The 70426-nt window shown below is 48.6% G+C and overlaps 3 protein-coding genes and 1 non-coding gene across 10 annotated transcripts; 2 read left to right on the top strand and 2 right to left on the bottom strand.

The window, feature by feature from the left end:
• Positions 1-760: 760 nt before the first annotated feature.
• Positions 761-2142, top strand: CC2H21orf140 (chromosome C2 C21orf140 homolog). The gene has a single exon (XM_025914127.2). It carries the CDS (start codon positions 1185-1187, stop codon positions 1938-1940), a length of 756 nt encoding a protein of 251 aa, XP_025769912.1. The 5' UTR covers positions 761-1184; the 3' UTR covers positions 1941-2142.
• Positions 2143-10038: 7896 nt separating this feature from the next.
• SMIM11 (small integral membrane protein 11) lies at positions 10039-22547 on the bottom strand. 7 transcript variants are annotated; one of them, XM_086675916.1, is made up of 6 exons: positions 22401-22546; positions 19329-19411; positions 19062-19155; positions 18599-18701; positions 13146-13316; positions 10039-10221 (listed from the first exon to the last, which is right to left on the bottom strand). In XM_086675916.1, exons 4-5 carry the CDS (start codon positions 18608-18610, stop codon positions 13161-13163), a joined length of 168 nt encoding a protein of 55 aa, XP_086532042.1. In that variant the 5' UTR covers positions 18611-18701; positions 19062-19155; positions 19329-19411; positions 22401-22546; the 3' UTR covers positions 10039-10221; positions 13146-13160. The 7 variants fall into 7 exon arrangements, with proteins under 7 accessions (XP_086532042.1, XP_086532044.1, XP_086532038.1 ...); XM_086675918.1 differs by lacking the exon at positions 19062-19155 and having other exon boundaries at positions 18599-18696; XM_086675912.1 differs by lacking the exon at positions 19062-19155 and having other exon boundaries at positions 22401-22545.
• Positions 22548-26417: 3870 nt separating this feature from the next.
• KCNE2 (potassium voltage-gated channel subfamily E regulatory subunit 2) lies at positions 26418-58894 on the bottom strand. Its single transcript, XM_025914038.2, has 2 exons — positions 58745-58894; positions 26418-27117 (listed from the first exon to the last, which is right to left on the bottom strand). Exons 1-2 carry the CDS (start codon positions 58820-58822, stop codon positions 26734-26736), a joined length of 462 nt encoding a protein of 153 aa, XP_025769823.2. The 5' UTR covers positions 58823-58894; the 3' UTR covers positions 26418-26733.
• Positions 58839-58943, top strand: LOC112850572 (U6 spliceosomal RNA). The gene has a single exon (XR_003222686.1). It is a non-coding gene; the product is annotated as a U6 spliceosomal RNA (small nuclear RNA).
• The last annotated feature ends 11483 nt before the right edge of the window (positions 58944-70426 follow it).

Genomic DNA, 70426 nt, shown 5'->3' with positions numbered 1-70426 from the left:
GAAACACTCATCTGTTCAACAACTGAGTGAAGGACCTGATAAATCATCTCGTCCACATTGTCATTTGAGGGACTCTATTTTGCACATTTAGGAAACATCTTTAGCTCTAAGGAAGGGAATAAGAAACCACAAAGGCAGTTGAAGAGGCCGCTAGAATTTAAAGCAAAGTGTCCTTTTGCCTTGAGTGTATAAAATTAAAAGTGCTTTCCAGATGGGTTACTGAATTCACTCAGGAACTGGCAGCCAATGAAAGATAGGCTTGCAGACTGACTCTTTTGTACTATTTGCCATACCTTCCTCTTCCACCTGTGAACTCCATGCATATGCAGACTTAACCCACACACATGGGCAGGTCTCACTGGATGTGTCATGGCTGTACCACTGGCTCCTGACACAATGCCCGGTGCTTAGTAGGTGCTCAATAAATATATTTGGAATGGATGAATGAATGTAAATATTTCTCTTTGTCCTCATGAACCCATCGGAAAGGAATCATAAATTTGGCTCATCACTGTTAAAGGACTGTTGTGGTTAGGATTGTGTCCCTCCATTCCGCAAATTATGTGTCAAAGCCCTAACCATCCCCAGTACCTCAGAATGTGACTATGTTTGGAAAGAGGGTCTTTAAAGAGGTGATTAAAGTAAAATGAGGTCATATGGGTGGGTCCTAATCCAACATAAAGAAATCATAAAGATCATAAAGAAATTAGGCCAGAGACATGCACGCACACAGAAGAAAGGCCATGTGAGGACACAGTGAGACAGTGGCCATCTACCAGCCCCGGAGAGAGACCTCAGCGGAAACCAAACCTGCTGACACTTTGATCTTGGACTTCCAGCCTCCGGGAACATGAGAAAATAACTTTGTTGGTTAAGCTGGCCAGTCTTTGGTATGTTGTTACAACAGCTCTAGCGAACTCCTACGATTGCCAATCTCTGCCTCAGACCATGGCAGAAGCGATGTCAAAGAAACATTTTTTCGTGGTTCGCATTTCCCATTCCCATATCATATAAGCCAGAAGAAAATTGTTCTCAGTATGTGTTTCGTGGTGCTTTGAAATCCACAGTGTATCTATGTGACTGGCCTCGCTGTAAGAAAGCCCTTTGTGAGGTCATCGTGTCACTCTTGCCAAAGCTGCACAGATGGAGACATGCAGGCTTTTAAAAACACTTGAGAAGACACCATGCCTCACTTTGCAAACCCTCTTTTAAGAAACATCATTACCAGAAATCCATTCGATAACATCAAGAGGAAGCGATGCCTCCAATATTTGAAAACGCTGAAAACACTGCAAAATGATGGATTTAAGACCATATATTTTGGAGAAACCAATATTGCCGAGAGTCTTGTCGCCGGAGAAGATTTCAGTGACGGGTGTTTCATGCAAACTCCAACTTGGTGTATCGTGCATGCTGGTGGTAGTCAAGGATGGGTGCCTTGGAAGTACCAGACGTTCCTTAGAGATGAGGTATGCATCAAACAGGAAGACAGCCTCTTCTCTGAGTTCTGTGATGTGGCGAGGAAGGCCTACGGGAAGTGTGCCATTGTGGTCAAAGAGAGAAGGCAGCGAGACAAGAAGAAGCCAGAGGAAGACAAAGAGCCAGAGGCCCAGATCCATGCCCCGTCGGTCATTAACCTAGAGAGCCTTGTGTGTTGCCCGGAGGTAGCCAAGTCCTGTGGCCACGAACTACTCTCTCTGCCTTCCCTTTACAATTACCTAAACCCTTTAGACTCAGCCTGGTCTTCTTTGAAATGGTTTATCATCAATAACAGAAAAGAGTTTTGCTTTCAGTACATTGACAGTGTCTATTCTTACCAGTACATACTTGTCAGAGATTTAATTAGCAAAGGGATCGAAAGGATAAACCCAAGCAAATGGAAAACACTAACCAACAAAGTGCGGAGATGGGAAAACTACTATCTTGGTAAATTTTCTTAAGGGTGATTCCTCTAACAAGCGGTTGGGACCATGCTACGGGCAGTCTTTACCAACTCTGCTGGGCTCGACTCTGGACCGCTGCAGCCAAAGATACTTCAACAACGACCTCACAGGGATGCTGTGAGGACTGAGGTTTCTAAGGGTGTTGGCAAAGTGCTGTAGGTTTACTGGAGGTTGCATTAAAAATTGTTGGTGAATTAGGGATCTCGACTCCCATCTTGTTAAGGCCATCTTGAGGGCTGGTCAGTGGGAGGATTACAACTAACTCAGCCCAAAGGAGCTTGATGGGGAGCAGGGGTGGTCAGAGCTAAAGGTTGTGTGGTCGAAACTTTTGGGTCAGAAAGAAAAAGAACCAAGTGTGTGGTCACAAAAAGGTTGAAATAGTGTGCCAACCAGCTTGAGCCACCAAAATAATCTACAGGGAGCCAGTTTGCCATCGGTAGGAGATGTGGTCCAGACAGTGGCTAAACAGGCTTTTTGCTTCCCGTTGCTCGAAAAAAAGGTGTCGGAGGTTGAGTGAGAGACAAGGAGGTTCCAAGGAGGTGAAAACCCATCCAGATGCTCCAAGGTAAGTTGGTGGTCCCATAAAGCACCTGGAAAGCTGTACCAGGGATTGATTCAGCTAGGAGTTGGTGGGTGAACAGGTGAAGTGAACAGGAGTCTGTGGAACCCGTTAATCCAAGAATCCTCCAAGAATCAAGAGAGCATGTAACTTGCTCTGGGGTGGAGGAGTGAAGGTTTATATGAAGAGTTCACGGGCACCTGGGTGGCTCAGTCGGTTAAGCATTCGACCTCAGCTCAGGTCATGATCTCATGGTTCCTGTGTTCAAGCCCCACGTCGGGGTCCGTGCTGACAGCTCGGAGCCTGGAACCTTCTTCGGATTCTGTGTCTCCCTCTCTCTCTGCCAACTGCCCTGCTCGTGCTCTCTCTCTCTTTCTCTCAAAAATAAATAAACATAAAAAAATTTTAAAAATTCAAATCCAAAGATCATGTGCACAGCCATTATTCACACTGCCTCTCTACTACTGGGCATTCATTTAATCCCATAATGACCCCATCAGGTAGGTTCTACCATTTCCCCACTTTACAGGTGAGGAGACGGAGATGTTTTGAAGTCAGAGTCTAAAGCCCACATGCCTAACCACCATATTTGGCTTTGTTCCCGGAGTATTTGGCGTTTTTTTCCCTCCCACAACATGGCGACACCAGGCGACACCAGCTGACAAAGCAGCCGCCTCCAAGTGGACACCCACAACAAAAAGATATTTCAACACAAAATTGAGCAAGAGGCAGAATGCCTTGTAAAAACACATTATTTTGCAGTGAGAGGGGAAAAATGGAAGACTTTTAAGGTTCTCAAACAAGATAAACCAACAGACGCTATTTTTGTTTGAATACCACAATGATCTAATAAGATGAGTTTGGGGTCCTCTTCCCTTGAGACCTTGTTTCATCATTAGGAAGGCACTTAGGGGAAAGAGACGTCAGTATAACCAGAGAGATCAAAAGGACCCCCTTTAATGTGCAACTTAGTTACATAATACTGGATGCGTAATTAAGAAATGCTGCATAATACTAAGCGTGGAAACTTCCAGCAGAAAGTCATGGAAAGTACGCTGGGCTTTGGGAGTCGGATAGACCTAGGTGGAATCTCAAGTTTCCAGCTTATGAACCGGGGGACTTTGGACAAGTTACTTCACTTCCCTGAGGCTCAGTTAACTCATTAGTAAATTAGGGTTGAGGGCTTTAAAACTCTTAGCGCAAGCCATGTCTGGCACCTCCTGAGTGCCCCATAAACTGAAGCTCCTGTTATTATAGTCCAAGCTGAGGGCCAGCAAGGATGCCCACGGTTAGACCTGATGTTGCTGACCTCATTTCCTTTTCACTCTTTGGGGAAAATTCCTGTTGCTTTTCATCACCAGGGCATAATGAGAGTAGACGCATCTGAAGATACTTTGATCAAAGGAACTTTGTTCTCTGGCATTTCTTTTAAGACCATCTGTGATAGGTTAGGCAGCTGATGGTAATAAGAGGTTTCTTCTGATGGGGAGGACAGGGAGGATGGTGAGCATAGCCAGGACTCTTCGAGACCAATCACGTGCTACGCCTGAATGAAACAAACAGTAAGGTAACGAGGCACAGCAACCCTGCGTGTGTGGACGAGTCCTCTGGAAGAGACTTCATGAGGTCAGTGGAGCTGCTGTCTTGCTAAGAGGTTGGCTGGTGAGGTATCCCTTCCTCTTCGGCCCTCACCGTCACCCACAACCACATCCCCTCTCTGTCTCCATGGACCATGGTGACTCCCAAGGAGGTGGTGTGTTGGAACGGTCTGTCCTAAAATGAGCCCAAAAGCAAATAGGCAAATGGAGCTGGAGCCCAGTGGATCCTGCCTTGTCCACCCGAGGAAGGTCCAAGGCCTACCCAGGAGGTGCAGACTCCTTCCATGTGTGATCGTTTTAGACATACAAACCATTTTCACGTACTTGACCTCACTCAGTCTAGACGGTCACCCTGTATATAGGCAGGGCAGTGATCCTTAAGCTCATCTGCCCATGAAGACAAGTCCAGGTGGTAACTGACACCCTTAGGGGCATGGACACCTGTAGTGACAGGAAGGTCAGGCAGGATCCACGTCTTCTCAAGTAACCTTCATGCCCGTCTCTAGCAGGCTTCGTGGGTTGGTTAGGATTAGGTCATGCTGTGAGTAGTGGAGACCTAACCCACAGAGATTTAACAGAGAAGGCACCCCGGGGAGCTCCTGGGTGGCTCAGTCAGTTAAGTGTCTGGCTCTTGATTTTGGCTCAGGTCATGATCTCCCGGTTCATGGGATCGAGCTCTGCACTGGGCTCTGTCCTGGCAGCATGGAGCCTGCTTGGGATTCTCTCTCTCCCTGTCTCTCTCTCTCTCTCTGCTCCTCCCTTGCTCAGGCGTTCTCTCTCTCTCTCTCTCTCTCTCTCTCTCAAAAAATGAACAGAAAACAAATTTTTTTAAAAGAAGGTACCCCACCTCCACCACAGAAAAATCGAGAAGTGCCAAGGTGGCAGCTCAGGGCTAATATGATGGATCCATGGTCATCAAGAACCCAGAGTCCTTCCACTGTCCTAACATGGTTCCATCCTCATTGTCCCAAACGGCTGCTGAACAAGCCACTGCATCAGCATTCCAGAGGCGGGAGGCGGGGGGCGGTGGGGGGAGCACTGACAGGTCACACATCTGCACCCCCAGCCTGGCGCCTTCATTCTGGACTCCCCCGGTGGGGTCTCCAGGCTCCTCGCAGGGAAGGGGAAGGCTTGGGGACACTTTGCCCCGCTCTGACTTCTCCACTCCAGGACCTTCCCTCTGGCCTCCCACCCACACCCCGGGGGGGCCTGAAACCACCAGAGCCTTTGTTTAGGGAGCAGCTCTCCATCTGGGCGGATCCACCTGACCCCTGGCAGGTGCACCGGGGGTGGGGAACAGAATGGGGCAGGCCGGCCCTTCCTCCTCGCTTTAGACTCTTGCTGGTGCCATCTGGTACCCTCAGAGTAAGTGGTTAAAGACTTAACTCTTCCATTTGGAGCCTGTTGCCTCGATCAGCTACTCGGACGGCTGGCAGCTCAGCCCCCTCTCCCGGCTCAGCTGAGCCGCTGGAGCCCCCGAAGCAGGGAGACACCACAGAGGCCACGGGGGAACAGGGAGGAGGGTGCCTCCGTCCGAGGGGAGAAGGCAGAGGGAGAAGGGATTGTGGAGTCTGGCCCCTCACGGGCAAGGCACAGGAGGCTCTCCCCGCTGCACGCAGCACCCCTCCCACGCTGGGAGCAGAAGGCCTTGTGCCAAGCCGGAGGGGAAACTGAGGCCACCGCCCTGGCTTCCAAGGCCTTCAGTGCCCGGTCCCCAGATGACCCCCCTCCTCGGGCCCTCCCTGCTTCCTCGCACAGCCGATCCCCCTTCCTCTGTCTCCTTCAGCCCTGATGGAGCTCAAGCTTCCCCCTGTCAGAAAAACTTTTCTGTCAATCCTGCCTTCCCCCAAGGCTACCGAGGTTCCTCTCCCCTCCCGGGAGGTACTCAGCCTGCTGCAAAGTTGGGGATCACAGGACAATTCTACAGTTTTCAAGGTCTCAGCTCGCTATGCTCTCAGATGAGCTACCTCCGGCTTTAATTCAATGGGGCAAGCTGTGAATCTGAAAAAAGTACAATCAGTACATGAGAGAGAGTCCCAAACATCTGGAAACACAAGGAAAATATTGAGCCAATTATTTGAAAACTAACCAGTTGTTTGTAACTAACGTGTCGTTCAGAAATGTTTTTGGGGTGCCTGGGTGGTTCAGTCAGTTGTGTCCAACTTCAGCTCAGGTCATGATCTCACAGTTCGTGGGTTGGAGCCCCGCATCGGGCTCTGCAGAGCCCGATGCGGGGCTCGAACTCATGAAACCGTGAGATCATGACCTGAGCCAAAACCAAGAGTTGGAAGCTTAACCGACTGAGCCACCCAGGCACCCCTCTAATATATTGTTTAAAGATTTTATTTTTAATTTAATTTAATTATTCTTATTTTTTAAATGCTTATTTATTTTTGAGAGAGAGAGAAAGATGGAGTGTGAGTCGGGGAGGGGCAGAGAGAGAGGGAGACGCAGAATTGGAAGCAGCCTCCAGGTTCTGAGCTGTCAGCACAGAGCCCAATGCAGGGCTCGAACCCACGAACCTGAGATCATGACCTGAGCTGAAGTTGGAGGCTTAACTGACTGAGCCCCCCAGGCGCCCCAGGAATCTGCATTTGAAACTGCCTCTCGTGTGTGCTCACGTTGGAGAACCCATCCTGCATTCTTGTTTCCCTCCAGACTCTCTCCATTATCTCCCGGCTTCGCTCCCACACAGGGGCGACCGGGGACCGGCGCCCAAGAGGCGATGTCGAGGAACATCCACGTGATCAAGTCAGGCGAGACGCCCTGCTATCAAGGCCCAGGCATCTAGAAACCATCGGGACTAGGGCACCCGGGGGTCCGATGAAGTCAGCGGAGCGTCCCAGTTCGTCTCAGGTCGTGATTTCCCGGTTCCTGAGTTCGAGCCCCGCATCGGCTCGTTGCTGTCCGTGCAGAGCCCGCTTTGCATCCTCTGTCCCCCTCTGCCTTCCCCCCGCTTGTGCTATCTCAAAAATAAATACTAAAGAGAGAGAGAGAGAGAGAGAGAGAGTGATCGTCGAGACTGAATCATTTAGGCAGCTATGTTTCCCCAGAGATGAGAATTTGGATACTTTCGGGGAAGAGGTAATGCTTTTTAACACACTCAAGATATTTTCGTTTGAACTATTCAGTTCCTGAAATACATCATATATGCCTCTGCCTCTCTGCCTCAATAAGCAAAGTAGTTGAACCTTTTCTTAGTGACTAAGGTCATCCTTGTGAACATAAAGTCATAACGTGCGGTGGTCCCGGTGTGGGGCCGTCGGCCACTGTGTCGTCTGGCACTAGGTGATGGTACAGTGACTTCTCAGGCTCGGTCCGCTTCACAAAGACCACCTCTTTCGTGCCGAGGCATTTCTCCTGCTAACAGCCTTTTCATTTCTGCTTCCGATATGTTATCAGCTTGAAACCAATAGAGAGGGGTTAGGACAAGTCTAATAAGATTAAATGAGACCTGTGTAAGGGGTCCCGGAGCTCCCCTGGGGGGAGAGAATAGGTTTCAGTTTTCGCTCTCAGAAACCTCTTCCGGCTGCCCGGGGGCAGTCTTCTTGTGGCTCCACTCACAGTTAAGGTCGGAGAGCTGCTGGATCGTGGCAGACCGGCTGGGGTCCTGGTTGTGGGCTGCACCGATCTCTCTGTCCACCTACATCCATCCACGCATAGCCTGCATCCCGCCAATTATTTAAACTCAAACAATACATCTACCGACTTCGTGTGTGGTCAATGGTTTAAGCAGTTCAATCCTTAGGTCACCCTCTACCAAATTTTCCAAGATAACCCCATGTTCCACAAATTCCCCAGTTTTCAGTCCCCTAGGAAAGCACCTGTTTAAAATAAACGTGGACCATCTGGTTGGGCAGATTGACTCTCCAGGAAAAGGTTACAGCCCCTCTCCTAGGATTGACGACGCAGCCAGCAGGGGGTGCACGTGGTACCCGGTGTGCTGGAAGCCAGGGATGCCCTAGACCTGCAGAGAGGGAAGGAAGCAGAGACAGAGTTCCTAGGCCAGGGTGGGTGGGTCGCCTGCCAGGCTGGAGAGGACACCCCGACAAAGGCAGGAGGGTTGGCCGTGGCCCAGGGTCAGTTCTGGACCCCACCTGAGGAACTCGGGGAACGTGGGGACCAGGGCGCAGAAATCCTAGGGCATTCCACTTCTGTTCTGGGTCTGTTCATGCTCCACGAGACCCAGGCCACATGGACTCTGGGGATTTGTAGCTTGTTGGGTCAGAATCAATTCTGTACCTAGAATTTGATCCTATGTCAATGCTGCTTCCTAAATTGTGGCTAAGAGCATCCAGTAACCACAGTAAAATTTAAGAAAGATAGAATTCCTTTTACCCCTCTGGTTTAAAATTCGAAGTTCTGTCAATCTGGGCCAGAGTGGGCTGGACACCCATTAATACACAGTTGCTCCTTGAATGCAGGGGTTAAGGATGCCAATCCCCTGCATAGTCAAAAATTCACCTGTATTCTTCGTAAAACTTAATAGCCTATCGTTGACCAAAAAGTCTTACTGATGGACATAAACAGTTGATTAACACGTCTGTTGTGTATTACACAATGGATTCTTTTCATCTTTCATATCAGCTCTTATTCTGCAAATGGTTACATGTCATTTCTGACCATGAATTTTAAAAATGGTTTCTTCCAATTTTATTTTTGAATAATTTATTGTCAAGTTAGCTGATATACAGTGTATACAGTGTAGTCTTGGCTTCGGGAGTAGATTCCTAGGATTCATCTCTTACATACGACACCCAGTGCTCATCCCGACAAGTGCCCTCCTTAATGCCCGTCTCCCATTTTCCCCGTCCCCCCACCCCCCCACCCCCATCAACCCTCAGTGTGTTCTCTGTGTGTAAGAGTCTCTTATGGTTTGCCTCCCTCTCTGTTTGTAGCTTAATTTTCACTGGAGGGTATTCTGCTAAGTGAAATAAGTCAGTCAGAGAAAGACAAATATCGTATGATTTCACTCACATGTGCAATCCGAGAAACTTAACAGAAGACCATAGGGGAAGGGAAGGAAAAATATAATGTGTTCTTCAAGCAAGCTAGGGAAAAAACCCGTTAAAACCAGAAGCAAAATACATTGACAGCACTGTATTTATGGAAAAAACCCACTTACAAGTGGAGCCCTGTGGTTCAAACCTCCGTGGCTCAAGGGTCGATTACACACTCATGCAAATGTTCCACGTGGCCACCAGCAACGGGACCAAACCTTCCCCCAGATGTATGGCTTTGGTTACTGCTTTCTCATCCCTGATCCGCTCTCTAATCGAGGGAAGTGAGACGTCGTGAATCTTTTTGCAGAGATCTCCGTCTGTGAGGTGCTGAGTCAAAAAATCTTAGTATCGCTTCTCTCAAACCTGAAAGTCTCCCTGGCTCATCCCTTCCCTTCGTCTCTTATCGCAAATCCCAACGAGCACGCGGTTGGGGGGGGGGGGAGAGGACAGAGTACGCCCCACTCTTCTAACTCTGTCACAGCAGGACTCGGGGACGCGAGTTCTTCCTAGACTCCCGCCCAGTGGGCCGATGGGTCTCACCCTGCAGCCCTCCCCACGAGGACCCTCCTGGGTCAGCAGAGGCGCCAACGTGGCTTGGGCAAGTGGGGTGCGGCCTCCCTCCACCCCAACAATGGAAACACGGCCGGAGGCGGGCCGGAGCAGGGCAGCGTGCGGGAGGGCAGCACAGCAGAGGGCCGGAGAGCCGGGGAGGGCGGGTGGCCGAGGCTCCCACTCCCAGAGCAAAGGCCACTTCTCCCTCCGCCCGGTCCTGGGTCAAGAGCACCTGCGATCCCAAGAAAGGCCGGGAGGGGTGCAGGTTGGCAAAACTCCCTCCCCTCACAACGCCGGGCGGGGGGTGGGGGGTGGGGGTGGGGGGCGGTGTGTGTCTGCGTGAGACAGAAATGCTCTGGCTTATTCCAGAGACAGAGACAACGTTTTTACAAAGGTATTTTATTTCAGTAAACAAAATACTGGTTCTTTCAAGGGCATAAAAAAATTCATACAATTTTAAGTTAAACCTATAGGTTGGGAGTCTATCCTCCGACACCCCATTCAGTAAGGGTCTCCGCTTCCTTCTCAGCTGGGGTCCACTCAGGCTGACATTTAAATCGCAAACTCTAGAAAGGAAGACGAAAAGGGTGGGTATGAAATGTCTGATTGAACACTGACGGAGGTTTGACCGGCTCAGCGCTGACCCTGGCGCTCAGCCGGTTCAACGTAACAAACAGAAACCACCGCAAGTTTATCTATTAAAAGAATGTTATTTTCTTTTTTTTTTATTTATTTATTTTTTTAATTTTTTTTTCAACATTTTTTATTTATTTTTGGGACAGAGAGAGACAGAGCATGAACGGGGGAGGGGCAGAGAGAGAGGGAGACACAGAATCGGAAACAGGCTCCAGGCTCTGAGCCATCAGCCCAGAGCCCGACGCGGGGCTCGAACTCACGGACCGCGAGATCGTGACCTGGCTAAGTCGGACGCTTAACCGACGGCGCCACCCAGGCGCCCCAAGAATGTTATTTTCAACATTCCGGTTTTCTGCCCTGGTTTAAAAGCAGGTTCGAGGCTAGCAGGAAAATGAAGCATCAGTCTCGCGGCAGCCCCTGAGCCCTGAGGCCTCTGCGGGTGCCGGCGGGAGGGAAGTGCTCGTGGCCCCACATCCCATCTTTCCTTCTTCTTCTTGGTCTAACGCAAAATGAGGGCTCTGGGGGCGCCGGGGTGGCTCAGTCGGCTCAGGTCTCACGGTCTGTGAGTTCAAGTCCCGCGTCGGGCTCCGTGCTGACGGCTCGGAGCCTGGAGCCTGCTTCGGATTCTGGGTCTCCCTCTCTCTCTGCCCCTCCCCCTGCTCGTGCTCTGTCTCTCTTGCTCTCAAAAATAAATAAAACATAAAAAAAAAACAAATTAGACTGTGCCTGAGACAGAAATTCAACCTACCACACATTTCAAAGAGAACTGCCCTCCCTTGATGGTTTTAGTTTCGCAATGCTCCCTCTTTCCTCACCCCAGTGCCCACTCCTGGGTTTCAGCCAGTAAAACACCATTTCCAAAAAACCCAAGGTTCTGGCCAGGGATGGCGTGGAGGGCAATGACAGAGGAGGGGATTCTGGGCCCGGGGTGAGGACCGGAGAGCTGCTGTGCTTCACAGTCTCTCAGTGCACGTCCCTGCACTCGGGAAGGTGATGCAGCCGGGGTGAGGCCCGGCTGACCTGGGTTCGATCCTGACTCTGCTCTTCATGAGGCAGAGGGCCAGCCCTTTCTCAGTCTGAACGGGCCCCGCAGAGCTATCAGCTGAAGCGATAAACCGGCCAGCTGAGAAATGCTGAGCAAAATGCTAGCCACACAACAGTCATTCAGTAAGTGTTGCTACGATTACCAGTCGTGTGCCATTAACCTCCACAGGTCCAAACTTTTCTCTTTTAACATTTATTTATTTATAGTAAGAGAGAGAGAGAGAGCGTGGGCGGGGGTGGGGCAGAGAGAGAGGGAGACCCAGAATCCGAAGCAGGCTCCAGGCTCCGAGCTGTCAGCACAGAGCCCGACGCGGGGCTTGAACTCACGGAGTGCGAGATTGTGACCTGAGCTGAAGGCTGACGCTTAACCGACAGAGCCACCCAGGCGCCCCTACACCTCCACAGGCCTAAAGATCCTCTACGGAAGGCACCTGGGTGGCACAACTGGTTAAGCATCCGAGGCTGATTTTTGCTCAGGTCATGATTTCACAGTTTGTGGGATGGAGCCCCGTGTTAGGCTCTGTGCTGACAGCTCGGAGCCTGCTTGGGAGTCTCTCTCTCCCTCTTTTTCTCTGCCCCTCTCTCTCCCTCAAAATAAATCAACATTAAAAAAGGTTTTTAAAAATCCTCTATGGGAATTCCTATTTAGGGAAGCATGGGATCTCCGGGTGGAGGGGGGTTAGGAGATCGCTGGCCCAGTGGCTCCTAGAGCGACACGTTGCTGAAAGGGCTGTGTTAAGAATCCCCCAGTGCATGTTAACTAACTAAAATTTAAATAAAAAATACACCTACGTATGTTAAGAAAGAAAAAAAAGAAAGAAGAATCCCTTAATGGTTTTTCAAAAGAACAGATGTCTACACCCACGTAATGGAATCTCTCGGGGGTTGGGGCCTGGAAATCTGCACTTTCAACAATTCTGATCAGTAGCCAAGTTTGGGGACCGCTGATCTAGAAACCCCTGCCACCGTAGTTGAATCCTCAAATTTTCAGAGCAGCACAGAATTCAACCTGATAAATGGAAGAAATCAGATCACACACCAGAACTAAGGGAGGTGTTGATCATCGTCTGTTCACTCTGTGGTGGGGGTTTCAGAACTACTTCCTGGTGCCTTAACTCAACAGATGTGCTCTGGGCACCTCTTGGGTGCTGTCACAGGCCCGGGGCTACCGCGACGAGTAAGACTTCACGCTTACGTGAAGAGGTTGTTGGGAAGGACCCTCTGGGACTAACAAGCCAAGGCCAAGGGGCCAGAAAGTCTCTCACGGTCAAGGAGTGGCCTGCAGAAGTGTGGGGAGTGAGCACTGGAGGGGCAAGAACACATCGGGAAGGGATTTCTATGCCATTCCTGGGAGTCAGACTTTCTCCTGAAGATCGAGCAGGGTTTGTTCATCTTAGGTATGGGCGTGGGTCTCCACAGACCTGTGACCCCACCTCCTCCCCGCCCCCGTCTGCAATTTGATGTGCAACTGTAGGTGTTTCTACTCTGCGTGCTTCTGCTGGGAGAAGGTCCACGGCTCTCAGGAAATTCTCAAGAGTTCTGCGACCCAACACCTGCTCAGCCCCACTGCCTGGATAAGGGAGCAGCGCCCAGGCTTCGAGCAGAGGCGGGCACAACCTATCTCATCTGCACCCAGGGTGCAGGGGGCCGGGATCTGCACACCTCCCCTCCCACAGATGCCCCCCATCAGACAGCAGGTGGGTCTCACGCGGCCTTCAGCCTGGAGGGAGGAGGGGTTCTCTGACCCCCACGTCTGTGCCTCGGCCCACCCCGGCCCGCTGTAAATTTTGCACGAGCAAAGTCCCCATACCTTTGATTTTTCCCTCTAGTTATCTTTCTTCTCTGACTGCTTCTTTTTTTCAGCTTCCAGTTTTGCTTCTAATCTTTTCCGTTGGTAGATTTTGACTCCAGCAAATGCCAGGCAGAGAATTAAGGTTTTTGCTGCCAAGATATACAGCAGCAAGGGCATGTGTTCAAGGACCTTAAAGAAGAAAGCAAGCATTCTAGATGTACTATGATTGAGCAGGAACGTTTCTGTTACATTCCCTCGTTTAGCAAACCCTTACCGCACACCTATCACGTAACAGGCACTAGGCCAGCTGCTGGGGCTACGCAGGCGAGCAGGACAGACGCGGTCTAGTTTTCCCTCTGCCCTCCACTGCCCCCTTGCTGCTGGCTTCGTGCGCGAACCACCCACGGGCCGCAGACGTAACTGTGGTCTCCCACGACTGGACCAGGCCCTGGGCCGGTCACCCCGGCCCCTGCTGCCCAGGAGGCACTGCGGTCCAGTGAAAGCAGCCGGAGCTGGGGCGGGGGGGGGGGGGGGGGCGCAGGGGGGCCTGGGCTATAGCTCTGCTCTGCCACTGACTGACCACGAGACCTGGGTCAGGCACTTGACTTCTAAGCTTCTGCCTCCTCAAGGGAGGTGGGCCAGACCCGTCTCTAGATTCTCCGATCCTAGGAGGCTACGATTTCCTCTTGGTTGTAGCTACTCATCAGCATCGGCGCTTCAATAAATATAAAAATACAGTAAAATTCAAAACATGAAAACTGAGCTACTCATTAACTGTTCCCATAGTTTCCGGTTAGAGGGTAAGTTCTGACCCATGGGCCACAATGGCGTCCGGGGAATAACGATGGATTTGAATTACTGTCTGTACTAGTAGGTACATTATGATGTTAGTGCACATAGAGCAACAGTATCTCAAGGGAAATACTATACTTGTTTCATAAACACGGTTAGCGTGACCTGAATGATAATTGTGACCTTTTCGCGTTGAGTAAAAATTCCTTCCCGAATAAAGGTGTGCTTTAGTTGAGTGATCACTTATTCTAGAGGATTAATTAGGGAGGATTTATTCCAGTGAAATCAGTAAACTGCCAAACATAACTTATTATACGCAATTCCCATATAAGGAGGTCCTACTAGATTCTACTACAGGAAGCACATTTGTCTCTCCTTCTAACAGAATGAGTCCGTGAAAACTTTAGCTAGCCGGGAACAATATGCTCACAGAGCGGGAGGGCTGGGAGGGATTTTAAGCACGACTTGAGTCTACCACTCGTTTGCCTTACAAACAAGGAGAGTGAAGCTCATGGTCGGGGAGAGGCCTGCGTCACACAGCCGATTCACGATGAGGCCAGAGTCAGAATGAAACGTTCTAACCTCGATGCCGGTCTTCTTTCCCCTGCTTCCCGAGTTTCAAGGAAACGGACTTAATGAAATCATAAATTACATACATACGTGTTTGCACAATTTTATTACAATTCTTTAAGCTTAGACCTAGATACAGATTTCACGTTTAGAAGTCGTGGCGTCAGTGAGGCCTACTGGGAGCTCACTGGGCACTACGGGCCTCCCCTAGAGGTTCCTCCCATAGCAGGCGGGCTCCTGGCTCCTGTCCCCGGGAGGCAGACAGACTGTCCTAATTTTATGGCTGAGAAAGTGTAAAGTCTGGAACGGTGAGGGTCTGACCGAGCTCAGACCGCTCCAAAACCTGAACTCTCTTTATCACTACACTGTAAGATGCATCATCCGCTCCCCACGCTCACCAATTTTACTATTAAATTATACAAACAAACGATGTCTGGGCTACTGAATTTACTAAAGCCGACTGGAATCACTACCTCTGAAATTATTAACAGGCTACTTACGGATATTTGAGGACGACGGCAAGGTGGTACAGCAGGAAGAGAAAAGACATCCAAAGGAGGAATCCAAATATTTCAATTGTTTTAATTTAACCAGAACAGTCAGAACCCAAGAACACTGAGCAGCTGGGTAACAGTTTCCAAGCACAAAGTCATTTTCACAGCAAAGAATAAATACAACATACGCACTAAGAAAGACCACTCGAGCAACAGTAGAAAAAACTGAAAACTTTGCAAAAGTGAAACTTTTCATCGTGACAAATATAAGCAGCTTGGAACGCGGATCTTCCTCACTCAGACTTAGAGCTAACCTCCGCTACCTGCCCCCAGTAGCCCTCTAATTCCTGTATTTTCTTGAAGGTTCTCAGTCAAGATGAGGCTGGACGCCACGCTTACAAACCAGCTATGAAAGAAAAAAAGCGTTAAATGTGCTTTTATTTTACCTCCTTGGTGGCAAAAATCAAGCAGTTCAGAGGCGGAAACCCCCTTTTATGTTCATGGGGTTGATCTAGGCCAACAGAGCACTAATCCACATGGGAAAGTCACCCCTCCAGTTCTCCCCATCTCCATGGCTGAGCCCGTGGAGTCCTACTATGACGGAGCCCACATCACAGCCCACGGTTCCCTGTGATCTAAACATCAAACGGCTTTACCAGTGACGGAAAATGTAGAGCTCAACGGGAAGTTAGAAAATACACTGAATTGGGAATACATCAACAAATGGACAGAGGCAAGTGGCGTGGGTACTTACTTTCTTTCTAAAGGTAGTGGAGAGGAGGCAGCGCGAGGCAGGGGTTTCAGGACCGGGAAGGGGGGCAGAGAGGCGGCAGCAGAGGTCAGGGGCCCCCCTTCCCCAGGCTTGAAGCAAAGGGTTTCAGGGCTGCACTCCTGCCCGTCTGGGGGACTGAGCTTCAGTTGTGCTAAATGTCTGCCTTTGATTTCTTTCTAACAAACCGCTCATTTTATTTAACTTTTTTAGAGTTTATTTATTTTGAGGGAGGGGGATGGTCAGAGGGAGAGAGGGAGAGAGAACCCCAAGCAGACTCCACATACTCCATGAAGAGCCCAACGCAGGGCTCGATCTCACGAACCATGAGATCGTAACCTGAGTCAAAATCAAGAGCCAGCCTCTTTAACCAACTGAGCCGCCCAGGCTCTCCCTGTCTCAGTCTCAAAACCAACCAACCTTCAAGGGGGTAAGTGAATAAAATATTGTGGGAGTGGGCGAGATCTATGCCAATTTTTAAAAATTTTTTAGGTCTATTTATTTATTTTGAGAGAGAGAGAGAAAGTAGGAGTGGGAGAGGGGCAGCAAGAGAGGAGAGAGTGAGAATCCCAAGCAAGTTCTGCACGGAGAGCAGCGGGCCCAATGCGAGGCTCGAGCTCACGTACTCAGAGATCACGACCTGAGCCAAAGTCGGATGCTTAACTGACTGAGCCACCCAGGCGCCCCATACCAATTTTTTAAAATAAATCCCCAAATCTTGTGTAATGAGAGTGGCTCATTTTTTGAATAATTAGCAAATACTGTCGCTAATGCGCAGTATTGACTGTCACTGATGCCACAGGCCCCCTGAGCCAGAAAGGGAAGCCGACAGGATGTACCGTGGGCTACATAATCCTGCTGCCTTCCAGGGCCTCATGCAGTCAGGGTGCAAAGAGAGGCCACTTCTTCCCGACAGTACAGGGAAGGGCCCCCTCTTAAACATGAGGTGGTTCCGAGGCAGCCACAGAGCTATGTGTCTGCTCGAAGTTGGAAAGGTTTGGGCAGATTCTGTCCCTGACATAAGAAAGAACGCCTTCTGTCACCAGCAGGATTGGCCTGGCTGGTCAAGTGGGTTGTCCATCATTCTACGATTAAAAACGTTCTCTGCGCCCTGCCTTAGACCAGTGGTAGCCCCAGACTAAGTGATCAGGAACTTTGGCGGGTGTGTGTTTTAACACCGTCTGTGTTTTAACAAGTCCTCAGCAAGCCTTCAGTACCAGTTACTGGTACAGTTCAGGACCAGTCTCTTGTCCCCACTGACTGTGGCCACCACAGAGAGGACAGGCCCTTCCCTAAATCCCACCCCACGCCATTTTCTGCTTCTTCTCCTTGTATCTCCTTGCTGCCTCGTCTTTCCTTCCCAGCCTTTCCACGGTGAGTTCTGGAATCCCAATATTTGCTAAACAAACGCTCCAACATTTTCAACCCCTTCAAGAAGTCCTCACTCTGCCTCTTAAATTCAACCAGGCTTGTCCTGGAGAAAAGTCCCCATGGTCCGTCCTTCTGCATGGTCCCCCCCAAACCTTTGCCCCAAAGAGCTGGGGAAGCAGAGGGGTTCTCTATCTCCTAGCCCCCCCTGGTCCTGCTTCCACACCTTCCCAGGGAGCCTTGCAATGGAAAGCTGGTGGATGTTTTGAACAAGCAAATGCTCATAATTGCAAAAATACACAGTGAGATCCTAAGTTTGAAAATACACACGCTACACTTACAAATATGGACACTGGAAGAAAACACACCAAAATTGTTAATAGTAGCCATCTCTAGACGGTGAAGACAACACGATTTTTGCTGGATATCATACTTTCAAAGAATCTACAATATGATCTATTTTAGTGGCTGCTCTCTAAACCAACAGCTACCACACCCCACCCACTTTGGGGATTTGATGCGATGATTCTCCTTCCCTCTGTAAAACCTGCTGGCTGCTGCCCACAGCCCGCTGAATGCCCAGCAGGATCCTGCCCTTGGCCCTGTGCTCTCATCTGCTGAATCTGTTCTGCAGAGGACAGCTATGTTTATTCCCCAACTAGTTTAAGTTGTACTTGATGTTATCGTAGGTAATTTTTCTAAACACAACACTTAGTGAAATATGGCTATATTGTATAAAGAAAAAACTTGTTTCCATGAGAAGTAAATCTAACGCTTTCAATGCATTTTCGAGTTTGAGTTGAAAAAAAAAAACAAAAAACCAGTGCTGTTGGCAACACAAACGTAAAAGATTAGGGAAGACGACATAAAAATCTGGAAAGATTTTGTATATAGGTCGTTTCATAACATATTAACCCACTTGAAAGAAACCAAAATGTGAAACTGTAGGTAAAACTTTACAGGCATGGTTTTTGCAAGAAAAGTGAGGCAGATCTGAAGTCAGTATACCCCCGCTCAAAGAAAGGGCCTAAACCCCCTCCAAAAGTCTGGTGACTAAATGAACTTTTATATGTTTTAACTTAAAATTAAATATTAAATAGTATTATGATTCCTGCTTTAATTCATTTTTTCTTTTTAATCAACCCACCTCTACGGCACTGTTACTCTCAATTTAAAAAAAAAAAAGTTTTTTTTTAATGTTTATTTTTGGGGGGGAAGAGAGAGAGAGAGAGAGAGACAGAGCATGAGCGGGGGAGGGGCAGAGAGAGGGAGTCACAGAATCCGAAGCAGGCTCCAGGCTCCGAGCTGTCAGCACAGAACCCGACATGGGGTTCAAACTCACGAGCTGCGAGATCATGACCTGAGCTGAAATCGGATGCTTAACCAACTGAGCCACCCTGGTGCCCCCTACTCTCACTTTTTACAATGAGGAGAAAGAAAAAACCAAGCCACAACGTATAAATTCAAAGCATACTCACCTTCCAGTTCATGCTGGGCTAATTGCGAAGTCACTCCCGGTCGACGTGGGCCTGCTCAGACAAGCACATGGAGAGAGGAACTGGGAGGTCAGGTCTTGCTGTTCTGGGGGGGAGAGAAGAAACAGGTCACTTTGGGTTTTCCAGATCAGTCCACCTTAGGAAGCCTTCCCTTTGATGGAGAGAAAGGGCACATGAGCAAAGATAGCAAGCCCCACAGAGAGGAGGGTTCGGGGCGGGGGGGGGGGGCAGCAGGGGACCCAGAGCCTGGTGGAAAGCAGATGGCCCGGCTCAGGGAGGAAGACGGGCTTGGCTCTTGGTGAGCAGAAAGGTCTCCGTGGCTGTTTTTTGCCGGGGCTGGGGGCACAGCCCCGAGCAGCGGTGGCAGTGTTGTGCCTGAGGGGACAGGTGCTCCCCCCGGCCACGCATCTGTGGACAGAAGAGCTCCCAAGTCTTCTCCACCCACCTCCTGTCCTGAGCAAAGAGCTGGCCGGCGGATGAGTGCCTCTCTTTTTTCAAGTCCTCTGAGTGTTAAGCTCATCTTGGTTTTTAAAAAATATCTGGAGGGGAGTAAATGATACGGAAAAAAACTGTCCTCAGGAAGTAATTCCTATCTAGAATCTCATCTAAAATGTGAGGAAGCAGCAGGAAATGACAGGTCAGGGGACACAGCTGGAGCACAGCATCTGCTCCAAGGCCTTGTATGTCATTATTCTTATGCTACGGCACGTACCCCAAGAGTCAGAAGACTTGAGTTCTGGATGAAGAACCCACGCACTCTGGTAAGTGACTTCCCTCCCGGGGCCTTGGTCCCATCTGTAAATGAAGAAAGGGGGCGTCAACCAGATGGGCTCTAGGGCCCTGACTTTTTTCTGAAATTTGGCAACTTACAGTATACTCAGAGCTGCACGTCACTGTGCCCGGCTGCACTACGGCACATTAGCTGTGCAAACTCATTTAGTTTTCACACGAGCCCCGGAGAGAGATTTATTGCTCCGGGTCAGAGATGAGGCAACAAAGTTTATGTAACGCGTCCAGGGTCGCACAGGGACTGGGATTTGAACCCATCCAATGCGGCTCCAGAGTCTTACCCTGATATAGGCAGAAAGCTTTGCAAATTCAAAAATCATGGGGATGCTTGCCTTTAAAGGTACTTAGAATGGAGAAAAGGCACAAGAAAAGGTCAGGCCTTTAGAATGGGGATACTAAAACGAACTTCGGGGAAAGTGTTTTATTAAAACTTTTACTTACAAAAGCATGTAAGTATAGAAAATTCATACCTCATCGATTCAAGGTCATAGTATCTGGAAAACAGGCTGGTGGTTTGGCACAAGATAACCGAGTTTTCCCCATGACTTCTTTCAAAGCCAGGTAAGTTCACGATAGGAACGTACACCATAAATCTCTTTAAATGGGATGACGTGATTGAAGGTGCTCGTTTTCTTCATGGATAAATGGCCTGTTTGTCCTCAAGTAGCAGGAGATTCTGACTTGCACTGGAGAAACACGTTCCTATGACCTGTTGCTAGAATTTTCACTTTCGGTAATCTCTGATAATCTCAGGGCTTAGCCATGTTGTAATTGAACAATGTTTAAGGTTATGTAAATTTTATTTTTACAACTCTTGCTCTAACGGAGTTGTGTACAAATACAGTAGGTAAGTTTGGCTGTTCTTTATTTTCTGCGGTCATATTAATGTATTAATGTAATTAATTACAAGAATTAATGCAAGAATTAATGGATTAATGTAAGATGCATTAATGGATTAATGTAAGATATCGATTCCCAAGGTCAAGGGCAACAAATAGGTCCAAAAAGCTTATGAGAGGAAATTAAAAAAAAACACCCCATGGGGTGCCTGGCTGGCTCAGTTGGTAAAGCATGTGACTCTTGATCTCGGAATTGTGAGTTAGAGCCTCACACTGGGTGTAGGGATTATTTAAGGAAATTAATTAAAAAAAAAAAAAAAAAGAGTGTTGACTTAAAAAAAGAACACCCAATGGTCTGGCCCTCTGGCAACCAAATATTACATTTACTACTGGTGTGACCTTGGACAACTCACTTGGCCTCTCTGAGCCCCGCATCTCTCATTGGTAAATTCTTCAGAGACTGGATTATAAACACTAAGCACAATGCTCAGTACATGGAACACATTTCAATAAATATCAACCATTAGTGTTATGATAAATATCTCTCCTTCTGCTAATGGACATGCCAAGCTTAAGAACCATAAACAAGAGGCAACCAGGGCAAAATGCAATCAATCCAAGATAGCAGGGACCAAGAGAACTGGAGAGCTGGACTCTATTCTTGGTGGCACCAATGGCAGGCATGTGACCCGGGGCAAGCCATTAACCTCTCTGAACCAAAATGTTCTCATTTTAAAAATCGGAATCCAAGGAACAACTCTGCAACTCTGGAATTCGTTAAGTCCCCATTTTCTCTGATATCACACAATCTGACTATGAAAATTTACTGGCAGTTGCCTCGGCTTCATACCTAGGGTGATGAAATTCAAGCTCTTTAGAAGGAAACATATTTAAAGTCAACCTGCAAAAAAAAAGTAGTGGGAGTGATGCAGTGAGCGGGTGGGAGACAAGAGGGCTGATCAATCCAGCTCATTCCTACCTGCTGCCTCCAAATGATAACTTTCCTCTTCTCCCTTCAATCGCATGCTCTAACTCTAACTTTTGTAGCACCTGGCAGGACTTCAGCAAATGAGAACTGAGACAGCTAAAAATATCAGCAGGCTATTAGCTCCACTGCCATATGTATGTCTGATGCAATATTAGCCACAGAAGGCAGCTGGTATCTGAGGGCTGAACTGCAGAAGCCAACAAGGCGTGGACACCGTTGAGGCATAAAGACTGTGAAGTTCAGGAGGTTTTAGACTTCCCCCGGAACTATGCACCATTCAAGCTAATTTAAATCTGAAAAACAACAGTGGCTCAGATAGAAGCCTTTGCTTCTATCATTTTTTTTTTCCTTTGCCAGATTTATCCTAAAAACCAGAAAAGCTCTCCGTTTATTCAGGTTAGGACAATGAAAGCCATCTGGACAAAATACTGTCCAGAATCTACGTTTTCTTCTTGGCACACCTAACAAACTCCAGGGTGGTCAGTCTCCTGCTATCTACGCTCATTCCAGCCGCTAATTAGGCCGTCTCAGAACGTTTCGGAACATGTTCGCATTCCCGGTCTCTGCCCTTTTCACCCCAGCTCTTCACCCAATCATTAGAAGTTGGGTGGTGCGAGGAGGAGGGAGCTGCAGGTGAACCCTGGGCATCACTCCGTCGACCTCTGAGCCCCACTACCAGGTCACCTGCGGTTCCCAGGGCCAGAGAGGCTGGATCTCGGCTCCTCCATAACCGACCCTTGGGGAGTAACACCTAACCCGCTGAGACCCGGGGATGAGGGCCAAAGGCGGCCGTTGCTTCCCCCACCCATCCACGTAACAGGGTGTCCGGAATATTCGCTCATCCCTCCAAACCCTCCGTCCAGAACAACTCTGGGGACCCCGTCCGGACCTCGTGCCAGCCTAAACACAGCGCCCCCGGCGCCGGATCCGCGGATAACGCGGCGCCGGGACGACCGAGCCAGGCCGGGGCGCTCCGCGGGTGGGGCCGCGGCGGCCGTCACCCTCCCGGTCCCCACCCGGGAAGCCGGCGCCGCGCGGCAGGGGCGCCGGCTGGCGGGCATCCCTGACAGAACAGCAAACGCGGGGCCGACCACCGGACTCCCCAGCGCCCCCCAAAAGCTGTCGGGCTTCGGGTCAGGATCCCGCTGACCGGATGTCACCCACTTACAGCTCCAGGCCGCGGAGGTTCCTGCGCCGGGCCCTGCACAGGAACGGTCACTCCCTCAAGGCGGCGGGGAGACTACACGTCCCGACATGCACCGCTCCGCGCGCCGGCGCAATGGACCCCGGCCGCATTCGCGGGCGTACGCCCGGTACGCAGGCGCAGTGGGACGCTCCTCACCGGACTGCTGGGGGCTGCGCAGGGGTCAGGGGTCACGACTGGCACGGCCGGACAAGGTGCTCCGGGACCCGGCGCGTTCCCGTTGTGACCTTATCGGAGCTGGGGGAGGTCGACGGCCGCAGGGCTGGGCGTCCCCCTTCCTCTGGGTACTACCCGCTGCTGTCTGCGACTGAGGATCCTTGGGTCCCCAGAAGTTTCCAAATATAGCGTTCATCTCTGACAAAATGCGTGCATTTTCCTTTGGGACAGCGGTAGCCCGGGTACCGGGGTCCCAGCTTCCTTCGTTCACCAGACGCGAAGTACGCGCTCGGGCACGCTCAGCCCCGGCCCCGCGGGAGTGCGCAAGCCAGACCCCAGATAAATGCAAGGGTGACCCCAGGGAGGGTGCACGGAGCTCTTTCTCCGTGCTCGGCTCACCCTTCTGTGGATTAAGGAGAGGAGCAAGGGGAGAGTAAGCGGCTGGCGCAAGAACAACACCCGAGAACTGCAGGGACAGAATTTAGATTCGAACCCAGGAGGAGGTCTGACTCCAAATCCCATTATGACATTTTGTGGTGATGACGCACAAGGTGTTAGGCCTGCAGAGGACAAGGACAGTGAGGGGTGGAGGGTTTGGTTCGGCTGACCAGCGAAGTTTTCCTATAGAAAGTAACAAAACTAGTTTTGTTCTGAGCGCCGTGAGGCTTCTTGTCTCGCTGAAGCCTCGTAACGAGCCTATAATCGGACATCCTACAACTAATTCGCAGATGAGGAAAGGGAGGCACAGAGAGAGTAATTTGTCCAGGGTCTTAAAGCCCGCAAGTGCCGGAGCTGGGACCCTGACTCTCAGTAGTCTGGGTGTAGACCGTAGGGGCAGCAACTCCCATGGGCTCCTTTTCAAACCACTTCTGAACTCTTGGAAGAAGTTAAGAGGGGCTCAGGTCATATGGAGCCAGGAATCCAAGCAGCTGGAGCTCTAACAGCGAACGGGGTAGAAAAGAAAAACAAGTTGTTTGAAGGGGCATCTTTAGTTGCCGAGTTGAAAGTGGAAAGCCTAGGATTTGGGGGATTAATGTCGAAGTGGCAAACTGAGGCAAGTGGTTCCAACAGCTCTCTACCCAACATGCTTCTGAAGATTGGGCATTTCGCCCATCCCCCAAAAGGAAAGCTGGCCGATAGCCATCTATGTCACCAGCTGTCCTTTCAGTGGTGCACTTTCTTCCAGAAATCTACATTTCTTTCCCTCAATTTGGTTTCTTGTGTCAAAGATGAAGCCAGACACTAGTTAAAGCATGAAGGATAGACTTCCTTCAGTAACTATTGCAACAGAGAAGAGGGTCCAGGATGAACCAAAGTCAACTTGGATTTATGGAGTGGGAACTGGGCACCTTAAGGGGAGAGTGGGGGAGTGGGGTCAGTTGAGCAGAATCGGGGAAGTGGAAATTTACAAAAACCAGGGCATTAGTGGGTCTGACTTGACTTAACCTGAAAGAAAAGCTTCTGTCTTTATGACCAGAGAGAGTGGTGCACATTAGAGCAAGGTAGCCACTGGGTGGGAAGGGTTCCCTCCTTGAGTGTTGGCGTTTCAAAGAGACAAGGCAGTGCTGGCTGGTGAAAGATTTGTATCTCAAAGCAGGAGAGAAAAGATTTCTAATTCCACGTTTTCTAACTGCTCTCAGAGGGGATTCAGGGAGCTGATCTGCCAATCTCCAGGTTTGGGCTGGAACCAACAGTGAATTTTCCCGGCAGCCTGTTGACTTTTCTCAGGCAGACACTCTAAATGGAGCTGGGGTCCTCTTAGGGATGAGGCCTTGAGCTGTTAGAAGCTGTGCTAGTGTTTGTTCAAGTCTCTTAGGGTGAAGAGGGGGACGAAATCACTTGTACCAAGTCTCTACAGTATTTACAGGCCAAGGCCGAGACCTGCTTGCTGGCTCAGAAGAGACTGACCAGAGGTTAGTGAAGGAGATGGTCTTTGTCACCTGGTAGAAACCTTGGGTCTCTGTCTGGATCCCGACCCAAGGCCAGGATTTGGTAGCCGGGGCTGTTTCTCTGGGCACACCGGGATGAACGTTCTGTGTGCAATAGCGTTTCTGGATCAATGATTTGAGGAAGGAGGCCACTCTGGTCACACAGGAGTATCAGTGGATTTTCATGATACTGTTGTAATGCTTATGTTAGCATAATTGCACATTTGTTTCTAAGGAACAAATATCTCGTAGACACCTCCCTCTGGAGATATAATCCTTGTAGGCAACAGAAGACATCCTACAAGCCTTGAAGAAAGGATTCCTTTTTTTGAATTTTGTCTTGGAACCCTGAGACTTTTTGCTTTTTAAGATTTGATTTACTTATCATCTCATTTATTTATTTATTTATTTATTCATTATTTTAAATGTTTATTTTTGAGAGAAAGAGAGAGAGAGAGCAGAGGAGGGGCAGAGAGATGGGGAGACGCAGAATCTGAAGCAGGTTCCAGGCCCTGAGCAGTCAGCACTGAGCCCAATGCGGGGCTCGAACTCATGAACCACGAGATCGTGACCTGAGCTGACGTGGGACGCTTAACCAACTGAGCCCCCCAGGCGCCCCTATTTGTTGTTTTTTAATGTTCACTTATTTTACCTTGAAAGAGAGAGAACGAGAGAGAGTGAGTGTGCATGAGCAGGGGAGGGGCAGAGAGAGGGAGACAGAGAATCCCAAGCAGGCTCCATACTGTCAGTGGGAAGCCCAACGTGGGGCTCGAACTCACGAACCTTGAGATCATGACCTGAGCCAAAATCAAGAGCTGGACGCTTAACCGACTGAGCCACCCAGGAGCCCCTAGAGTCCTGAGACTTGAGGCCCTACTGACAATTGCTGTGCCTTGGCTGAAAAGATGGGGAGATAGGGAAGAAGAGAGGGAAGCTGGGAGGTACGAAGCAATAACCCCATACACCCGTCTTGGCTTTGACTTCCTCCTCTCAGCTACTCTGAGAGAATACACCTTAACCCGAGTTAGGTCCCCATCCTGTCCGTGCTCTAGCTCTGCCCACTCTGTTGACCTCCTTAATAACCTGTCAAGTTGTCATCATGAGGTTTACGTACCTGACTCGCTCTAATGAGCGGGTCACTCCAGCTCCGGGAGTCTCAATCATCTCTACACTCCTGGGGTCTACGCCAGTGGCCTGAGTAGATAGATAGGTGTTAAATATCGCTTGGCTTAATTAGTAGATGAAGTCACCTAATGTGTGGATTGCATCTCTAACGCAATGTCTAGATGGAGTGAACTGTCTAGCTTTTCAACAGACATCAGTAATTCAGACACCTTCTGTACCGTTAGTCCCTTGAAACACAAATGAAAATCATTGTAAATGGAAGAAAATCAAGTGACTGAAAAGAATATGCTATTTATAAAGTGATGTTACAACTTTTCATTATCCTTTTCTATAATAACAAGAACTTTAGAGGGTTAGTTTTCCATAAAACTTTAAATGTTAATTTAAAAATATGTTTCTGTTGCACTGGGCACTTCTTAAAGATGCTACCTCTCTGTTGTGGGCGATTTGCCCTCGTGAAATGTTTGTTCTGTCGACAGACTTCCCAGTAAGCCAGATGCCGGGAAAACAATATACATAAAGTCACCTGGTGATTCTGTTCATTCATCACTTCAGACTTGACATTCATGAATGAATAAATAAACGCTCTGATGTCAAGCCAGTGAGCAGGTGACACATTTTTGAACCACAGCCTCTGCGCAATACATCTGGGTTATTTATAGAGCGAATTCATCACATACAAAATACTGTTTCATGAGGAAGACAGTTCAGTGACTTGTTGGTACCTGCCTCCCCCTCCTCCCCCGCGCCCTCGCCGCTAGCACACAGGCGCTGTCCTTCAAATTTGACTTTATTTCCACTCACTCGACAAAATGTGTCAAATTTGACATTGACCGAAGTGACATTTATGTTGCACAGAAAGTAAAAGGGATCTTCAGCATAAAACACGGCTCTGATGAGCAAGTCTAAATCACACTGAGATTACCATTGTCGTCTTAGTTGAGTTGCCACAGGATCTCCATGAAAATTCTCAACAGAAAGCAAGGAGCTTAGTGTCGTCTAAGCAGTGACAACTTGGATTTGCTCCACGGCACAGGTGTCTCTTCACATCCAGGTATCCGCCGTTGGCTTGACGCCTTTCCTCCTCATCAAGGAGCCATGTTGAACCCCGCTGCCCCGAGGTTCTCGTGGATGGTGGTCTTTGATTCTTCTAGATTCAAAATTTGACTCTTGTACTTCTCTTGCCAATCCTCCACGATGTACTGGTGGTAGGGGTCGTTGGAGTGCTCTTGTCGCTTGGATTTCACCGTGCTCACCAGGATGGCGACAATGATGAAGGAGAACATGCCGATCATCACCATGAGGTACAAGATGACATAGTAGAAGTTCTCAGCATCAAGCTTGGCTTGCAGGGCCTCTTGCTCAGCTGTCGTGTTCCTGCGCCAGTTGTCCATATAAGTAATAAAAATCCTTCTGAAGGCATCTTCCAGCGTCTGCGTCAGATTGGACAGAGCCGGCATGTCTCCCTCCTGCTGCAATTTAAATAATGAAACAGATGGCCAAGGTTAAGAACACTGATTCTTTCTGCATTTGCCTACTTTAAGGGATAAGGAGGGGTGAATACAAAGGGGGAGGTAATATAATTTCTTCTTTACCTGGCTGGTGATTGATTGAGTGCATATTTTTTGAAAATTATTCTTTAAGCTTTGCATATGCAGTTTATTTTTTGCATGCGTGACACCTTCCAACAGAAGTCTGATGGGAGGGTGCCTGGGGGGCTCAGTCGGTTAAGTGTCTAACTCTTAATTTCCGCTCAGGTCATGATCTCACGGTTCAGGAGTTCAAGCCCCGCGTCGGGCTCTGTGCTGGCGGTGTAGAACCTGTTTGAGATTCTCTCTGTCTGCCTTTCCCCTGCTCGCTTTGTCTCTCTCTCTCTCTCTCTCTCAAAATAAACACTTTTTAAAAATCTGGCTGGAGGACATAAAACTGTATATAGTACCCCAATTTACATATGTAAATAAGTATAAACATACAAATGAAAATGGAAAAAAGACTGGAAATGACGAGTTCAAAATGTTAACAGTGGGTAGTATACTTAACATCCCCCCCCCCTCACGCTTTATACTTTGTTCACATTCCAAATTCTCGTCAAGCACCTCACCCTACTTTGTTTTTAAAAAGACCAGTCGCGGGGCACCTGGGTGGCTCAGTCGGTTAAGCGTCCGACTTTGGCTCAGGTCATGATCTCACTGTCTGTGAGTTCGAGCCCCGCGTCGGGCTCTGTGCTGACCGCTCAGAGCCTGGAGCCTGTTTCAAATTCTGTGTCTCCCTCTGTTTCTGACCCTCACCCGTTCATGCTCTGTCTCTCTCTCTCAAAAATAAATAAACGTTAAAAAAAAAAAAAGAATGTTTAAAAAGACCAGTCGCCTCACGATGCCTAGCGTAATGCGTCGTTCATAACAGGCGTTCAACAGACATCAGCTGAATGAAGCAATGACTCATGTCTGATCCGTGTGTGCAGAGAATCATGGGGCAGAGGATTGCAAGGGGCATTGACCTTGCAGTCTGCTCCACCCCTTTGTCTCGGCTGTGGGCTTTTTCCAAGTATGCCCCAGGGCGGAGTGTGTCCATCCACATTTGAAAGAAACATCTTAGGTAAGTGGAACAACGCGAGACCTGAGAGCTCATTCGTATGCCCCAAGTCGGGCTCTCCTCTCCATCCTCACTGGCGCTGTCCAGCCACCAACACCTCTCACCTGGATGACACCATGCGGTGCAAACCCCACCCCCCCCAACAGTCTCCTGGGGCATATCTGTCCCTCCCTGCCCTGCACTGCAGCCACGATGCTCTTTTTAAGAAGGAAGTGGGATCAGGAGCACGGGGTGGGGGGGGTGGGGGGCTCGGTCGGTTAAGCGTCCAGCTCTTGATTTCTGCTTAGGCCGTGATCTCATGGTTCATGGGTTCAAGCCCCTGTCGGGCTCTTGCGCTGACAGCGTGGGGCCTGCTTGGGATTCTCTCTCTACCTCTCTCTCTGCCTCTCCTTCTCTAAACAAATAAATAAATAAATAATGAAGAAACAAACATTTAAAAAAAAGAAAAAACGAGATCATATCCCCTTGCTTTTATTTTTTTTTAATTTTTTTTTTTCAACGTTGATTTATTTTTGGGACAGAGAGAGAGCATGAACGGGGGAGGGGCAGAGAGAGAGGGAGACACAGAATCGGAAACAGGCTCCAGGCTCCGAGCCATCAGCCCAGAGCCCGACGCGGGGCTCGAACTCCCGGACCGCGAGATCGTGACCTGGCTGAAGTCGGACGCTTAACCGACTGCGCCAGCCAGGCGCCCCTCCCCTTGCTTTTAATATGACTCAATACCTTCCTGTCCCACTTAACATAAAACCCCAGTTCCCTAGTGGGGTTTACCTGGCTTGGCCTGAGCTGGCCCCCAACCACCTCCCCAGTCACTCCACCCTCATGATGACTGGTCGTTCGTGCCTCCAAGTCAATAAACGTTCTCCCGCGTCGGGCCATTTGCACATTCTCTTCCCTCAACCTGGAATAACTTTTCCTTTCTCTTCCCTCTGCTGCCTCCTTACCCTTTTGGCCCCAGCTTAACTGTCACCTCTGAGAAAACCCCCTGGCCCCGCTCTAAATTTTTTTTTTTTTCAACGTTTATTTATTTTTGGGACAGAGAGAGACAGAGCGTGAACGGGGGAGGGGCAGAGAGAGAGGGAGACACAGAATCGGAAACAGGCTCCAGGCTCTGAGCCATCAGCCCAGAGCCCGACGCGGGGCTCGAACTCACGGACCGCGAGATCGTGACCTGGCTGAAGTCGGACGCTTAACCGACTGCGCCACCCAGGCGCCCCCCCCGGCCCCGCTCTAAATCACCCCCTACCACCACCACTTTTCTCCAATAGCATCTTTTTATTTTTATTTTGTTTCCAAAGCCTTCTTCACCATCTGTGCTGACTGTGCGTGTGCCGCTGGTGTTCGTGTGTGATCGTTGGCTCACGGTGTCGCCTTTCCTGCTCAACTGCCACCTCTGTGACACAGGGCTCGTATCGCCTTTGCCTACCTTGGTGTAGCGAACGTCACCACAGAGCCTGACGCATCGAAGGCACCCGGTGGATGCTCAACGAATAAGTTAATGTGCCAGGCACAGGCGGGGCGTCGGAAGGGCAGGGATGGTGAGGGTGAGGTTTCTGCCTGTGGAAGCTCGGTGTGGCAGGAGCCCTTCAGACAAACAGCCACGAGAAGCACAAAGGCTGGTGAGCGGTATGGACAAAGTGAGAAGGGACTCGGAGAGCTGAACGTGGTTCGGGGATGGAGAATGCGGGGGTGGGGGGAGGGGAGCAGAACTGGGCGGAATGTAGACAGGAGGTGAATTGGTGACTAGCCAGGACCTACCCAGAGGTTCACCCAGGCAGTAAGAGCCCAAGCAGTGGGTTTGCCAAAGGCCCTTCCGGAAACAACGCCCACTGTCTTCAACATGTCTTTCCTTTCCTCTTATAAGGTGAGATGTTGCAGACTTCCCTACCTGAGGGAGGGGCCTGAGTGGAGCTCCAGGTCTTTGTCTGATGCTTTCCCAACATTTCGCTCAGTGAGAATTAACTGATAACTCACTGTGAGAGAGTGCAGCTAGGCTGGTTTTAATCTTACCCAAGATGTCGCCACAGGCCCCCTGACCCTTACAGAGACAAGATCTGCTCCTCTGGTGGGAGGTTTATGTGTATTCATTTTGAGAGAGAGAGAGGTGGGGGGAGCAGCAGAGAGAGAGGGAGACACAGAATCCGAAGCAGGCTCCGGAATCGGAGCTGTCAGCACAGAGCCCGACGCGGGGTTCGAACTCACGGAGCCGTGAGCTCATGACCTGAGCCGAAGTCGGACCGACTGAGGCCCCCAGGCGCCCCTCTGCCAACTTTTCCCGGCATCTTCATCCAATAAAGAGAACTGTGATTTTTCCAGCTTATATAGTCCCCCTACTGCACCTTCTAGAGAGAATTCAGTTTTCTTTTGCAAAGCCAAATTGAAGAATGGAGAGAAGATAGAGACAGGTAAAGAAGAACCAGAAGAGCTACGTGTACAAAGTGAAGGGCTGGTGGAGGGGTGTGGAAGTCACAGAGATGAATGATGGGGGCAATTGGGTATCGGGGAGGGTGCTGAGCAAACCCAGGGCAGCAGACAACCGGCAAGGGGAAGGGGAACCCTCTTCCAGGCAGAGAAGTCAGTCCCCTGCAGGGTTCTTTCTAAGGTGCTATCAAGATTGGAATTATTACTGAGGTGCCTGGGTGGCTCAGTCAGTTGAGTGCCTCACGTCGGCTGAGGTCACGATCTCACACTTCACGGGTTCGAGCCCCGCGTTGGGCTCTGTGCTGATGGCTCGGAACCTGGAGCCTGCTTCAGGTTCTGTGCCTCCCTCCCTCTCTCTCTCTCTCTGTCTCTCCCCCACTTGTGCTCTCTCTCTCTCTCTCTCTCTCAAAAATAAATAAATAAACATTAAGAAAAAAAATTAAGATTGGAATTATTCCAGTTATTTTTGCTTTTTGGACAGCCCTTTTTTTGGAGGAACTCTAGTATGCTCTGAGCACCCAAGGCCTTGCCTTGTATCTGAGTTTCCCCCAGAGAGGCGGTAGCATTGCAAGTTCCCAAGTGCTCTGAGTTCCTCCGTCCACCCTGCCTCCCGTTTATCTCCTTTGTGGACTGTGCTGCTGTGCCTGGAAATTCCACCAGTGAACGCCTCTGAGTGGAGGACATAAAGGTCCTAGTCTTTTTCTTTTAATAAATATTCAAAAACAATTTTTGTTAATGTTTACCTATTTTTGAGAGAGAGAGCAAAACAGAGCATGAGTGGGGGGGAGGGGGGAGGAGAGAGAGGGACAGAGGATCCGAAGCAGGGTCCAGGCTCTGAGCTGTCGGCACACAGCCCCACGCAGGGCTTGAACCCACAAACTGTGAGATCGTGACCTGAGCTGAAGTCTGATGCTTAACCGACTGAGCCACCCAGGCGCCCCGAGGTCTTAAATGGGAAATGCGGTGGGGTAGGGCATGCTCACTGTCAATATCATTTTGCGAATGTTTTCGGCAAAGCAATGGCGCACCACCTGTGAAAAATCTAGACCAGCCCCTGACTCATAAGAAGGCTTAATAGTTAGTCCCCTGTGTTTTCAGGCCTCTGAGAGAATGGGGACACAGGAGACCTATGTTTTGGTGCTTTCTTAGCAAAGCCATCCAGGACAGGGTGCCTCAAGGGAAGCCTCAAGATTCCACAGGTAAAATGGGAATGGGGCACTTTAAGTAAGTATTGAGGGGAAGGGGAAATGGAGCCCAAAGGACAGGGGAGAGGTCACTGAAGTAACCTTGGTCTTCTGAATGATCATCCCTGAGTTGCCCTGCAGAGGAAGAAAGAAATACAATTTCTATAAGACAGAGGAGCTGAGTATCTCCAGACTCACCTGTGAAAATGGCGGTATGCTGGGGCACCTGGGTGGCTCAGTCAGTTAAGCGTCCGACTTTGGCTCAGGTCATGATCTCACAGTTTGTTGAGTTCGAGCCCCGCGTCAGGCTCTGTGCTGACAGCTCGGAGCCTGGAGCCTGCTTCGGATTCAGTGTCTCCCTCTCTCTGCCCCTCCCCCACTTGTTCTCTGTCTCTGTCTCTCAAAAATGAATAAATGTAAAAAAAAAAAAAAAAATGGCAGCATGCTCTTGTAGTTGAGAAAACCCCATCAGTGGCCACCTCACCCGCAAGCTCTTCCCCAGATCTCTGAGTTGGAGATCCCTTTCTGTGCTGCTTCTGCAAACTGTCACGTGTCCGTCTGCTTGTTTTCCATTACCCATTTATTGTGTGCTCGTGCATGTGAGCACTGTCTATGACACTGAGATGACTACCTCCATTTTGCAGGGATGCTCAAGTGATTTGGATCATAATTACATGACAGCTTGAGCTGCTGAAGGGCAAGGCTCAGTCATTTTAGTCACCTTTGCTTTTTTTTTTTTTTAAGTTTATTTCTTCATTTTGAGCAGAGGGTGCAAAGAGAGAGGGAGAGAGAGAATCCCAAGCAGGCTTCACGTTGACGTGGGGCTCGACCCCACGAACCCATGAGATCATGACCTGAGCTGAAACCAAGAGTTGGACGCCCAACTGACTGAGCCACCCAGGTGCCCCCATTCTGTTCATCTTTGAATCCCAGGGCCCTACATGGTGGTTGGTGCATCATAGATCTTTACTAAATGTTTGGTGAATGAATGAGTGCTCCTCTCTAGTGTACTGTGGATTCCCACTAGAAACTGCTAGAAAGGGTGATTCTCAACTTACTTGCAGGAAAGGAAGGGATTTGACTTTATTCTTCTCCCCAAAAGTATACATGTGCACATACTCTACATTCAATCTCCGGGAACTCCCTAAAGCCCAACCAAGTACCTCTGCAGCAAAATATCTTTGAGTTGAGGGATGTCAGTGCTGGGTTCCACTGGAGCTGTTTGGGTTTCAGGCGTGAGCACGGCAGCGTTCTCCAGCCTGCTGGAGCCAATACTACTGATTATTTGTTCAGTCTGCTGACATGGACAAAGGCTTGTGGCAGAGAACACATCAGGAGGTGCTTCTTGATAAGACTTAATCTTAGAGTGAAAAGGGCCCAGATAGATAAAGTACCTGGTCCCCAGCCAGGCTGACAAAGTTGGGTCCAAGGGGGATTTGCATTTTGAACACTGTTGCAGAGACATGGCTGAACAATCCATTGTCTCTTCCCTAACCGAGGGGAAAGCCAATCAGTAGGTGAAAGCAATTTTCTTGATGGACATGGAGCTAGAACGTTCAAATAGGTTTAAATTTATGATACCCAGAACAACTACCTAACTGATAGACATTGAGCGTATTTGGTATACATATTATCCCTCCTCTAAGTAGAATACTATAATAGATATTTAGCAATGAGAGGACTGTTATTTATGTTCTGTTCGATCGTATGAAAGTGCCATTTCTATAGGTGAAATCCGGTCAATATTGGCGATTTCATGTGGTTCAACCTAACATATGCGGACCTATATTTTCGGCCATTTTCAATAAGTAGTCCTTGCTCAAAAGCCAAGATGGGCCCCTAGAGATTATTTAGGCTGGCCTGCTCATTTGGCAGGTGCAGTAACTATAGCCCACAGAGCTTAGATCATCTGTCCAGGGTCACAGGGCTTGCATGTCGACCACTGTGCTGGCACTCGAAACCCAAATCATGCAGGCTAGCTAGCACCCAGGACCCACTGTGCCCTAGCAGAGGTCGCACATTCCAACAATGCCCCATTTCAATCAGCTCTGACTGGGCAGCTCAGCTGGGTAAAAGAAATGAGACTAAGACCATGGTTTCTGCTCACACACACCAATTAGTTGTGCCCTATCTTCAGGACACATAAGGACCCCCTAATTCCAGCTGCACTTGTCAGAGGGGTGTGTAATTCACAACAAGGACAGTCTGGACACTGTGAGGAAAGTAACACCCCTTTGATCCCCAAACCTGAAGTTCTCTTCTCTTAAAAGTTCATCTTTTCTTAAAAGATGGTGGCTCATTAGCATCACGGGGGCCTGGAAAGGCAGGCAAGTCTTTCATTTTTATACCAAGAATAGAAAGATATGATTACTTGCATTTACCATGAACATTCCATAAAAACGCTTTCAAAATTCTCCTCCAATTATGAAGAAATGGGGAAGGAAAACAATACCAAGGAGAAGAAGAGTGAGGAGGAGGGTGAGAAAAAGAAGAAGAACGAGGAGGAGAGGAAGAAGGAAGAGAAGAGCAGAGAGACAGAGAACAAAGAAGGAAGGAAAGGCCATCTTATAACAGGAAAATAGCTCCTTTTATAAATTTCTTGAAAAAGGAAATAGATTGCTTTGTTACTTAATTTCTGAAACAATAAAGAATTTGCAATAGAAGCTTACCTAGGCAGTGCTTGAGCGGTAGGAAACCCCCTACTACAAAGCCAGGCGGCTCTGAACTTCCTGGCTGGTGTTGGCAAGTTCTCAGGGACCATGCATAAATCTCAGCCTGCCGGGCACTTTCAGCTCGCGGCTGACCAAGCCTTTGTTAGCTGCAATCTGCAATCTAGGCGTTTATGAACCCAAATGTTTAATCTAATCTCATGTGGAAAGTTAAATACCGACCGGCAGTTGGGAAGTGACCTTGGTGCCTGATGGGGTGTGCCTGCTTGGAATCTGCCATTGGGTAGGGGTAGTACAGGTCTCTCCCTCGGGCCGCTGGATGACAGCTCCACCCAGGACACTGCCTGGGCACAGTGAGCCACCGTCCTCAGGAAAAGGCTTCGTGGACCGCACTGTTCCCCACAGGACTTGTGCCCAGGGAGAGCATCCCAGAGAGGTGACACGAACATGATGAGCTTTGGGTGGGTATGGTTGGAGCGGAAGGCCAGTATGCTTCCAGACAAGCGCCCCTATCCTGACCACCTCCTCATGAACCTAATTTTGTTTAAATACCCCTCCTGGAGACAGTTTTCAAGTGACTTTAGAGCAACATCGTTATCTTGTAGATTGGAAGCTGGCCACAATGAAGGTATAATACCAAGGACACAGAAGCAAGTCCAGTAAAGTATGTAAAGACTTCAAAAGAACTAAACACTCTCTACTTATCAAAAGATCCTTCTTTATCCTTGAAATTGGACAGAGTGGGGCTTGGCAAGAGCTAACACCTTCTGAGAGTTACCATGTGCCAGGCCCTTCTCAAATGCTTTAATTGTAGGAGACTCATGCAATCATTGTCACAACCCAATGTAATGGTACTCTGAGATTTACAGCTAAGGAATCCAGGCACAGAGAGGTCAAGGTCATCTCAGGATGACATAGAAGCAGAGCCAGGATTAGAATCTAACCCTGAATGGTGGATGTGGTAGTGATACACCACTAAAATCACTTGAAGGTCATGAGGTTGCCCATTACTCTGTCACATAGCTGTGCAAAGTAAGATTAACTTTGTTTTACAACCGAATCTTCTCATCAAACGGTGCTCTGAGCAATGTGGCTTGAAAGGCACTGGGTGGCAAGAGGAAGATGGCTAGGATATAGAATTATCCACAAATTGTAGTAGTTAACATAGTAGGTGTGATCTAAAGAAATATAAAGATCTCTGTTACTGTTCACCAGCTTCTCACAACACCGTTTGTCTACCTAGACTGTCTTCAATGAACACGATTAGGCAACCTCAACTAGGAAAAAATGGTTTGATGGTTCTTTTGGGCTGAAAGTGTCTCTATAGAAACGGACGCCTTTCAAATGGCTCCCAGGGAAATTCCACCAGAGCAACTGTGCCACCTGCTGGTGGCAACAAGGAACAGAGACCAATCTCTCGCTCACTCCTAAACCAGCCTTGGCCACTTAACTTGTGCCTTGAATTCTCCTAGTGCAAAGGCGAGGGGAATCAAAGCAGTGTGCAAGTCTACACTTCCATAATTTGAGGCAGAACTGGAAGGCAAGATATCATAGAGGCTGAGAGCTTGGCTTTGGAGGCTGAGAAACGAAGTGAGAAAATTACTTAACGTTCCTGATCTCTGGATTCTTCATCTGTCAAATGGAGAGAATAAAAGTTCCTGCCTCACTGGGTTGTCATAGAAATTAAATGAGATCATGAGTGTAAAGCGCCAAGGACAGAACCTGATACATAGTAAGATAGGAAATGTTTAATGTATTAGCTTTTACTGTTATTTTTAAGAGAAATAAGCAAGAGGACATGGCAGTGAGAAGCAGAGCTTAACTGCGCCTCACCAAGGAAACGAACATTCTAGCACTATGTGAAGAGTAGCTCCTTAGTGGTTTATTTTTAGATAGCTCTTACTCAGGGCCTGGTACACAATTCACACAACTGGAATGAGATGTGGTCCTGTCAAAATGGATGCAGAAGTGGAGTGTAAATATGACCCAAGTATCAGCTGTAGGCTGAAGAAGAAAATAGGAAGAGATGTTTCATGCCTCCCCCTGACAGGCTTCAGCCACCTTGGCTTCTGCAAAAGACTCTTAATAAATTCACTCTGTATTGTCCCCAACAGGAGAGTAAAATGGTATCTGCCAGAAAGCAAGGTACATAAAAGCAAATGTTCTCTTTGAGAGTCAAATTGCAACCCACACCTTTACAGAGCTCCTCTGCCTACATATGGCATATGTTTTTTAAAGCCCAGGGAGTTGAGGTTGCCTTTGGATTTAAAATTGGATGTCATTCAGTTGCACATCCAGCACTAACAAACCCCAAACTCCTTCAAAAGGTAAGAACAATGGAAGACTTGGTTCAGAATTGAGCGTGCTTTCCAAGCTACTAGTACTGTTTTTAGGGCACCACTATGATACAAACCAAAAGGCTTCCTTAAGTGGAACACAACTGCTAAAGACAAGTAATGGGGAATGCAGAAAGTTGGGTAATTGTCTTTGGAGAATTTCAAATCAGTTAGTGCCTGTCTGCCTCAAGGCAATCCTGCTAGGAGATATCCTGCACAGGCTTTATCTACTGACCTCCTGTTATGGTAGGTAAGTCTAAGTCTATATCCTTTCCCCTTTTCCACACCCTCCCAGTACACCATAATTGAGGGGTAAATCCAACTTCACATTCTGCACTTCTGTGGTAACAGAAATATTGTTCTCTGAGGACCCAAGTAATGAGCTATAATTAACTCTCTCCTATACAAGTTTTGGTTTTCAAGGAATAAATTATGATTTCATTGTTTTCATTTTTGCTATCTTTGAATCTCTTTCTATACCCCTCAATGGCTCAACATCATTACTCATTAGGGAAATTAACTTACAACCACAGTGAGATGCCTCTACACACCTACTAGAATGGCTAGCGTCCCTTTTTTTGTTTCAATTTTTTATTTAGATTCTAGTTAGTTAACATGTAGTGAAATATTGGTTTCAGAAGTAGAATTCAGTGTTTCATCACTTGCATACAAACACCCAGTGATCATCATAACAAGTGCCTTCCTTAAGACCCATCACTCATTTAACCCATCCTCCACCCCCTTCCACCCCCCCAGCAACCCTCAGTTTGTTCTCTGGAGTTAAGAGTCTTTAATGGTTTGCTTCCCTCTCTCTTTTTCTTCCTATATGTTCATCTGTTTTTTTTTTTTCTTAAATTCCACATGTGAGTGAAATCATATGGTGTTTGTCTTTCTCTGACTGACCTATTTCCCTTAGCATGACACTAAGTTCCATCCATGTGATTGCAAATGGCAAGATTTCGTTCTTTTTGATGACTAATATTCCATTCCGTATATAAAACACAGCTTTATCCATTCATCAGTTGACAGACATTTGGGCTCTTTCCATAGTTTGGTTATTGTTGATAATGCTGCTATAAACACTGGGGTGCATGTTCCCCTTTGAATCTGTATTTTTGTATCCTTTGGGTAGTGCAATTGCTGGGTTATAGGGTAGTTCTGTTTTTAACTTTTTGAGGAAACTGCATACTGCTTTCCAGAGTGGCTGAACCAGTTTGCATTCCCACCAATAGTGTAAAAATATTCCCCTTTCTCTGCATCTTCACCAACATCTGTTGTTTCCTGTGTTGTTAATTTAGAACGGCTAGAGTCCTTTTTAAAGAACCGACAACACCAAGTGTTGATGAGAATGTGGAGTAACTGGAACTTTCATACATTGCTGGTGGGTACATAAAATGGTCCAACCACTTGGAAATAGTTTGCCACTTTCTTAGGAAGTTACCACATGGGTTTGACAATCCCATTTCTATGTATTTATCCAAGATAAATGAAAAAAAGTATGTCCACACAAAGACAAGTGAATGTTCATAGCAGCTTTACTCATAATAGCTAAAAACTGGGAATAACCCAAATATCCCTCAATAGATAAATAGGTAAACAAATTGTGGTATATCTATACAACAGAAAATTGTTCAACAATAAAAAGGAACAAACAAACCAGTGATGCATGCAACAACATGGATAAATCTCGAAAACATTACCTGAGCAAAGGAAGTCAGACACAAAAAAAGCTGTACTGTATGATTCCATTTCTAGAAATTCTAGAAAGGGAAAAAGTAATCTATAGTCATAGAAAGCAGATCAGTTGTTTCCTGGGGCCAGGTAAGAGGAAGACTGACTGCAAAAGATATAGAGAGAGCTTTATGGGGTAACTGGATTGTTCAATATGTTGATTTTGGTGGTAGTTACAGGGTATACACATTTGCCAAAATTCATTGAACTGTACCCTTAAAATCGGTACATGTAGAAGCCCCTGGGTGGTTCAGTGAGTTAAACATCTGACTCTTGATCATGACTCAGGTCATGATCTCAAGGCTCGCAAGTTCAAGTCCCGTGTTGGGCTCCGTGCTGAGCCCTCTTTTTGCCTCTCTCTGCCCCTCCCCCACTCACACTCTCTCTTGCTCTCAAAATAAACACATAAACATTTTTTAAAATGTCCATATAATTTTGTGTAAGCTATACCACGATAAAGTTGATTTCTTAAACATCCATGTTTATGTCGTTCGCTCGTTAATTTACATCCCCTGACCAGTCCACTCCTCTGAACTTCAGACTCAAATATCCAAATGCTTGCTTGACATTTCCACGTGGATGTCTAATGGGAATCTCAACCTCAAGGTCCAAACAGAACTTTTAATTCTTCCACCAAATCTGCTCCTCCCAATGCTCCATCAGTTTCTTAAGCCCAAATGCTAAGAATTGGTGTTGATTCCTTTCTTCTCCTCACCTCCCTGTTGGGAAAGGTCATCGAAAAGGTATGACCACCAACTGACCTGTGAGCTGGACTGGGGCACTTGGGGGCTCCTTGTTCCCCACCCCGTCCTTGGAATGTGGGTTCTGTTCTCCTTTCCTGTTCCCAGGGGCTGCTCCAAAGACATGGCCTTGAGATAGTGATGGGGTGTTGAGAACACCTGCACAGTACATGTGTCTAGACCCAATTAAGGCCTCTTTATAAACTTTTAAGATCTTGGGGCGCCTGGGTGGCGCAGTCGGTTAAGCGTCCGACTTCAGCCAGGTCACGATCTCGCGGTCCGTGAGTTCGAGCCCCGCGTCGGGCTCTGGGCTGATGGCTCGGAGCCTGGAGCCTGTTTCCGATTCTGTGTCTCCCTCTCTCTCTGCCCCTCCCCCATTCATGCTCTGTCTCTCTCTGTCCCAAAAATAAATAAACGTTGAAAAAAAAAAAAAAAAAAAAAAGATCTGGCAAGTAGGTGCAGGGATCTACTCACCTTGATGACACCTAAGGAAGGCTCATATGTTCCCTCTGGAACTTTAAAACTGCCACCTCCCAACCTGGAGCCACCTCTTTCTTTGTTCTTTCCTTGCCCTCTGAGTAGAGGGACTGGTTTCAGGTTATACCAGAGAAGCTCCAAGGAGAATTGTAAACCAACACTCCCACATCCAATCCATTAGCAAATACTGTTGGCTGCCTCCCATCAAAGAACACTCTTGAGCCTGGATGTATGAATTTGCCTACTCAGTGACACTGAACCCACCAGAACCTTAGCAACCCATCCCAACCTCTTTGAAAAAACACGCTGGGACTTTTGTGCTGTTAACTGGCATAAGGGCCAAACGCAAAGCAGAATCACCATCCATTTCCTAAGCCAACCAGACACCTGTTCTCAGCATCTTGCCCTTTTTGGTTGTACTTTCTCCCTGTTGCCCTGAGCCTACGTCTTCCCATTTCTGCACAGACAAGTTCTTTAAACTTGTTTCCTACGCCTGGAAAGCAAAAACTCAGCTTTGTTTGTTTCTTCTCTAGTGGTTTTGTGTTTTAATTTGACACCTCAAAACACATCCCAAGTCAGCCGTGGCTCAAGGCTGAACAGTGTCATGTCTTGGCCACTGTCTTCAGCTTTCCACTCATTGTCCCCATTCATCCACTTCCCCAGGAGTGAGCAGGGTGATCTTTTAGAAACATAAATCAGAACATGCTATTCTATGTATAAACCTTCCTACTGTTTTCCCATCATCTTCAGAATAAAGTCCAGAATGCCTGGTCCCCTCTCTGACCTCTTCTTCCTCTCGCAGTTTGATCCTGGCTTCCCTCTTCTTCTTATTTCTGCTATAGCATCTGTATTAGTTTCACACTATGGGTATAGTAAATTACCACAAACTTAGTGACTTAAAACAACACAAATTTATTATCTTAAAGCTCTGGAAGTCAGAAGTCCAAAGTGAAGGTAGAGTGCTTCCTTCTGGAGACTCTGAAGGGAGAACTTGTTTCCTCTAGAGGCTGCCCTAATTCCGTGGCAGGGGTGGTGGCCCTTCCTCATATCATGCCAACCTCTGCTTCCACCATCACATCTTCTTCCCTCTGATTTACCCTCCTGCCTTCCTCTTCTAAGGACTTCGTTATCGTATTTGGCCTACCCAGGCAATCCAGGATAATTTTTTCATCTCAGGACCGCCAAGTCAATGATAAATGCAGAGTCCCTTTTACCACGTAAGGTAACATATTCACAGGTTCCGGGGATTAGGGTGTAGATGTCTTTGAGGGGGCATTACTCAGCTTGCCATAGCACCTTTGCATCGGCTGTTCTCTCTGCCTGAAATGCTCTTCCTGCAGATCTTAACACAGCTCCCTTCTTCACTTCAAATGACATCTTTTCAGACAGGTTTTCTCCTGCCGTCCCAATCTGTAATACTGACACCCACCCTAGTCACCACTCCCCCTGTTTTATTTTCCACGTAGCATTATTTATTGTCTGAGTTGTGCAAGGCTCCCACATACTGTAGCATAGGTCGGGCAGTACAGAAAAGGAGGACACCACTCAGAGTGGGCATGGAGTCTGTGCACAGCCTGCATCCTTTGTTCATGGCATCTTTGAATTCTGAAGCCACCCTATTTTGTTGCTGGCTGTGTACTTTTCTTGTCTCTAATAGGACTTGAGCTCCATGACAGCAAGCACTTGGTCTGTATTGCTTTTTTCTGAGTCTGGCTGAACAGAAGCTCTCAACGCTTCCCAAACTCCCGGAAAAGACGGCAATTCTAGATTCCGGCGCTGATGAAACAAACAACCCCATCGATTTACAAGGTACCAAGATTATGCTTCCAATCAGAAAGATACCTGGAATAGAAACTTTGCATCATTTCAAAAGCATTCACGACCCTTGAAGTTTCCAAATGGGACATAAAACTGGAAACTTCCTTTGATGGTTTTAGCACGAACATAAGGGTTTTGTGAAAAGTTGGAGCTGGCTGTGCTGAGAAACCACTGGTACTTTTGTGCAGCTGCATACAGAGCAACTGATTTCTCTGTGCCCAGCTTCAGATTCTCAAGGAGATGACAATGGTTCTGGAGCAATGACTCCGTTTGACTGAGGAGTTTCTCAAATGTTCTCCCTTCTTTAAGTCAAACACAAGCTTGACCATTTCCAACATTTATGGCTTCACCAAGAACTTCACTTCCCAAACGTGTTGGGGCTTCTTTTGTTTAGCAACGAAGGAGACAGGATGCTTTTGAGATGCTTCTTTGGAAAGAGCAAACTGGGCTTTGTTAAAGTGTATCCTTTTCAGATGGCGCCTTCACCCAAGGTGCTCTCCCAACTTTGCTGGCTTTGTGCTTCTGGGGGTGAGAATCTGGCCACCAAGAAACAGGGGGCCTACTTCGCAATGGAAAGCCAGAGGACCCCTCAGCTTCTTCGTGCTCTATTTTCCTTGACAGGATTGAACTTCCGCAAAGCACACAGAGCCAAAGACACAGAGGCAGATGTCAGGGGCCCAATGGCAGGGCATTGTCTGCAATTTCTCTTAGGAGAAATGAAGGCAGCATGGAACGTATGAGAGTTGTATGTCACCCCAGAATCGCCCGTGGCATTTTTACCTAGGGCATTAATCTGGAGTGAAAACGACACTTTATACCATCATACTAGAGTTACTACACAAAGATGATGTTCAATGAGGAAGAGAATCCAAGCAAAGAAAGAAGAAGCCTCAGCATGAGGGTTTGTGGGAATTAAAACTGGATGGAAAGGTGAGAGGGGAGGCCTGGAGTTCGAGGGACAGCCATGGGGGCTTCGCTCCCAGGAGCTGTGGAAGGCCCGTGGGCCCTTGTAGGGGAAAACAGACCGATGTGGAGAAAGAGACAGAGGAAGGGGTCTTCTTTTTGGTTTTGCCAAGAATCAGGCCTATGTTTGCTGAGAACCCAGGTCCTGTTTGTGCGCCCAACAAAATTCTTTCCAGATGGGTCACTGGCAACGTCTCTCCTCATTCCCAAGCCCTTCACGTGGGCACTGGGTTGAGTGCGTTTTCCCCGGAGCTTCTGTGTCTAATTCCAAGACAGAAGCCTGGGGCTGGAGAGTCTGCAGAACAAGAAGAGACCCTCCCCTCCCACGCCCCCACCCCCCACCCGACACTCCCTTGGGAACAACCACCCCACAGACTCCCAGCTCTCCTGCCCTCCTGACACACTCAGGGTCGGCCTCAGTGGGGGACATGTGTTAAACCCAAGCACTGTTCCCTTAATAAGTCTCTTCCAAGAAATGTCTCCTTGCACATTTAGAACAAACCCACAATTCCTTGCCTGCCGGGGAAAACCATCCCCAGGGCTTTGGTGGGTTCCAAAGTGTGGTAGTTTCAAGAACTTGCTTCGCCTCAGACCTGTCAGGATGGCCACTATCAGAACATCAAAAGACACATGTTGGCCAAGATGTGGAGGGACTGGAACCCTTGCACACTGATGGTGGAAAGGCAGCCTGGTACAGTTGTTACACATAACGGTCTTCTAAAAATTTAAAACTAGAACTGCCATATGATCCAGCAATCCCAGTTCTGGAGACTCATCCCAAAGGATTGAAATCAGGATCTCAGAGAGAGACCTGCTTTCCCACGTTCATTGCAGCACTATTTACAATAGCCAAGATGCAGAAACAGCCTATGAGTCCATCAACAGATAAACGGATGAAGAAAATGTGCTCGACACACACACAATGGAATATTAGCCAGCCTTTAAGAAGAGGAAAATTCTCTGTTACGTGACAACACGGATCAACCTTGAGGACGTTACGCTGAGTGAAATAAGCCAGTCACAGAAAAACCAAACGCTGCCTGTTTCCACTTCTATGAAATGCCTAAAAGAGTCAATTCAGAAGATCAGAGAGCGGAAAGGTGGTTGCCGGGCACCGGAGGGAGGTAGAAATGGGGAGTTACTACCCGACAGGCATGAAGTTTCAGCCGAGCAAGATGAAAAATGTCCAGGGATCTGCTGTCTCACATTGTACCTGGAGTCAGCAATGCTGTATTGTGCACTTAAAGATCAGTGATAGGGTAGATCTCATGCAGAATGTTCTTACCACGACAGAATAAAATTAAAAATGGAAGTTTCTGCTTCTGATTAGCAACCTCAAGGAGAAAGCACAGCTTTACCACGCATCCAGGAAAGGGAGGGCTCAGGGGCACCCGCTGTCCAGCTCTGGAGAATTCCTGATGACTTTCTAACTTTTTTTTTTAACGTTTTTATTTATTTTTGAGACAGAGAGAGACAGAGCATGAATGAGGCACAGAGAGGAGGCACAGAATCCGAAACAGGCTCCAGGCTCTGAGCCGTCAGCACAGAGCCCAGCACGGGGCTCGAACTCCTGTTCCGAGAGATCATGACCTGAGCAGAGGTCGGATGCTTAACCGACTGAGCCACCCAGGGGCCCCCCTGACGACCGCTTTCTAGTTTACGGTCTTTCGAGCTTGATAGACAGGCTGTTTATAATCGGTTCCCCTCTGCTAGGGCTAGAGAAACAAAATCTAAACCAGAGGCTGCGGTGTTCAAAACAGCCACACTGTGTCCCCACAGCACTATTCAAGCGTACGTGACTCATAAAGCCACTAAGTCCAAAGGTGTTCAGTTGTGCGCAGCTGATGAAAACAGCCTGGGTGGCAGGAGCCCTCTTCCCTGCCGGCCCTAACTGCCAAGAGCCCTTAGCAAGGCTCTGGGTTTATTTCTTTTCTGATTTTTATTTTAGAGGGTGATGGATACAACCATTCTTTTTTATTTGATTCGATTTAAATTCAAGTTCGTTAACACATAGTGTAATGATGGTGTCGGCAATGGAATTTAGTGATTCCTCGCTTACGTGCAACCAGTCTATGTATTTCTTTTTAATTTTTATTTCGAAATCACGATAGACTCAGAGGAGGTTGCAAAAATGTTGAGTCCCACGTACCCTTCACCCAGCTTCCTCCAGTGGTGACATCGTGCATGACTATAATATATTATCAAAACCAGGAAACCTGGGGCGCCTGGGTACCTCAGTCGGTTGAGCGTCTCACTTCGGCTCCGGTGACGATCTCACGGTTTGTGAACTGGGGTCCCGCGTTGGTCTCTGTGCCGACAGCCCGGAGCCTGCCTGGGATTCTCTCTCTCCCTCTCTCTCTGCCCCTTCCCTGCCCACGCTCTCTCTCTCAAAAATAAATATTAAAAAAAAAACAACAACAACAACAAAACAGGAAACTGACACTGATATGGTGTTGTTATCTAGCCCACAGACTGAATTCAGATTTTCACTGTTTTTACCTGGACTCATCTGTGCGTGTGTATAATTTGATGCAACTTCATCTGACCTATAGATTCATGGAACCGGCACCACAATGAGGTGGAGAACTGCCCCATCACCATCGAGGAACTAACTTTTACATGCCTCCCTTTACGTTCACCCCCCTACACCCCTACTCCTCACCTACCCACACCCCTACTCCTATCCCTATTCCCTGGTTGCCTTCTTTATGAATCTGTCACTTCTAGAATGCTCTACACTGGGACTATACAGTTTATAACCTTTTGAGACTGGCTCTTTGCCCACTCAGCATGATGCCGTGAGATCCGTGCATGTGTATGTCAGTGCTAGCGGCTGAATAATACTCCAGTAAACAGATGTTCAGCCACTCATCTTCTGAAGGGTATTTGAGTTGTTTTCAGTTTCTTGCAATCGTGAACAGAGCTGTTATGAACATTGACATACAGATTTGGGTGTGAATGTTACATGCTCATTTCTCTGGGGTAAGCATTCGAGAGTGCACTTGCTGGGTCAGATCACAGATGTGGGTTTAGTTTGATAAGAAACTGCCAAATTAGTTTCCGGGGAGGCTGTGCCGTTTTACGTGCTGACCTGCAACGCGCGGAAATTCTAGTTGCTCTGTCTCCTCGCCAGCCAGCAAACCTCTGTGTTTTGGATTCATGGGTGGGAACCCCTAGGACTCTAGAAAATTCGTGCTATACGAGGCTTTAAAGATGATGCAGTCCAGCCCATTGATTCCACACAGGAAGGAACCAGATGCTGAGGAGGGACCTGACCATCCCTTCCCCCTTAGTCCAATCCTTCCGTTATTGTCACTACCTGCCCTGTTTCCCAGTGGCGGGCAGGACTGTCTCTGCTCTGTGACATCTCTGGAAACTTGTCAAAGGTGGGGCAGGACCTAAGAGCCTTATGCAAGCCTCGGGGGCACGTCTTGCCTGGGAAATTTGACCTCGTGCTTTGTTGCCATTGAAGAAACCACGCTCCAGCTGCATTGTCCAATTCTCACACTGCACTTAATGCATTGTCTTCTCTCAGGAAATTGCTAACAGCACCAAAGTTCAAATACAATCTGAAGTCACAGCCCATGGCCAACTTTCCCAGGCTCACCCGGCCTCCTGCCCAGCAATCATGTCGACACCCATTGCTGCTGGCTGAGCTATTCATTTATTGAGAACGTACTGTGTGCCAGGCCGTGTGCGAGGCACTCTGTGTCCCATGCCTCTGGTCTTTACCCCAATCTGCAAGGCTGGTAACAGTGAGCCCCATCTGACAGATAAGGAAAAATGGCTGGGAAAGTCATGATCTCGGACTCAAAGGTTTTAGAATAAAGGACCAAGGTATAGGTCGTTGTTTTACACAGCTGCGCCTGGTACAACATACATACAAGACTGTTTGGGGTGACCACAGTGGCCCTTCCTGTCATTTTCTGAGCATTAAACGAGCAGTGTGCCTCTCCCGGGGTTTTATACCTAAAACTCGCAAAGCGGACACCAGGTGGCGCCAACGCTGAGCTTTTCCCGCGGCGCGGAGCAGCCAGACTTTTCACAGAAGCTTTCCGCTGCTTCTCAAACCATCCTATCACCGTGCATGCCTCCGGCTCAACTATAGCATTACTGGCACATTAAACTCTTTTTTCTTTTTAAATAGCAGACATCCCTTGCTTTCTTAGAAATCAAATCATTAAATATTAACATCTGCTCGGGTTTCTAAAAGGGTTGCACTTGACAGCAAAAAGCAAAGAAATGCGACATCTAGGGAGAGTATAGAACCTTTTCACTGAACATCAACTGTTGAAACTTGCTGGGTACTCTAACTTCAACTTTTCCATATATGGATGTTCTTGAGAAGCAGATAACTGTTCCAGACCCTTCCTGCATTTTGAATGGTAAGAAGCCATGAATTTGCTTTGCAGTTCTCTGCGGAGATGAAGTTAAAACAGATCCGTGGTTGTGGTTACCACCTAGTTCTCTTTTCTCTGAAGTTACAACCAGCGGCCCAACTTGTACCAAGTTTGTCTGGGAATTCTTTTGCATTCTGCATCCTGGGAATCGTCTCGATCCCAGGCAAGGCGGGACAGTTTGTGACCCTAGCTTTAAGTTTGAGCAAAAGTTACCTTGCGTTGGATTTCAGATGAAGATTTGACTTCAGTCACTGTAGAGGGCTGCCTTCTCCAGCACAGACCTATTATTCATTCATTCACTCATTCATTCATTCAGCAGATGCGTACTAAGTCAACCTCAACTCCCTCTGCCATCCCAGGTCTATCAAAATGAGTCCTGACATTCCACCTTTGCTGGGTTTTGATGCCAAGGGTTTGTGTCGTGTACCTTCTAAGGCTCCCCGTGCCGGATGTAGCATCTAATCCAAATAGATGCTTCATTAATAGTTATTAAATGAAAATTGAAAAAAAAAAAAAAAAGGAATGCCCCTCTCCCCCTCGAGGCTACTGCCTCTTTGCGGTTCCAAGAATGTCATTAGTTTGGAACCTTACGAGCCCCTGCTTGGAGCTGAAGAGGGACGTCACGATGTCATACGGGGTCTTGGCTATGATAGGGACAGCAGTTTCCAGTAGGTTTTAGAACCTGCCTCGAATTCAGAATTCCTGGTTACCCTTCCGGGAGTCAACTCTCCCCAAGTTTGTTTTCCGTGGAGTTTAGATTTCTATTTTTGAGAAGCTAGCATTGAGGAGGAACCCAGAACTCAAGAGCAGTCTTAATTTTGCACCAGACCTCAAAATTTCAGAAAAGGAGGTAGTGGTTGAAAGAGTGGGAGAAAGGAATTTGCCGGAGAGATTGTCCTCTATTCCCAAATAAGTTCTGTCTCCCTTTCCCAGCCAGACTCTCTATAAAAGGGAAAACTGGACAACAGGCAGTGGGAAAGAGTGCATCCTGGCAAGTTGCTTCGAGACGCGTACAGCATGCTGTTTACAAATTCCTGCAGCCAGCCCCGGGATCCAAATGTAGACAACTCTGTTTATGTAACTAAAATAGATGCTTATACCGTGTGATTAAGGTGGCTCGGGGAGCCGGGCCACAGTGAGGCGACATTTGCTGCAGCCAAGGCCAGAGGGGAGCACGGGGCACAGGGGCCCCTTGGACCCCGGCAGGTATAAGGTTTAGTAGATCAGTTTTCTGGTGGAGAAATCTCCCCGGGAGGGCACATCTAAGTTGCATGGGAGAGCCAGAGAAGCCATGACCCAGCATCCTTTGTCGCTGTCCGTCACAGAGGATGGGGGTTTTCATCCGAGAGGGACCAGCCCAACCCTGTCCCCTCCCGGCTACGTCCTTTCCCAGCACAATGTTTGGAATGAAGCCCCCGCTCCTGCACCACCAGGAGAGGTTTCGTACCGACATGCGGTTCCAGTGCCCGGATCACTAAAGAGGCCGGAATGTTGTAGGGTCAGTGGATGTGCAGCTCGGTGAAACATTCCCTCCTCGGACCACGCCCTTTGCCGCTCTGCCCACCCCCCCCCCCCACTCTTTATGACTGGCAGTCTTGTTCTTCTAGAAGCAATGCAAGTTTCCCCTCCAGACACGCCCCCGGGGCCCCTGCCTAGCTGGAAGAGGTGACGGCTGGACACTGAGGTCACCCACCGCTGGGTCCACCCGCCGCTTATCACCATCTTCACACCAGCCTTGGCCCCAGCATAGTGTCCAAAGTGGACCATCAAGTTGGCCAATGACTGGTCTTTCTGAGGAACAGGAAGACAACATCCAGGGCCATGGGACGAGAGCAGGAATGGGGGTGCCACGCCTGCTGCTAATCACCCCCACGGACTCCCTGAGCCCCAAAGAAGGAGACTCCCGTCCACGTGGCTTCCGGGCTGCATGCGGTCACCCGAGCCGGGCTCCCCGCGGCTCTTCCTGTTCCAGCCTCTCTAGTCTTCTCAGCTTTGGAAGGAGCCCGGCGCCCTTTACGCGCTCGTTCTGAGACCTGCGGTCCCGCTTGCCTAGATCCACCCTCTGACTCCTCCCACTCGCCCTTCTGGTCTCCCCTCAGATGCCGAGGAAGTTGGGGACCATGTCCTTGATGGCACCTTCCCCCAGTCTAGATTAAGTCCCTTTCTTATATGTTTACACCCCACACCAGGTGCTGCTATAATGTCTTACGTGCACTCACCCCCCTCTTGGGGAACAGCGCTGGATTCTATCCCTAGGACTCTGGCCACAGCTCCCTGTGTATCCCCTCCTAGCATTACTATGACAGTACTCAATTACTGTGTAATTATAACTTGCCGTCTGATTTCTCGCTCGACCCTGGAGAACAGTAAATCTGGCTTCTTCTCCACGGTCTTCCCAACGCCCAGCCCAGTTACCTGCCTCACTAGAAACCAATGAACCAATGAACGGAGGAATCAGTTGATCAGACAAAGGAGGCCTGGGGAAACTTAGGAGAGCCTTGAGCAGTCAGAATCAAGGCCCCCCCCACCCACCCCGAGGCAGGCAAGACCAAGCTAGAACTTGACCGGTGGCCCACCACCCAAGGAGCTTCTAGGGCACAAAGGGTGAGTGTTTTCTGGCCAAATCGACAGGATCTTAGGAGGCAATGCGTCAGGGGAGAAAAGGCAACAGAAAAACCCCACGGTTTCAAGCTGAGTGTCTCTTTCTCCTTCTCGTCGGAAAAAAATAAACAGAAGTGTTCTTCGCTGAGTTCTTAAGGGGAAGGTGGGTGGCTGGGGCATACAGCAGGAGGAAGAAAAGTTCTTGACAGTTACCATCTCTGATCGCAGATGCAGAGTCAAGGGGAGGAGGCCCCACTGAAGTCCCACTTGGATGCCAGACTCCCGGTGCGAGGGAGGCCACCGTGGCTGCCAGGACCAGCTTGGGCACACACAGGGGGTATTCACAGCCCATGACCACGGCCGCTCCCGCCCACCCTGCGCACCCCCAGCAGCAAACAGAACTCTCTGTCTTGGTTCCTGAGTCAAGCCTGCACGAAATTAACTGTAATAATTGGCAGGTGTGCCTCTGGCTTCTGGGTTTCAATTCACCGGGGGCTCATGAAAAAAACTGGATGTTCTGCCGCAGCCAGTATTTAGCTTGGGCTCTGAGAAGCTTCAGCTTTCCATGACGAGAAACAAACTGTGTGGCTGCAGCTGCCCTGGGCAAATAAGAGTTCCAGAACAGCCTTGGAGAAAGAGGCCCCTCTGGCCAACAATCAGTTCGCTCCTTGGGGGAAGCGGAGGAAATAGCCCTTGACCCGCTGCCCTTCTCGGGAGCGCAAAATAATGGAGAAGAAAGGAGTCTTTCCGGGAGGTTTATTTTCCGCCCCCAGGATGGAAGAGAGTGATCATCACCTCCAGAGATTTTCTAGGGCATGAATGCCCTTGGACTTCTTTCCGTGAATACCGATGACAGCGAGGGTGTTCATCCCAGCCCACAGCCGAGCCATCATCATTCAAGAGCAGCGATGCCCACAGTATAGGAACCAGCCACCTCCACTCCTGTACCTGTTATCTGCCCATTGCAGACATCACTAATCAAGAGCGGTTATCTTTTCTCCTGAGTCTTAGACGTGAGCTCAGAATCCTTCTCCACACTTCACCCCGGGAAGCCATTACAATTAATAGGAGTTGGCATGAGAGATTGAAAGTATTTGCCACTTCTATTTTAGTAACTCAGAAGAAGCCCAAGCGATAAGCTCATCAGAAAGTTTTTTTCGCAAGGACAGGAGTCAAGCGATGTCCTATGACAGACTGTGGCTTTGATGCCAATTACTGCCCAAACAGAGAATCCTTATCACTGCTCTCCAAAGAGCTGGCTCTGACCAGTGATCCTCGGGGAGGGGAACACCTTATGGGATTTCACTGGGGACCCAGGCACGGCGGCCCAGCGGTGGGGTAGCCAGTGCCAAGAGCACACCCTTTCTGCTCGTCACACCCACGCTTGAAGCTTGTCCTTCGACTGGACTTTTTGCCACCAGTTTGTAGCAGGGACAGAGCTGGCCGCCATCCTAAAGGCCTTTAGGAGACAGCTGCTCATGCACGGTGCCCCCCCCCCCTCCCCGCCATGTGTCACCCCACTGCTCTTTTTCAGCAGGCCTTCTTGGGCCCTCTTTGGGAGGAACTGATGTGTAGCACTGGTGAGAGAGGACTCCAGCCTCCAGGGCTGGGGAGACCCTGAAAAAGCGGCATCTCTCGGGTCGGGCTCACATTCTCCATGGAGGAGGCCCCTAAGTCACGATGCAGGGAACACCAGTTCCTCCTTCATGGACGATTGTCCTTGTGACTTTCGGCTTCCTTCCAACAGGCTTTGGGAAGGTGTCTCCTCCTAGATGCCCTTTCCCATCCCTGTTTGCCATTCGTCAGAGACCAAACCTTTAAGTGATTACAACAGTGCCTCCCGCGCCTCAGCCCGATGATACGGGGAGCATCTTCCTCTACTATCGCAAGTTGGTGTGCGTCCTGCACTCCTACCCGATGCCCTCAGGAGATCGGAGAACTTCGCAGCCCCTCGCTCTTTCTCACCTCACCGCTGGGATCCTGAGTCACGTTCCTTGGGATTTGGTCAGTCACTGTAGCTCTGTGAGCTTGTGTCCTTCCCCTGCAAATGGGAATAATGACACCAGCTCCTAGGATTGCTATGAGGACCCAGCGGGAGGGCCCACACAAAACCCTAACATGCAGCAAGCATCCAAAGGATACAAGCTTTATTAATATGGGGTAAATATTCCAGCCAAGACATTTCATCTTATGGATTTTATTTTAAGTTTATTTATTTATTTTTGAGAGAGAGAGAGAGAGAGAGCGCGTGCGCGAACAAGGGGGGGAGGGGCGGAGAGAGAGGGAGAGAGAGAGAGAATCCCAGGCAGGCTCCACTTTGTCAGCACAGAGCCCGATGTGGGGCTCAAACGTACAAACCGTGAGACCATGACTTGAGCCAAAGTTGGAGGCTTAACTGACGGAGCCATCCAGATGCCCCTCTCCTAAGGATCTTTAAAAGTTGTGGTAAAATACACATAACACAAATTTTACTATTTTGAAGTGTTGTCAATTCAGTGGCATCAAGTATCTTTATAATGTGCAATCATCACCATGATCCAGTTCCAGAACTTTCCATAACCCCAAATGGAAGCCCTGTACCCGCTGAGCAGCCCCTCTGCTTTTCTCCCTCCCTAACAGCCTCTAACAACCACTAATCTGCTTGCTGGGTCTATGGATTTGCCAATTCTGGACACTTCAAATAAACAGAATCATACAATACGTGGTTGTCTGTCTGCTTTCTTCCACTTAGCATTATGTTTTCCAGGTTCATCCATGTTGTAACACGTATCAGTACTCCATTCCTTTTTATGGTTAAAGAACATTCCATGGTATGGATAGACCATATTTTGTTGATCTAGTCATCTCTTGATGAGCATTTGGGTTCTTTCAAATTTCGGCTATTGTGAAAAATGTTGTGAAAAATATTGTGAAAAATGCTATGAGTACTTGTGATCAAGTGTTTGTTTGAAACCCTGTTTGCAGTTTTGGGGGCATATACCCAGAAGCAGAATGGGTTGGGTCAGACGGCAATTCTATATTTGATGTATTGGGAAATCACACACTGTTTTCCACAGTGGCTCTCCCATCAGCAGTGTATGTGGGTTCTAGTTTGACCATAGTCTCAACAACACTTGCTATTTTCCCTTTCTTAAAGATCTGGCCATCCTAGTGGGTGTGAAATGGTTTCTCATTGTGGGTTTGATTTTCATTTCTCTGGTAACTGATGATATTGAGCATCTTTTCATGAGCTGTGTGGCCATTTGTAGATCTTCTTTGGAGAAATGTCTATTCAAGTCCTTTACTCATTTTTTTAGTGGGGTTGTTTGTCTTTTTGTGGTTTCTCCTACAAATTTTAGGTCATCTTCTAACCAATGGGGTCAGAAAAACAGAATCACAAGACATGAAAGTGTGTGAGCGTGTGTGTGTGTGTGTGTGTGTGTGTGTGTGTGTGTGTATTTCCAAATTCCCTATATAACCTGGATGTGTGGAGAATAAAACTAGTTCCATTATGTTGTCTAAAACTTCTTTGTCTTCCTTTTCATCTTCACTGCCGGTTAAGGGAAAAGCTTCATCTCTAATCTGATCTGCTTTATTATCTAGATCCTAAACCTAAAAAGTCCTCCCACTTATGCTCAGTCTTTTTAGAAAATAAACAAATAAGTAAACCCAAGTTCTAAGTCTCCGTGATTTCTCTTCCCTGACCCCAAGGTGGTCATGGTCTCTGAGAGTATGATGTGGTGGCGGTTTTATAACCTCAAGGCAGAGGGGACATCTCAGCATTCTTGGTGTGGTGACTTCTGCCTCCTCGGGACGCCTGGGCCATATCCCTTGTCTGCTGGCTGAGCCTCAGCAGACTGGAAATGGTGGCCAAAGACTGTGGTCATGTGGTCAGTCTTCTTGGCTCCATCAGAGGTACCCACTCCTGGTGACACGGACTCCCCTTTGAGGTCTGGATGTGACTTCCCCTGGGCCTTCCTCTCAGGGATCCCACCTTACCCCAACCAGAACTGGGCTCCTCTTGAGTCTTATCTTCACCACAGACAGGAAAACCAAGGACTGCTCAGGAAAGCTATAGCCTCGTGCCTTCCTGCCGAGCCACCCTGCACCACCAAGTTTGTGTAGAAGAGCTGCCCCCTTGGGAATCTCCTCCTGAAGATCCAAAGACCTGGTGGTTCATCAGAACGTGGCAACCAAATAGGTCCTTGAAGGACAGGGAAGCATGTTGGGGTGGGAACTCTACCTTCTGACTCTCTTTCACTCCTCAGAGCGCCTAACAGTGTAAGACATGGAAGGGATACTCAAGCCACAAACTGCCTGACTTGACCATGACAAATAGAAGCCTTGGGAGGTTGAAGGCAATAGCTCAGTGGCTATTTCTTTTTGAATTAGAGGAAGCATTCAAATGGCTACCCAAGCCCATCTCCATCATTGACCATGAACTCCCATAACTTAGTGCCCACAAAATGACAAAGGTATAGGGTCTATACTCATATTCTTTCTCTGCCAGTCTTGTAGGTCAGAAGAAGGAATATTTCCCTCCTCTTTGAAGCTAATTCTCCCACCTGTGCTCATAATTCCCAACCCTCCATCTTCTTTAAGATGGGAACTTGAAGGGCGCCTGGGTGGCTCAGTCGGTTGAGCGTCCGACTTCGGCTCAGGTCATGATCTCACGGTCCGTGAGTTCGAGCCCCGCGTCGGGCTCTGTGCTGACAGCTCAGAGCCTGGAGCCCGTTTCGGATTCTGTGTCTCCCTCTCTCTCTGACCCTCCCCCATTCATGTTCTGTCTCTCCCTGTCTCAAAAATAAATAAACGTTAAAAAAAAATTAAAAAAAAAAATAAGATGGGAACTTGATCCCAGGAGCTCAAAGAGAGGACACCCTGCTCAGATCTACAGAGAAGTGGTTGACCAGTTGGTTTACTGCTGACTCCTGACAGCAGAAACTGCTGAACCTTCCATTGCCTGCTGGTTTTGCCACTGCTTGACGAATGTGTTCACCTTGATCTGCCTGCTGGTAGACTACAAAATCAGGAACACTTATGGATCTGGGATAAGGGGGAGAAAGATGCAGCCTTCAGCCTAAGAGGTGCCTGTTGGAGCAGGACAGACCAAAGGGGTTTGAATGAATAGGTAGTGAGAATTCTCAAGAGGACACAGAGTCTAAGAAAAGGACTTCCTGGAACTAAAAGAAAATTATTTTTATTAAAAAAAATTTAAGTTTATTTGTTTTTGAGAGAGAGAGAGAGAGAGAGAGAGAGAGGGAGAGAAAGCAGAGGAAGGGCAGAGAGAGAGAGGGAGACAGAGAATCTGAAGCAGGCTCCAGGCTCTGAGCTGTCAGCACAGAGCCCAACACGGAGCTCGAACTCACGAACTGCGAGATCATGACCCGAGCCAAAGTCAGACACACAACTGACTGAGCCACCCAGGAGCCCCTATGTTTTATTTTTAAAACGTGGGAAGTAACTGAAAGGAGGACAATCACTGCTTATCAGTGAGCTCAAGGTCCACGGGACCGAGTGGAAGAAGGAGCTCATAATATGAAAACATAAAGATTTGGAAAACAGGAGGAAATAGCAAGGGATTTAGAGGGACAAAACAGGAGATAGGACGTTCAGATAATAGGAGTGTCAGAAGGAGAGATGGAGGGGGAAAGAGAAGAACAGATGGAGGAGAAGTAATATTTAAGCAAATAACAGAAGAAAATCTCCATGGTCTGATACAAGATTTAAGACTGTAGATGGAAAGGGCCAAGTCCCAGACAGGGTTATTATTATTATTATTTTGTAAAGACACACACCTAGATGTAACTTGGTGAAATCTTAGAATTCCAAGAGCAAAGAAAACTGCTTACCAAGATGAGAGAGGAGGAAGGGTTACGAAGGGAGGTAGAGCTGTTTCTTTCTACATCTTCACGGTGTTTCACTAGTAAATATGAGTACTCCCTATTTCAAAATTGACAAAGAAAAAATATATGAATGGGATTCTAATGATTCTCATTTTTCTAGGGGCCCTCTTGACCCAATGTCTAAAGACAGGCATGACCCTGGACCCAGTGCCTAATTGTCCTGTTTCTCTGGTTCTGCCTCTCACATCTGGGTCCTGGGCAGCTCGAGCTCCTTCAGACCATCAAGCACTTCTTGGGTCTTTACTTTGAGCCTGAAACTGTGCTTGACATTGACATGCAAAGGTGAATGAGCATGGTTCCTATGCTTGGAGCGTAAGGTGAGGCCTCTGGGCCTTTGCTCTTGGCTGATTGTCTAGGTGAATGGTGACATCACAAAACATCATGCACATTTCCCCCATCAGCCTGACTGGGACCGCCATCCCCCCCCCTCCAGACCTGTCAAAGGAAGGTGGTCTGACTCTATAGCCCTGTGGTTTCCATGACAACCTCAGGATGGCATGGAACCTAGCTGAGGTTCTTCTGAGACAAGATGGGTGACTTGGCCTTCCCCCACCCATCCCAGCTCCTTTCCTTTCTCCTTGCACCTGCCTTCCACATCATCCCAGTCACAATGTGTGTTGGGATTCCCTTATTTCAGGAACACATTCTATATTCGAAAGGCAATGGAAAACAGTCCCCAGAGACAGGCCACCGGGAAGCAGTTGTCACCCAGGGGGGACAAGAGAGGAGATTAAGAACTCAAGAGAGGAGACTCCTTGAATAGGAAGGTTCTCCCCACGTCTTCTCTGGTCAGGAGAGTGAGATGGGGATATAGGAACTTTAAGGGAAGTCAGCAGGAGGAGCATCAGGGAGGACTAGAGAGGTAGTCTCTATCAGAAGGACCGTGGAGGGCCACCACCCAGGGCACTGACCTGCACCGCCAGGATCTGCCAGGGGCAGCTCAGGAGGGTTGTAAATGATACTCAATGAGGCAGGAATATCACCATATCGGACACAGTCCGGTTTCCAATCACCAATGTGTCTGCGGAGCTAATGCGTTTGCCTATCTGGAGGTACCAGACTAGGTAAAGGGGTGCAGCTTCCCAGGTGCTCAGTGACTCCAAGTAACATCAGATGCACCTTTAGCACAAGGCAATAAACTCACACTCCCCGCTTGTTTGCCATCACCCCTCCACAACCTATCTCTCTGATTTCCCTCCCACCTGTCTGGTCAGGAACTGGGCACAGCCTGGAGCTTGGGACTCTTCCTTACCCCAAAGCTTCTCAATTCCAGAGGCCAAGAAACAAGAGCACGGTCACCCCTCCTTCCCGCCCCCCTGAGATATGCATCTTAGTTAGGGCAAAGACCCCAGAGGCCCAAATGAGGAAATGTCAAGGCATCCCAGGGCAGCTCAAGGTCACGTGGCCAACCCCAGCCAAGGTCCGAGCCAAAGGACATAAAGAAATAAGCTTTCCATGGAGAGAATCTTCAAGGATTTGCACTCCTGCCCAGTTGACAAAAGCCCCAAAGTGTTGGCCTGGGGAGGGAGCGCCAGCTTTATGTTTAGTCTGGCACTGATCTAACAGGCCTGCAAGGATCAGCACGCTGAGAGTGTGGGTTTCAAGGCCCCCGAGTACCCGTGTTTATCTTCAGGCCCAGATCCAAGAGCTGAGAAATGTGTCCGTTTCAAAATAATAATTACAATAGTCTGTCTTCGGTAGGATGCAGACTTTGGAATCCATGTCAAAGTACAGTGGGACAAAACACCCTAAGAGGAAGAGATTTGTATGCCCGAAGAATGGAATTTAGTATAAGAATTCTCAGAATTCATGTGGGCCTCACACACCTCAATAAGAAAAAGATGTGAAGACGTGATAATTGGAAGAGATAATGAGGGAAAAGACTGGAGCTTAATGCTTTGCAAAATTGGGTGTTTCAGCTGGTTCTGGTCATTGGACAATGGAAGGATCAGCATTTGGATATTCAATTACCTCCTGAAGCTGAGGACTAGTTGAATATATTTGGTTCCGGAAATGTCCCAATGAAGCAAGAGAAAAATGGAACAAAAGGCTTTGGCAGAGGCCAAGCCATTCTCACAGCTGCAGAAATGGAAGACAAATCCAGAGCGCCCTCCACCCCGCCCCAAACCCAGACCCCTCGTGACCTTAGGAAAACACACGAAGCAGAGCTTTGCGACAGCTTGGCTCACGACGGCATGCGCCCCCCCCCCCCCAGGAAGACCCCCTCTGTGGGCCCACCGTGTCCCTAGGACACGCCATCTCTGCCCCACTAAGAACGAGAAATACTGAAATAACCTTTCTGACTGTTGGCACGAGGCACCCGGGCACCCGGGCACCCAGGCACTTACCAACTGGCTTCCCTGCCTCCTTATAGAAAAATGCCAACTTCTCAACCACACACTGACATTCCTGGCAGAAAGAGCCTTCTTATTCCAACCTGAACCAACGAGAAACAAAGCCAGTCGAGAAATTTGCCTGTTGGGATTGCAAAGCTTTGAATGCCATCAGTCATGTGGAAAATGTTGAGCCGAGCCTGGCAGAGCTCTCCAAGGCCTCCATGCAAACAACAAAAGGCTGCTGAGAGCTCTCAGGCCCGCGTGGAGGAGGAATCGCTAATCACAAAACCAGTCCCTGGCCTCCTCCGATGGCCCTAATGAGGACCAGGTGACCGCAGATGAATGCGACCACACTGCCTTTGCGTTTGTCAACTCTGAGATTACCGCAAAGCCTGGAATGAATGAGTCTACAAACAAGAAAATCTATCTGTTCGGGAGCTGGAAAGAATAGGATGTGGAAAAGGCGGGGGGTGCCATCAATTACTTGTGGTTCTCGGAGAGCCAAGAATTATGCTTGGAAGTACAACTTCTGAGCATCTGGAGAAGTCTTTGGTCAGCATCCTCAGTCTTCTGGATAATATCAAAATCATGCAGACCATCCAAGCGAGGCCAGATGGAGGCAATATTGTGTAGTGTGCAAACTTGTCTTGGGCCCCTCTCTGCCCTCCCCCTGCTTCTTGCCTGTCTTCCTGGGGGGGGGGGGGGGGGGAGGGGGAGGGGCACACCACCCAGAACAGCTTAGGGTCTCACCTTCTCACCTGCCAAATCTGCTCCTAAGAATGGGTCTGAAACAGGGTATTAACGTATTTATATTGTAATGGGAGCGAATGCCTTCGGACAGAGCGTCCCTGTTCTCACCGTGGAAACTGAGGAATTAGCTGACAGCAGAGAAGGCAGGGGTCACAGTGAGGAGGCTTTGGCGGAGGGAGGAGGGAGGGACACTCACCCAGGTCTTCCCTTCACTTCCTGTGGGGCCTTGGACACTGGCCTCTCTCTCTCTCGGTCTCAGTTCCCTTCTCTCCATAAGGAGGGACACGACTGCTCCCTTTGGCGACACATATACTGAAATTGGAAAAGCACAGGGAAGATTAGCATGGCCCCTGGGCAAGGAGGGACATGACTTAGGTGACTTGGATCTCCCTTCGATCTGGACCGGCCCACGGGCCGTGGGCCGGCGGAAGCTTCTTGTGAGGTAGTGAGGCCTGTTTATGGAGATGGGGGGACCCGATAGGAGTGCTGCAGCGCCCCTGTGGAGCAGCCTGTCGCCGCATCCGGAAAGGCTGACCATGGGGTCCACCGGGCCTGGGGGACTGGCCACAAGGGGTCACTCTCACGGTACCCATGGGGGCACTTGGGATCATACTGACGGTGTGATAGTACTCGGGCTGGGCACCGGTGTACCTCGATTTTACTCCCCTGCAGGGGTTCCAGTCACCCTGCAGCTGAGACAAATGACTCAGCTTTGCCAGGGCGAATGACGCCCCCTGGGTTTGTGCAAAGCCACCACCACCCTGCGTCCTCCTCCAAATCATTCCCAAGCAATATCGGACACGGCAGGACCTCGACTGTTCCCGCGGACGCCGTCCCTGTCATCACGCTTCCTCCTCTTCCCTCACAGCCCGCCTGCACCTCAAAGCGCCCCACAAACCCCGTGGACTTGACCGGACTAGAAGTCAGGGCCACAGAGGACCATTCCCTGTTATTCATAAATGTAGGTGGGTTGTTTTTTGGTTTTTGTTTTTTGATTTTTTTTTTTTTTTTTTTTTTTTTTTAGGAGAGGTATGGGGGTGTCTGGGAAAAGGTTTTTAAAATAACTTTTTACAGCTAATGAAGAATTTTAAAATATCCTTTAAAACAAAAGGCCTCTTTGGAGCTCAGGCCGCAGAACACCAACACAATGAGCACCCTGTTTACTTGCTACAAATTGTTTACTTTGCTACAAATTGAATGCAGAGAGAGGGCTTTTTGTGCCTCGGGTTGCAAAGATGTCAGCCTCGAAAAGAATTCAAGTAACTTTAGCCCCGTTCCACACACCCCACCTCAACTATGTGCTATGGAATGATGTTGTGTTTGGAGCAGCTGTCCAGCTCTCTGATTTGGCCCTGCGGTGGGGTGGGGGTGGCCGGGTCTCTTATTACAACTCTGTCTCTTAGACCCTAGGGTGAAGAAAATGAATACAGCAACGTGGTGTTTTTGACCTGTGGAAGAGACTCCAGGCTCCACGTGAGATGGAAGGGAGGGCGTGTAGGAAGGAGGGGAGGAGAGGTGCTCTCTCTCCTCACAGCTTATTTTGGGGAGCTATCCCTCACCCTCTGACCGCCCCCCCCCCCACACGCCGCCCTCCACGGTCTGCCATTAATGAAAATATATCTTCCACTCTCCAATCCCGTGGTTCCCCATAGTTCACCCTAGTTGTGTTTGCTTTGGGCTACATTGTGTCCCTCCCGAATTCGTGCATTAGAACCCCAACCCCCAGTATCTCAGGATGTATTTGGAGATGGGGCCTTTAAAGAGGTGATAAAGCTAAAATGGGGCCTTTCGGGTGGGCCCTGATCCTATCTGACTGGTTTCCTTGTAAGAAGAGGAAATTTGGACACACCCAAGAGACACCAAGGGTGCACGTGCACCAAGGGAGACCACGTGGGGACACAGCGAGAAGATGGCCGTCTGTCTCCAAGCCAAGGAGAGAGGTCTCCGAGGAAACCAGCCCTGCGGGCACCTTGATCTTGGACTTCTAGCCTCCAGAACTGTGTGCAATAAATTTCTGAAGTTTTAAACCAGCCGGTCTATAGTATTTTGTATGGAGCCCTAGCAATTTAATACCCTGTCAGAATACAAAGACCCTGGAGCTGTCTCCAAGCTTTCCTTTCTCATTCTATAAATAGAAATATCTGTCTTGTAGGACTCTTGCAAGGGTTCAGATTGCAGGTGACAAGGCATGGGGAGCAGGGGTCGGAGACAGGCGCTCGCTAAATAATTATGAATGTTCAAATTGTTATTGAGGGACTAATCGGTGCTTGTATGTTACTTATGGGCCCCTGGCCCCTTACTCTCCGTCATTCCTGAAATCTCTCTCTATCGCTTTGATGATTTAGGCACAAAAGGATTTAGTGTTGTTGGCAAGCCTGGGGATCTCCTCCTCTGGGCCACCATGTTGTCCATTTCCAGGGGGCCCAATTCCTGGTGTTTGTCACCCCGAAACCAAGCCCTTCTTCACGACTGTAATTTACATCCTCACCAATTTCACAGAAAGTCAGTATTCCATAGTAACCATTGGCAAGACAAAGTTGTGTTGAAGGTCTATACGAATTGTATCCACAAAGCTATTCACTTTTAGGTCACACTCTAGGAAATTAGTCAGGTGTGATTTTGCCCTGATACAATCTGTTTCCTTTCCCCAAAGAAATACTATTTTTTAACTATTGGGAATTCTGTCTTCTCTCATACCTGTGCTGTGTGATATGCTGGAGAAGCAAGGCTTATACACTGAGACTTCTGTTAGGTAGGAGGGTTTCCGGGGACACTGTGACCACATGTAATGATGGGTTACATCCTCCACCAACAGTCCTGGCCATTGATCTACATTTAGCTTGCTTGTCTTTGAAAATACTGGACTTTGACCACCTCTGAAATGAAACTTCCAACCTGATAAATTAGAATCTCCCCCAAAGTTCTCCCAACCAACATTGGCTCGGATCCTGGCCACATACCACTTCTCTAGCTTAATTTCTCTAACTGAAAAGACCCTCTTAGCCCTCAGTGTCCGAGAGTCACAGATTCTCTGCGTGGCTTTTGGACCAATCTTTCTATAAACACTTTGGCCTTGAAAAGTTAGCTCACCGCGGAGCTAGTTTAGATCTCTTTGTCTAAATGAGATGGGCAGGACAAACAACGGGTAAGCTGTAACAGCAGAGGTAAATGTACCGTATCCTGTCTAATTAATGTTTTTCAGCTTTTACAAGACGCTCTCCTCACTACTGACGGATGACTTCAGCCTCAGGATTGTAGAGAAAGCTGTGCTCGCGAAAAGAGAGTTGTCTCCATTTATGACAGCCATGGCTGTCCGTCTTTGGCAACTACTTCTCTCCGTATCTGATGTCTCTTCCTTCCACTTGGACTTAGGAAAGCTGCATGCCCAGGGATCACTCTTTTAAAAAGCAGTGGAGCCAATACTCCGTCACAAGGAGTTTGACTCCGCTGAGCATGTCCTGCCTCACATCTGTATCTGTCTCCCTCTTGCTATTGTGTGTCCACTCAACTGCATGGCCCTGGGCAAAGCAAGACTCCTCAACCCAAGGCAACCCTGGACCAGAAGGGCTGTCTTCCTCCAGGGAGCCCCAGCAGTCTGGGGAGGACCTTGACATTGGCGGCTGCGGCCCCTGGCCCCTTACTCTCCGTCCTGGATTCTGTTCCGTCCGTACTTTCTCCACCCTTTCCAGACCAGCTCAGCTGCATCCACTGTGCCTGCTGAGTTGCCACCGTGGAAGGGGAACCCAATTTTGTCCCCAAGATGCAGAAAAGAGGAGCAGTTATGCCGTAGACTTCCAGTGGGCTGCCCAGTTTCAATCCTGGCTCCTCCACTTACTCGCTGTGTGGTTTGGGACAAATTACTGGACCTCTCTGCGCCTTGGACTCCACATCTGTAAAATGCGGAATGACAACAGCACCTCCCTCACAGGGAGACTGTGAAGATGAAACAGCATAGTCTGAACACTGAATAATCATTTGCTGTTGTTATTTGCACTAGCGGTCCTAAGGAAACATCCCTCCTCTTAGAGATAATATTTTAGAAGGAAGCTCTTGTTAAAAATTTAAAAAAATTTTTTTTACTGTTTATTTTTATTTTTGAGCGAGAGAGAGAGAGAGAGAGAATGTGAACAGGGGAGGAGCAGAGAGAGGGAGACACAGAGTCCGAAGCAGGCTCCAGGCTTGGAGAAGTCAGCACAGAGCCCGAGGCGGGGCTCAAACCACACAAATCGTGAGATCATGACCTGAGCCCAAGTTGGACTGAGCCAGCCAGGTGGCCCTAAAAAATTGTTTTCATGTTTATTTTTGAGACAGAGAGGCAGCGAGCACATGTGTGCATGAGTGGGGGAGGGGCAGGGAGAAGGGGGGGCAGAGGACCCGAGGCAGATGTTTCGCTGACAGTGGTGAGCCTGATGCGGGGCTTGGACTCAAGAACCGTGAGATCATGACCTGAGCTGAAGTCAGATGCTTAACCAGCTGAGCCAACCAAGCACCCCTAGTAGGAAGCTCTTAACCGTGGAAAACACTGGAAGAGCTAAAGAAATACGTCTCTAACTGTAGATTTCCAGGCACCCTGGTGCATGGGTACGTCCTTGTATCCTCCAAATCATATCACCCACCTGTCCTGACCATGCTAACAGCGCAAATAATAGCCACCAAGCTATTTGTGTGCACAAAGTAGCCGATAGCCTCGCACCAACACTGACTCAAGCTTTTCATTAGTTTGATGTGTGCGGAGGAGGTTCCTGTCCTATTTAAATGAGGCCCAAGGAAGACTTAATCTCTGCAGTGATGACCATTACTCCAGAAAAGCAATGAGGGAGGGGCAGGGCCCGGCCCCAGGCTGGCTTGCTAGGCCTTGCCTGAATTCTGTCCACAGAGCGGGGAGCAGGGTAGAGGGGCTGTGCTAAAGGAGAGTGGACAGCTCTGGAGGTTCCCCCCCCCCCTTTTTTTTCTGCTGTGCACAGTTGGACCAGTTACTGGTCCCGATCGCGACACCTTGTTTATTGATTCCACAGGCTCAGGACCAGAGCATGATGAATATCACTTTTCCACTGGGGCTAAAGTCACAGGGCCAAAAGACTGAGGCAGTCATCCAGAAAACAAAATTGTTTTTGTCTGAATGTGCCGTTGGAGATACTCTGAAAAACAGGCTTTTCAGGTGATTATGGAACTTAAGCAAAGCCAGGCTCTTGCTTGAATTATCCACATAATTGCCCCAGTTCTCCCGTGTGATCATGCAGATACGACCTCGCAAATCTCCGGCTCATCTGAGCGAGCATTCGAAGTCAGGCAACAAGGGTAATGATGCCAATTTAATAAAGGAAGGACTAGGCTCTGCTGAGAATCCAGCTGTAGCAACAGCCTGGTGTTTAAGAATTTGTGTTTAAGGACTTCCTTTGGCAGAGGTTTGACGAATGTTTTTATTGCTAGTTGTCCACAATAATCTGGAAGGTGTAGTTCCCGCCTTGAGGATCATCTTGGTCCCTGAACAAGCTTGTCATCTCGGATGTCTTTCCCTGCTGGGAGATCCTGTTTCCCTACTGCTGGGGGTGTCCATGGTGGGCCGGTTCCCGAATCAGCCGTCTGCTCTGTATTAACCAACCTGGCTGCCATCTTGCAGAGTCAGTGTATTTCCTCTGAGACGCGCTTCCTGTCCCTGCCTTTGGCTAGCTAGGCAGTTACCCCCCTGAGGGGGGTATTGGATAGAGGATCCAAGCACCACCCCCACCAAGGCCACAGCCAGGACCCCAGCAGGAAATAAGTGGCTTGGCAAGATGTGATCATTCAAGGAGGAGATAATTACGAAATGGTGGGCTGGCTGAACGGGACCCTGAGGGCTGGTGCAAGAGTGCAGCGTTGACACTGTCTTGGCTTTTCCATCCGTCTGACCAGACAAGGGAGGCAGTGGTCCCCAGAACACGGAACATGGAGCAGGCCACCTTGGGAAGAGCTGCGAGGGACATAGCCTGCCAAGACCACCTTAGAGTAAGGGGCCAGGGAATTCAGACTAGGCGCCATCCCACTGCTAGCCTCTGATCTTTGGTTGAGCACCCTCCTAGCTGAACTCAACCAGAAGGGGGAATCTCCTCCATCCCATCCATGAACCCATACAGGTCAGGCCCTCAGGGCAGAAAACAGGGGTGGAAGAGGGTGGAGGGTGGAAGCAACACGGTGAAGAGAGAGATCCTGCAAACAGAGAAGTCAAAACTCAATTGTACAAAGGAACCCAGCTTGCAAATTCAGAATAGAGTTTCCTTGGGTCTTGTAACCAGACTCTAAATCCCAACAAGAGTCAGCTGGTATAGAACCTAGAATCTGCTGAAGATATTTTGACTTTGGTTCCGATAAGTTATCATCGCCTTAGGAAGCTATAGAAATTGTTATCTTGTATAGTCACTGAAATCTTGGGAATGGGTAAAAATAAAAACGAGTAGGAAAATACTAAAGAAATCGCTCCATGATACTAGCACTTTTATCACTGTTTTAAGAGTAATTGTAACAAAGTGTCATTATCACCATGATAATAACATACACGTTTTTTGAAGTGTGTAAAAGAACCCGATATGGTAGAATTGTGATTTTAATTGGATGATAAGGCAAATTTGATTAAAGAAGTTTGTAATCAATGTTTAAATGTCAGGGACTTTTTTAATTTGGAAATTCCTAAGTTTTATGTTATTGGGTGGGTAAGTGGTGTTTGGATTTTTACAGGAACAATATTTAATAGGCTTATGGGATTAATAAATCATGCATTAGATTAAGCACACGTAGTATTGAGTGTTGCTTTTTATGGTCAAAGCCATTGGACGTTCACAGGGCCACTCTCATGTTACTACGGACGTTGTCATGTAAGGTCCAAACCAAGTCCCTTCATGGCTGTGATGCATCGATTGATTCCTACAGGGATTTCTCATCCTAATTCTTTACTGCTAGACCCTCTTTTTGGTCTCTGATGTGAGGCCTCGTTCTTGCCCTACTATTATTTGGGGGTATGTATGCCTTGACTCCCAGACTAGACTGTAACCTCAGGGAGACCAGAACTTCTCCAGAAACAATCTTCATTTCTTTTCCATTTTCCATTTCTCCAAGCCCAGTGCTAGACACATAGTAGGTAGTCACTACATGTTTGCTATTCGGTTGTTTGTTTTTAGACATGTGTGCAATGGTTGTTATTACGCTACAGGTACCCCAATAAACAAAATAACATTTTCTGTCAAGGAAGGAGTTAATATAGAGGATTCAGATGCGGCCAGCTTGAGTATTTAGTGATGAGAACGTTTTATTGCTACTTCCAGGACTTCCGTAAAAATACTTCCTCAATTCTAGGATGACCTTTGTGCCTTTTCTCTATTTCACCCTCACTATCGTGCAGAGACTCATTCAGCACCATGGACTTTTTAGGCTCTGGGGTTCTCTAAAGGTATAAGGTACAACTTCTTTTGAGGAGGCTCAAACCTTGTTAACAGAATTCATCTATTAAGAAGATGTCCTACGAATATCTACTGTGTGTCCAGCATGTGCTAGGTCCTGGGAATACAGAGAAAGACGCAGAGTCTCTGCCCCCTTACAAGGTTATGATCTAGTCAGCCTCGCACAAAACCATACGCCATGTGTTCCGTGAGATGTGAGTGACAATAAATGTTCTTATTAGACTTGAGAAGGAAGCCACCATGGTGTGACTGAGTCATTGGGAAAGTTCCGTGAAAGAGGTGGCAGGATGGTGAGGCAGACCTTAGGGAATCAAGGGCGGAGGGTGGAGGTGGGAGATGTCTTCTTACTCGAGGCGGGTGAACAAGGTAGTAACAGAGGTAGAAGGGATTCTGTTCCGGCCACACTGCAGCATGGTGGCCCCATTGCCCCAGGGTTACTGCTGAGAATGGAGCTCTGCGGAAGTGATACGAGCCGACCAGAGCCCGCTGAGGGCCATCTAGGAAGGGATGACAGGGTGTCAAGTCCCCGTCAGGGGTTGAGAGTAGATCCACAGGTAGCGCGATGACAACATGATGTGTCGGAGGTGGTGTTTTTAGTATCAGACATTCCTTCCTGCTCAATAGGTCCTTCTTCTAGTCTATCAATTGGAACATTCCAAAGGCAGGATTTTAAAAACCTGACCCAGCCAAGGTGGAGGTGGGCTGTGGAATGGGATAAGAGGCATGGGGAGTCAGTGAGGGAGGGGCTACTCTACTTGAGGAAGAATCACTCCCCGTGAGCATTCCTGAAAGGGGGCAAGCCTGGAGGGAGGAGGTGCCTCCATGCCAAGCCTGAGGGCTGGAGAAGCAAAAGCTGGGCGGCATGTCAATGGGGCAAATGGCCCAGTCCCCTGTCAGTTTCCCTGACTCCACATCAGTGTTGAGAGTAGCTGGATGATCCCTGTGTGCCCCAGAGTAAGAAGTAATCGAGAGAGAGAGCCAGAACTCAGGGGCCCCAGGAGGACACTGTGGTGGCATACATTGCCGAGCACAGGGACCTGACAGGAGTGACAGAAGCCTCGGGCTGTGCCACTGTGTGTGGAGGATGATGAGTGGTAACCGGATGCCAGACCCTCACCCCCACCACCTCCCGGCATAAGAATCCCGGGGGGAAAGGGGAGAACAGGGCAGCAGAAGGATCTGAGATGACCCCGAGTTCACAGACATTTCGGTTTCCACTATGTGGCAAACTAAGAGCCTGAAATAGAATGTAAAGGTGGTTATTTTGAAAATTAAAATAATGAACGTCTCTGAGTTTGTGATCTGAGATTTGTGCCACACGTTTAAGACTAGAAGGAAAAGCAGAGACACTGAAATAGACACAGAAAAGTAGGACAAAACCCCAAAGAGATAGGTGATGTCACAGAAGTCAGGGGAAGGAAGAGATCCATGAACTGGGTCGCAGCAGGGGAGCATCCAAGGAGCTGATGCCTGAAGAGCCAGGGATGAGCCACGGTCCCCCCAAGTTGGCTGTGAGAAGTGAGGCAGTGGGCTCTCAGGGCACAGAGGCCACCCCCACAACGCTTCCCTCGGCCTTACCAGCCGCCTCTGGGTGCACCTAGTCATGTACCTTGAACTGGAGACACCGTCGCCTGCCCCGTTCTTCGGGGGACAGACCATTTAGCCCTTTTTTGATCCCAATACAAGCCTCCTTGTCAGGAAGTTTGACCGGACTCAGAATACATATTGAAAAGCAAACATGAGGCGGACTTGGTCCAGTTTGAAGGTCATAGAGCAGCTGACTGAATATAACGCTTCAAAATGGAAGGGGACGAAGGGAATCAGGTAAGCTGAGGACAACTGTCAGCTCGTCGATCTGACACCGTGACCAGAATTGGTCATGGTGCTGCAGGCCAGTGACTACGCTCCAGTCCAGTGTCGATGACCCACGCACTGATTCCCCATATAACTTTGGGCAAATCACCTACTTCTCTGGGTCTCACTTTCCTCCTCTGTAAAAGAGCCACCCTGCATCCTCAGAGATTTCTTCTGTTCTCTCCACCGTTTTCAGGGTTTTGTCCTCGGCTACTGGCATCTTATTGTTAAACGCAAAGGGCTACAGCTGTCGATTGACCAAACCATGAGGACGTGTTGTCCGGTTAGCGTGGGTTTGGTAGAACAAGCATGCCTATACCCTGTGGGTGAGGATATGATGCTAGAGGACAATGTGACAATAAATAACAAAAGCCTTGAGAAAATTGTTGTAGCTGTGACACAGCGATCCCATTTCTAGACGTTTAGCCGGGAAATAATCCCAGGCATGTGAAAAGATACGTAGGCAAGGATGGATGTTCATAACTAGGAGAAAATTGGAAACAAATGCCAAACAATAGGAGATGATTATCTGAATTATGATACATTCACACAATAGAATACCATGTGTAAAATTATCCATAAAACTATACTGTAGGCGCACATTTATTGCCACGAGGAAATGTGTATAATATTACGCAGGACAGGGGGCTACAATGAGACCTGATCTTTGCAACATTATTTGTTCCATTTATAAGAATGAAAAAATAAAGGAGAAGGATGGTGTGAGGGTAGAGGTGGTTTTCATTTGCTTCTTTGTGCTTCTCTGTGTTTCCTGAGTTTTCTGCAATGAATGTGAACTATGTTTGCAGTCACGTTTTTATTTTTTTCTTTATTTTATTTTTTTCAACGTTTATTTATTTTTGGGACAGAGAGAGACAGAGCATGAACGGGGGAGGGGCAGAGAGAGAGGGAGACACAGAATCGGAAACAGGCTCCAGGCTCCGAGCCATCAGCCCAGAGCCCGACGCGGGGCTCGAACTCACGGACCGCAAGATCGTGACCTGGCTGAAGTCGGACGCTTAACCGACTGGGCCACCCAGGCGCCCCTGCGATCACGTTTTTAAATACGTCTTTTATAGAGGGCATTTTTCACCCAGCTCCTCTTTGTATTCTGATGCCAATTAATCTCTCAGAAATATGTCAGTAAGTGCTTCATCGACAAAGGGTCTTTGTCTCTGCCTGGCTCTCAGTCTTCCGGAATGTGGCTTTCCTGGATGTTGAGGAACTTCAGGTGGGTTTTGGTCACATGGTCACACGGTTGGGATGTTTTCGGAGAGAAAGGTGAGAGGGGCTGGCGGTGGCTCCATCAGATCGGAGGACAGAGTGAAAAGAGTTCAGCAAGAGCTGTCTTCTCTCCACCACTGCCAAGTTCAGCGTAAGAACCTCCAGCTCTACAAACAGGGACCAGAGTGGGTGTCTGTCCGTCAGGATTAGGCAGCCGGTAATATTTTTGGAAACGAAATTACAAAGCATTATGTCTACACGCCGACCATGGAAGCGGCTCCCCTCTCTAGCAGATCGCCAGCTTTCCCAGCTTCAGAAATCTTGTGGTGTCTCTTCAGCGGACCCGCTACATTCGACTGGTTTCGAGCAAATCACCAAGGCCAGTGAGATTCAGGGGGAGAGCAATTAGACGCTGTCTCTTGGTGGCAGAGTGGCAGGGCCACATTACGGAAGAGGGCAGGAGGTGACGTCTGTTGCGTCTGCCTGGCGCAAGGCCTTCGGGAAAGGAACAGCTGGTGCCTGTCGACATGTAGATCTATTGGTCTTGCATTTCCAGGCCTTCTAGTTTTCAGGAGCAGCCTGCAAAAGTCTTGAGTTTTACCTGAAATCGTTTCTTTTTTAATCTTGGCGGCAAATTCCAAACACGTTAAGAACCCTTCAGAGCCGCTGGCCGATGTCACTTCTTCCATGTTTCCCCTTATCTCCTCGTGAGAGCCCCCGCCCCTTCCTTAAGTGGTGGCGCTTCTATTTACCCCATAAACACAAGTTTTCAGCTTTGCCGTGGAGTGGGGGGGAAGGTAACAGAGGATGCTGCTTAGAAAAGGGATGGTGCTGAGGGCAGGGGGAAGATGATGACGACGACCCTGGGCAGGACACCAGGGAGGACCAGGCTTCTAGAGCAGAGGACGGCAAGGCAGGCTGAGGTCATCCTTGATCAGGAGAAGAGGTCTTCTTCTCTGAAGGGAAGGAAGGAGGAAAAGAGGGGGGGGGGGTCTCCCAAGGTGTCCCAGCCCTTTGTTGAGTGTGGATTATGGCCATCGGGAAGCCCAACTATGATCCTCTTTGGTGCTTACCTTCTAAGCGGGTCCCCCTGTCTTCTCTGTGGGGCCCAGGCATGTGCTGAGAATGTGGCCCAGGGGAGCCCCAGGGGTAGGAGGAGCCACTGTGGGCAGTGTTCTGGGGGCTCTCTGGTGTTGCTTATCAGCCACGTAGGAATTTCCGAGGGGACCCACGAACAGGGACCTTTTGATGCTTGGGGGCAGGGACGCAGGGACACTGAACATGATTCTGGGCTGAAGATTAGGGCAGAGGAAGGCCAATGGAGTGAGGTATGAGTGGCTTCTAAATAGTGGCTCCAGGAGAGGGCCAGT

This window comes from Puma concolor, chromosome C2, assembly GCF_028749965.1.
Source record: "Puma concolor isolate L17-30 chromosome C2, mPumCon1.1.hap2, whole genome shotgun sequence".
NCBI lineage: Eukaryota > Metazoa > Chordata > Mammalia > Carnivora > Felidae > Puma > Puma concolor.
The sequence above is the reverse complement of the archived record's forward strand: the minus strand, read 5'-3'. Positions and strand labels throughout refer to the sequence as shown.

Bases quoted from the DNA above. Each gene is read 5' to 3' on its own strand.
- CC2H21orf140 (XM_025914127.2), top strand. From the start codon at position 1,185: ATGCCTCACTTTGCAAACCCTCTTTTAAGAAACATCATTACCAGAAAT.
- KCNE2 (XM_025914038.2), bottom strand. From the start codon at position 58,822: ATGGAGAGAAGGGAACTGAGACCGAGAGAGAGAGAGGCCAGTGTCCAA. The intron at 27,118-58,744 runs GTGAGTGTCCCT...TTTAAATTGCAG, and splicing joins GAAGTGAAGGGAAGACCTGG to CAGGAGGGAGACATGCCGGC.